Raw genomic sequence first — 71,794 nt, forward strand, 5'->3', positions numbered from 1 at the left:
AGTATTTCCAGGACCAGTTTCCCCCCACTTCAGCCGGGAGGAAGGGACCAGCCCAGGAGACGCTGACCCTGAGCAGTGTTTATAGACTGTTGAGTGCAGTCTCCTTCCAGGTATTTTCTCGACGAGAGGACGGGGAAGGAAAGGCAGGATGCAGATAGAAATATTTGCTTTGGACATTTGGGTTTTCGTATTTTTCCGGAAGGTGGCGTCGACTACAGGGCCCAGCATAAGTCCCAAGTGTGGTCTGAGTACACGAACCCAGGAAACAGTCTACATCTGATGGAGTTGCCATAATATGTCCTGTTCTGGTCACTGGCAGGGACCCAGGACAGACCAAACCGTCCTCGTGCACAGCTCTCCGGACCCAACCCGTGGATCTGGTTCCGCCCACGCCCCATCTACACCCTGTTGGCCACGAAGTCGAGAGGGTTCAAGCTGCCCCGTGGCAGCAAAACCTTAACAACAGGCCCGTGTGGAATGGACGATGCTTTCCAAATGCGACAAACTGCCAGCCGCGAGTAAACTCTTAGTGCCAACGGTCAGGAAAAACACACAGAATGTTTAAGCAAACATCTCTCGAGTCCTTTTGGTTGGCTTCTGCTGTTTGTTCCGTGTGGCCACTCGGAGACTGGGCCCAAAGTCACGAAGAGCTAGTGACCTACACTTTGGATAAAGCCCCATGATTCTGTTTTCCAAGCCCAAGTCTAGAACTTGCAAAAGAACCCACTGCACTTGGCATTGGGCCTTCCAGGTGTCCTTCAAGGAGTAACACTCAACCCTGACTGCTTTGAGTTTTCAAGGATTTTTTCTGGAGGGAGAGTACGGGGAGGGCTGCCTTAGGCACAAAGTTTTCTCATCCACCTGAACCAGCCCAGCGTTACATTTCAATAAATGGTGTAAGTCGTCTTGATGCTTGGGCCTCTTTAAAGCTATTGCACAGGGGCGCCTGGGTGGCTCAGCCGGTTAAGCGTCCGACTTCAGCTCAGGTCTCGATCTCACGGTCTGTGAGTTCGAGCCCCTCGTCGGGCTCTGGGCTGACGGCTCAGAGCCTGGATCCTGTTTCCGATTCTGTGTCTCCCTCTCTCTCTGCCCCTCCCCCGTTCATGCTCTGTCTCTCTCTGTCCCAAAAATAAATAAACGTTAAAAAAAAAAAATTTAAAAAAAAAATAAAGCTATTGCACATTTGTGTTAGGAAGGGGGAAAAAATCAACTATTATTTTAGGCCACACAAAATTACCTTTGAAGTCCAAACAAGCCTCGTTCTAGATTGCCAGAACGTTCTCTCTCTCCGCACGCTTTTAGTTCTACATACCTAGAACTATTTTGGGGGTGGGGGAGCTCTGTTATGTGCTGCCTGGAATTGCACTTTGCAGTGACAGCCAAGCAGCCCTTTTATTCTAACTTGTTACTCCTCAAGAAAGGGGTCTTTTATCACGTCGGGAACCGGGACAACGCTCTCTCCCCTGTGGCCATGCTGTTAAATAATGATCTCGTGTAACTTAAGTAAAAACAGACCGGCTGCTTTTCTGAGGCAAATCCCCACCCCACAGGCAGCCTGAGCCCCCAGCAGACCCGGGAGGGCTGCGAGCGGACAGAGCCCGCAGAGGCCACGGGCTTCGTGCAAATGAGCCTCCCACATCCACCGGAGCCACCCCGGCGCATTTTTGATGACACCACGGAATCACGACGGCAGAGCCTCTTTTAAGTCACATGTCTGGTTGCATTTAATAGCTCAGGAGGCCGAGAGCCACGCAATGCAGCTGTTTCGAAAGCAGCGAGAAGATGGGCTCATACTCAGGGCTCGCTGCCAGCAGCCCCAGATAATGAATCTTCCACCTGCCCCCGTGGCCAAACAGAAACGTGAGCCTGTGCGCCCAAGATCCGTGTTCTTTGTTTTCACTCGTGTGCGTTTTCTAAATCTTCCATCACGACCATGCCTCACTTTTCCCTTCACCCCCGACTCTGCCCACGTCCCGGGCCGTGCGGCGGTCAGGCTGCTGGGGACCCTGGAGTGGGCCGCCCCGTGGGGACCGACGGCACGTACCGACCGAGTCGGTGGGCCCGTGGGAGTTGTGCATCAGGCTCCGCGGCAGAACATCTGGAAGCCGCTGCTTTCCGGTTGCAGGTCAGCCCTGTCACGTGCGTCCACCGCCCCCCTCCCCCTCCCCTGGGGCCTCCTGCCTCAGGGCCTTTGCACTTGCCCCTGGCCTCCTTCCTCTGCCTGGACAGCCCTCCCCGGAGAGCCGGCCCTCCCGGCTGCGGGCTCCCTGCAGACGTCGCCTCAGCCGTGAGGCCTTCCCGCGGCCCCCTTATTTCATGTTTCTCTGTAGCACTCACCACCACCCAACATCCTCCGAGTTCACTCATCCGTGTCATTCCTGCGCATTTCTGTCTGACCGCGCCCCCCCCCAGGCCCCCAGCCCGCCCGACCGCGGTCCCCGTGAGGGAAGACATCGGGGTCTGTGTTCCTCACCATTGCTGTACCCTCAGCACCCGGGACGTGCAGTGTATCCTCGATGAAAATCTGATGTCGAGTAAAGATGCAATTAATTGTGTTCCCGGCTTTTCTATCCAGCCCTCTGTTGCATTGTTTCCCTGTCTTCGCAGAAGCATCGACTGCTTCTCAAATCAGAAAACAACAACAACAACAAAAAGATCAGTGAAACACGGATTTCACAGTCTCCTTGGGGAGAGCGCTCTTGTGCCTGGAGGTAGGAGTCCCTGACCGTGGTTAGGCGTGGAGCCCTTTGAGGATGTAATAAAAAAAACAAAAAAACAAAAAACTGTGGATAGTCTCCCCAGGGGGGACAAAACGTACTCATTCCTATACACTCATTTCTTCCATGCCTTCAGGAAGGTCCCAGACCCTCATGCCCCTCTGATTAAGAACCTTGGGTCTGGATCCGTGACGTTTTTTTCACCGTATGTCACCCCTGTCCCCCAAAGACACTTCAGGATTGTTGCAGATGTCACTGAAATGACATTCCCGCCTTTATGTTGATGGCCATCAGGCACAGCGCCTACCACGACCTCTGTTTCTCACTGAGGGAATGTCCCCCCTGTTCCTGTAGAACGAGGTGGCGACGGTCCCCTCTGTGTGCCCCCGTCCCCCGCAAAATGGGCGGGAGGAGGTGGGTAGAGGCATCCCAGAGAACGCGGCCTACAGGAGCAGAAGAAGCCTCCAGGCCGGCCTATGAGGCCTGCCAGTTACCACAAACCAGGGCTTGTGACCGGCCTGCTTGTTTGTCGTGGTGGCATTCCCGTGAGGTCACATGTGTCCTTAAAGTAACATCTTCCATCCCCTGAGCTGAGACGACCCGAATGAGCCTTGGTTCCCCTCAACAGGCAGAGTCTGAAGAGCCCTCTGCCGGGATCCCACCTCTGGGGGGGGCCGCTGGCAGGGAGTGTCTCCTTGGCGGAGGGGAGAGTCCCCTGGGCAGAGCTGCCCCCGGGGCTGACCCACACCCCTCGCTGCCCACTGTCCCAGCCAACGTCCCGGGCTCACAGAGCGCTCAGCCCCCTGTGGCTTTCAGCCTCTGAGGAGAACTATACTGGAGGTGGGTCTTTGAGATTCCTAGCAGGAAGAAGTCAAGACAAATAAAACCAAACACAAAAATAAGGGCGCCTGGGTGGCTCAGTCAGTTAAGTGTCCGACTTCAGCTTAGGTCATGATCTCATGGTTTATGGGTTCGAGCCCCACGGCAGGCTCTGTGCTGACAGCTCAGAGCCTGGAGCCTGCTTCAGATTCTGTGTCTCCCTCTCTCTCTCTCTCTGCCCCTCCCCTGCTTGCTCTCTCTCTCTCTCTCTCTCAAAAATAAATAAAAACATTTAAAAAAATTTTTTTAAACACGAAACTAGCGATCTGTTTGCCGTCTCCAGTTTCATACTTTTGGAGTCACGTCCCTGTTTCCCAAATCCTACAAATCAGCACTTACATCTTGACTGGGCTTCTCATCCCAGAGCCCCAGCTCCGCCGGCCGTGCTCTCTGCCACCTTGTAGCTGGCCTGGTGTGGATCCCGCGTCCCGATGTGCAAACCCGGACCTCTGCCCCCTGAGACTCCCCAACACCCCGGGTGCCGCACTGGTAGACGCTAAGTTAACTCTTCTCAATCATCGGTGGGTGCCCCGTATGGCCCCCCATGGCATTCACAGCCTTTCCAGTCCCCAGCCCTGGCTCCTTGCCCCTCCCTCCCCATCTAGTCACCCTCTGTTTATAGAGGAGAAGCCATCGCTTTTAGACCTTTCCGGCCAGAAAGGGTGCTCTGTCCTTGGAGGAACGGGATTGCCACCATTATGAGCGCCCTTCTCAGCGGGACAGCCACAAGCTAGAAATCTCCTCTGCCCGTTCTGGGAACTGGGTTACAGCGTGGCAGGGGGGAGGGCCTGGAGACTATGAGTTCTGTCCTTCTCCTAGTGGCTGTGTGATGGGGAGAGGGGGATTGACTTCTCTGGTCCTCAGTGTCGGTCATCAGCGAGGTGAGGTCACCATGCCTGCCTCCCAGAATGAGTCGATAGACTCACATGTGTTGGAGCACAGCACTTGTGAGTGACTAAGACGGAAACAGAGCCATGTGCTCACAAACCGCTTCATGTTCGCCCTGGGCTCATAAGGTTATGTGTGCAGCTTGCCTGCTTGTAGGGGGAGCCATGGGATGGCTCTCACCAGTGCCACGAGGGCTGAAATGAGGGGCACTATCTCTAAGCCCGGCCCATAAATCAGCTTCCTGTACACTCTCCCTCTTCCTTCTGCTATAACCTGGAAGGCCCTGTGTTGGGCTGGTGGTTCCCCAATATGGAAGGAGCCAGATCTTTAAACAACTGAGTGTAACAGAGTCCTTCCCCATCTCCAACCACATCAGGATGTGACGTGAGTAAGAAATACACTTTTACTGCTTTGAGCCACCGGGATTTCGGAATTTCTTTACTTTGGTGGCCTAGCTTGGCCTACAGGCGGCCAAACACGTAGCCCATGGGCCAGATGTGTTTTGGACAGTGAAAATTTTTTTGATTGGAATTTAAAGGCCCTAGACTATATGCTTGCTCATTTGCCACAATCCCCACCACTCCCTATTGCTTTATACCCAGCCACTTGGCACATTTACTTGCCTACCTCCATTAAACACTTGGGTTTTGAGGCCTAAAAAGCTGTGGCTCGAAATCACTTTTTGACGAATGTTTCAGATCCTTCTTCTCTTATCCTGTGATGTGTTCAGGAGGATAACAGAGGCTCACTGAAGTAAAAGGAGTAGCGTAGCCTATCAAGGGTAGGGGTACAGGTAGCTGGAATCACAAGATGTGCGTGGTACAGCATAGTAAGAAATGACCTGGCTTAGGGGCGCCTGGGTGGCGCAGTCGGTTGAGCGTCCGACTTCAGCCAGGTCACGATCTCGCGGTCCGGGAGTTCGAGCCCCGCGTCGGGCTCTGGGCTGATGGCTCAGAGCCTGGAGCCTGTTTCCGATTCTGTGTCTCCCTCTCTCTCTCTGCCCCTCCCCCGTTCATGCTCTGTCTCTCTCTGTCCCAAAAATAAATAAATAAACATTGAAAAAAAAATTTTTTTTAAAGAAATGACCTGACTTATAAATCAGACACCCTGTTCTGGGTTTGGCTCTGTCACTTAAAAGCAACACGACAGCCACCAAATCACATCTCGGGGCCTCAATTTCCTCATTTTCAAAATAGGGATTTTAAACAAACACTCTCTGAGGTCTCCTTTAGCTTTACGATGCTGTATTAGTGAGCTTGGGCCGCCATAACCAAACACCTCAGACTGGGTGACTTAGACAACAGAAATTTATTTTATCACCTTCCGGAGGCCGGAAGTCTGAATCAAGGATCGGCTTGGGTTGGTTCCTGGGGAGAGCTCTCTTCCTGGCTTGTAAACGACGGCCTTCTTGCTGTGTCTTCACGCGGCAGAGAGAGAGAGCTCTGGTGTCGATTCCTCTTCTTATCTGGGCCCCTGCTCCATCGTATCTGGGCCCCATCCTTATGATGTCATTTAACCTTTGTCACCTTCTTCTCATCTCCAAGTACAGTCACGTTGGGCGTTAGGGTTTTAACATATGAATTGGGGGGGGACTCAAGCATTTGGTCTGTAATAGGTCCTTTTATTTTCAGGATGTTCAGAGGAGGGAACGGACGATATTTTTGTGTGTCCAACAGGGTGGGACAGGCAGAGAGGGTGACTGGCCAGACCTGCCGGGTGAAGGGAGTGCTTGGGAGATGAAGGCGTTCACTTCTTTTTTTTTTTTTTAATGTTTATTTATTTTTGAGACAGAGAGAGACAGAGCATGAACGGGGGAGGGTCAGAGAGAGAGGGAGACACAGAATTGGAAACAGGCTCCAAGCTCTGAGCTGTCCGAGCCCGATGTGGGGCTCGAACTCACGGACTGTGAGATCATGACCTGAGCCAAAGTCGGACGCTTAACCGACTGAGCCACCCAGGCGCCCCAACGTTCGCTTCTATTAAAAAGGGTTATCCTCATTCCAGACGGCTTTGGCTCTACAATGACATTCTGAGATTGGCCTTGAAAGGCTTCTCCAAGATGGAGAAAAGTCAGCACTGCCCATGGGGTGTCCCTGGCCCAGAGTCAACAGGCTTGAGTCCTTTGCCACTTGGGCGGATTTTCCGCTCCCTTGGAACAGGCTGTTGGCTTTTTCCATTTCTCAGATACGGGGCAATAATCCTAACCCACTAACAAAAAGACAATGAGGAATGATTAGCAGATGCTGACCAAGAGCCCTGAAATCCACAAAGCATGGACCATGAACAATTCTGAAATAGAAAAGTATCTGTTTTGCAACACTTGGGTACAGCCCCGGACACTCGGTCCCTTTGTACAGTCTCTGCGAATTAAAAAACCCAGTGACACCAAGGGTAGGCTCAGTGTTCCCAGCCCAGTGATGTCCTTGGACTTGACGATCAACCGTTTGATCTCTCTGAAGGTACAGAATTCCCCTAAGCGCCTCTGAGGCTGTGAGGATAGGCTTGGGTTATACTGGGTGTTCATTTATAGTACTTTGGTGACTTGGAAAACCCTGCCATCTCATAGCAAGACACAGATCCTTTACAAGACCATTGGATTCAGTGAGAAGCCAGGCCTTCCTCCATCACAGTGCATCTGTGTGACTCTGGACATGACCTCTGACCTCTCAAGACTTGTGCTTAGACGTCTGACAACGGAAATGGGCAGGGAGGGGAGTTTGACTAGATGGGGACGAAGGAGTTTCCAGCAACTGCCTGCATTTTTAAGAGAAGGTGTTTTAAAAGCAGGGCTAAAGCTGTCTTGGTAGGTCCAGGAAGGAAGGTGGTTTTGTGAGTGGATCTCCTGGGTCAAAAAGCCCTAATGGGTAGCGTGTTTTCAAGAGACATGGGGTCTGCTGAGGTAACAGTGTCTTCAGATAGCCCTGTGCCTGGTCCATGGACCCGTCCAGATATCACATCTGACAGAAGGGCCCACAGGACAGTGAGGCCACAAAGCTCTGAAGCCAGAAATGTAGTGAGCCATACTTGGGGGGAAGGGGTCTCTCAGCCTTGCAGGGACTCTGGTCCAGGGCAATGCAGCAGGAGGGGGGATATCACGGGAGCCAGGACATGGCATTGGCCAGTCCGTTTGAGGCTCCTTAGAGACCCAAGGGAAGAACCTTGTGTTGATCTGGCCAGCCAGCAATCTGTAGGAGCAGGTGAGCCAGACAAGATTGCGCTGTCTGCTAAGATTATGGTCCCCAAGGAGGGAAAAATGGAGTCTATGTGCTCCTGTTACAATCCCTCTTTCTTCTGTGCTCTGCTAGCCCACATCAACCTTGGAAACTGGCGATTTACGCACAGACCTGTGCCATCCTCTACGGCACAATGAAACATGGGCACATACGGGAGGCTGGGTCTAGGGGTTCCAAGACACAAGGAAAGCCAAGCCAACTGGGATCCCCTGGAACAAGACAGGTGGTAAACAGATCCACCCATGAATAGATGAAAATGGAATTTCTATTATCCAAACACCCACACCACCAGCAAGTTAGATTTAGAGCAGGGCTTTGGGAAAGATGATTCCCTTTGCTAAAATCTCACTTAGGTCTCCCCTAACTGAAGGACACCTACTTACCGCCCTCCAGCTGCCCTGAGCTTTCTTCCTTTCACCTGCTCTTACCCCACCTCCACTTCCTCAACGCCCCCTCCTCATTAACCCATTGCAGTCAAGGTCATACCCCCACCATTTACGGGAAGGCTTTCCACAGCCACAGATGACCTTCTCGTTGCCAGGTGCAAATTTAACGCTCATTCCTTGAAAGCTCCTTAACTTCCCCATGAAATTCTATCCTCTGTGTCTTTGCTGGCTCTTCCCCCTCTCAGGATAGCCTAAGTCCTTCACAAGATCCTGGCCCTGGCCCTCTTTTCCTTTTGCCCTCTGTCTCCTGTCTCCTTGGCGATTTCATGCACGCCAACAGCTTCTCATCTCGTGGCTGTGCGCCCAACCCAAGTGGAGCTCTATGTCCTGAACACCTTCCCGAGTCAGAGGGCTGCGTTTCTGACCATTTGAACATTTCTTGTACATCCCTCCAGCACTCTCCGGCACTTCTCTTCCAAGCTACTTTTAAACGTACCTCTCTTGGGGCGCCTGGGTGGCGCAGTCGGTTAAGCGTCCGACTTCAGCCAGGTCACGATTTCGCGGTCCGTGAGTTCGAGCCCCGCGTCAGGCTCTGGGCTGATGGCTCAGAGCCTGGAGCCTGTTTCCGATTCTGTGTCTCCCTCTCTCTCTGCCCCTCCCCCGTTCATGCTCTGTCTCTCTCTGTCCCAAAAATAAATAAACGTTGAAAAAAAAAATTTTTTTTAAATAAAAATATAAAAAAAAAATGTACCTCTCTTTATTTTATTCTCTTTTTTAAAAAAATGTTTATTTATTTTTGGGAGAGAGGCAGAGCGCAAGTGAGGGAGAGGCAGAGGGAGAGGGAGACACAGAATCCGAAGCTGGCTCCAGGCGCTGAGCTGTCAGCACAGAGCCTGACGCGGGGCTTGAACCCACGAACCAGGAGATCATGACCTGAGCCAAAGTCGGACGCTTAACTGAGCCACCCAGGCATCCCTCGTTCCTTTATTTTTAGGGGATAGTTTATTTCTTCTGTGCTCTGAAGGCACCAATAACTGAGATCTCATGAACGCTGATTCAATTGTTCCTGTGATTCTACCTTCAAAACCCCTTGCCAAGAATCTCACTTCTGACCACGTCAGAGGGAACTATAAGGGTGCGGTAAGCTGAACTCAGGCAGGGCAAGGACATATTCCAGCCCCAGCCAGAGAAAAGTAGAGAGCCTTGGTACACATTGCTAAATCCCAAAAGGCTGAGTCTTTTTTGCATGCCGTTTCTGCGTCTACTGAGATAATTCCACAGTCCTCCACATAATGCGGTGCTAATATGTTGGTAAGGTTTTTTACATCGATATTCATGAGGCAAAATGGTTTTGTGGGGCTTTATTCGCGCAATGTCTTCGTCAGGTTTTGGTATTGGGTGACGCTAGCCTGGCAACGGTCTCTCCTCCTTTGTTTTTTAGAACGAATTTGTGTAGGCTTGGTATTACTTTTTCCTTCAATGTTCAGTGAAATTCAATGTGGAAGCCTTCTGGGTCCAGAGTTTTCCTTATGGGGAAGGTTTTTAATTCAATTCGATTTCTTTAATAGATACAGGTGTATGAAGAATTTCCGGTTTTTTTCTTGTGACAGTTTTGGCAATAATGTCTTTCAAGGAATTTGGGTTTTTTTGTCACCTAAGTGGTTGAATTGATTGCCATAAAGTTATTTATATTATTCTCGTAGTATCCTTTTAATGTCTTTAATAACATCAGGTGTGAAGTCCCATCCTTCACTCTTGTTATTGGTAACGCGTCTTCTTTCTTCTTAATCCAACCGACTACAGATTTACCAGTCATTTTCACGAACCAGCAGTTTGGTTTCACTCATTATCTTCGTTGTCTTTTTTCTATTTTGTTGACTACTTATTACTTTCTTGTACTTACTTTGGGTGTAATTCCACCACCACCAACCCCCCCCCCTTTTTTTTTTCAGCTTCTTGAGCTCAGTGATTCAGACCTTTTTATTTTTCAAATATAAGCACCTAAAGCTACACATTTCCCAACAAACTTTAGCTGCTTGCCACCAATGTTGATATGTTGTGTTTTCGTTACCAGTCTGTGACAAATGATTTTTCGGTGGAAAAACGTAGGAGAGCCCACGTTCTTCGGGTAAGCAACACGAAATTCATCAGTAATGGATTAAATGGAAATCCTGTGCTACCTGATGTGATACAACGAGAAGAACCCAGCATTGTTTCTGTGCTATTCTTGCCAGAGCTGTGCCATCTGAATCCAAAGGTGGATTCAGACAAATGCACCCTGAGGGTTATCGAAGAAAAGAAATAGCCTGTCGTCTTAAAATATTATAGTCAAAGACAGAAACTCTTCCAAAATCAAGGAGGCTAAAAAGATATGCCAACTACACGGAACATGTCATTCTGATTTGTATTCTTCTGACAACGAGCCATTGCTGGAATTTGAATGGGATCTGAGGTTAGATGGTAGTAATGTAACGATACTAATATCCTGGTTTTGATAACTGTAATATAGGAACCGCACACAAAAGTATTTGGAGTGAGGTGTGTCATGTGGGCAGCTCAATCTGAAATGGCTCTTTGGATTATACTTACGATTTTTCCGTAAGTCTTTGTTTCTGCGTTTTTAAAAAATTATCTCCACCCCAAGGGAAAATTCTACTGAGAGAGAGACAGCTATACACAAAAACAGTAGCTACTCTGTGATTCTAGCTATGTTATATTTTAGAATGTACTCAAAACTCATCTATAGTGACAGAAGCAGAGCAGTGGTTCCTTGCGGGTAGGGATGGGAGACTGACTGCAAAGTGGCAGGAGGAAACTTTTGGGGTGATGGAAATGTTCTATGTACTGATTCTGGTGATGTATACACGCATATATATTCATTAAAAATGGATGGATGCACTTTATAGTATGTACATTATATCATCAATAAAGGTAATTTTAAAAGACCAAGAACATGCTCTCTATCACCATTTCCCCTGAAGGAATCAGAAGTCCTTGGAGAAATGGCTGATTTTTATCTGATTCAGGGCCAAGATGAACCTGGGACACCTTGCTTCACTAGAAAATAAGGAAACTTTCAAATATTAATGGGGTCATAGCAAAAGGACGTAAGAGACCACTTGAAAAGGGACCATTTGCCAAATCGTGACAACTTAAACATCAAAATCATAGTAATTATGATGATTGAAATATATTGAATCAATTAAAATATGTTAATTTACAATAATTTTTTATAAAAAAACATAAAGGAAAACTAATTTACCACCATCTGAGGTAGCTATTAAAATAATGATGGGAATGCAAACTGGTGCAGCCACTCTGGAAAACAGTATGAAGCTTCCTCAAAAAACTAAAAATAGAACTACCCTACGACCCAGCAATTGCACTACTAAGTATTTATCCACGGGATACAGGTGTGCTGTTTCGAAGGGACACATGCAATTTTTATAGCAGCGCTATCAACCATAGCCAAAGTATGGAAAGAGCCCAAATGTCCATCGATGGATGAATGGATAAAGAAGATGTGGTATATATATATATATATATATATATATATATACACAATGGAGTATTACTCAGCAGTCAAAAAGAATGAAATCTTGGCATTTGCAACTATGTGGATGGAACTGGAGGGTATTATGCTAAGTGAAATTAGTCAGAGAAAGACAAATATCATATGACTTCACTCATATAAGGACTTTAAGACACAGAACAGATGAACACAAGGAAAGGGAAGCAAAAATAATATAAAAGCAGGGAGGGGGACAAAACATAAGAGACTCTTAAATATGGAGAACAAACAGAGGGTTACTGGAGGGGTTGTGGGAGGGGGGCTGGCCTAAATGGGTAAAGGGCATTAAGGAATCTACTCCTAAAATCATTGTTGCACTATATTCTAACTAACTTGGATGTAAATTAAAAAGTAAAAAAAAAAAAATAGAAAGACATAAAAAAATAAATAAAATAAAATAATGCTTCACTTTGAAAACATTAATTAAAGAGAAAGAGACAAGCATTTTCCTGTCTTTAAGGAAATTGATTTTGGAATATTCAAGTAGTTCTAGTGGATGAGATAAAATGATACTTTACATGAGAATGCCAACTAAGGGGCACCTGGGTGGCTCAGGTCATGATCTCATAGTTCATGAGTTCGAACCCCACGTCAGGCTCAGCACTATCAGCACAGAGCCTACTTGGGATTCTCTCTCTCTTCCTCTCTCTGCTCCTCACCCACTTGTGTTCTCTCTCTCTCTCTCTCTTCTTCTTCTCAAAATAAATAAACTTTTATTTAAAAAAAAAGAATGCCAACTAATAAATATAATAAATATAGAATGAATTATAGAATTATTTAAAAATCATAAACTTTAGATTTATCGGTTGATGTTAAAACTATGATGCGAATAAGTTGATGGAGAACTAACTGTACATTCAAGAATATTATGGAATGTAGTCATAAGGGGACAATATACCTGTAACATAGAAAGATCAGACTTTGATTACTCTAATCCAGTCATGGGTCAAACAGGTATTATGGGTCTTCTGACCAGCTATGACCTATTCTAGCTAATAATGTGTAGATATAAGCTCCATGAGATACAGGAGACAGTCGCCAGAAAATAGGATGCCCTGCAGGCAGCTGGCTTAGTCCCTTCGAGAAATCCATGTACTTTTAGAAGGGATTTTTCTAGAATAAAGGAGTCTTAAGCGACATAAAAACAAGTGGCCATTCTGGATTTAATACTGTTTAGATAAAGTAGCAGTAAATGAAAAGTTTTGGCTAATTGGCAAAATTTGAACATGGTCTGGTTATTCTAGGAGTTCAAAGTTTATTGAAATGGCGGAGTGAAGATCATTGACTGAAAAAAATACAATGCAGTATGTGCAGTTTGATCTCATTTTCATTAAAACACATATACATGTGTTATATGTGTATGTGAGTGAAGATATATATATACACATATATATACATGTATATATACATATATACATATATACATACATATACACATATACATACATGTATACATATGTATATGTGTATATGTATACAGATATATAGTATATGTGTACGTGCATATATATATGTATATACATGCATATACATATACGCATATGTATATGTATGTATATATACAGGTATACAATATATATACATGTGTACATATATATACATACATATACATATACATATATGTGTATGTATATGTATATATACAGATATACAGTATATATGTACATATGTATTTACGTATGTGCATATACATATGTATATACATATGTATACAGTAATTCAGAATACATATACATATACATACATATACATGTATCCGTATACATATATACACAGACAGTAATGCAGTAAAATCTCATTTTGGTAAAAAAAATAATAAGTATTATGTATATACACATACAACTTTACCTACCTGATACATACATACATATTTGTTGTATATACAGTATCATCTTATTTTGGTTAAAAAATTATACACACACACACATGCACACATAGAAAAAAACTCAGGAGGATATGCCTAATCTCTTAAAAGTGTGATATCTGGGTGGTGGGAATATATTATTTTTATCATATTTTTATTTCTTAACTCGAAAAAACGTAGTCTTTACAAAGCACACACGCAGCAGCTAGAAGCTTATATAAAATTATGTAAGCAGCAGCTTATCTCAAAACTAATATAGTTGGAGGTGGGGAAGGACTCTGCCACACACAGTTGCTCAAAGATCTGGCTCCCTCCATTCCCGGGGAACCACCATCCCCAACACATGCCCTTCCAGGCTGTAGCAGAAGGGGACGAGACAGAAAGAGTGTGCAAGGCAGCTGGTTTATGGGCTAGGCTCTATTAGAACAAAAAGCTGTTTTTTCCAAAAGGTTATTCTGACCATGCTTCTGCATTATGTTGGTCCCTGGTGCAGGGCCTCCCTCCATCTTGCCTAAAATACCGCTGTAGACCCCATCCTTAATCTTGACCTGCCGCTGTCACCCGACAGCTCACTACCAGGCTAACGCCCCTAGAAGGGAAGCACCATTTGGGGGACCCCACTGAGGAATCCGCGGTCCCTACCTCCACCGTGGGATCAACACTTCTCAGCCTGATATTCTCATTCGTCCAGGACCGGGTCCTGACCCGCATCTCCGAGCTCACCCCCAGTGGCCCCCGCGTCCCACATTCTGCGTCTCCTCTTTTGAAACTGTACTCTTAGTGCCTGACAGATAAGGTGGGATTATCCCTTTTCTCCCTCACGTTGTCCTTCCCTTGTAACTGCAACACAGCACGCAGCTTTCCTTCAACTTAGCAAATCCCCTCAGGCTTAGAGATAAGGGCGTGTGCGGAAAAAGGAAAGAGCCAGAAGTCGCCGTCACCAGCAGGAAAATGGTTCATTCCCCCCACCCCCCCTTGTGGATCAGATTGAGGCAGTGGTCCTGCAGGGATGCGTTGGCAACAGGAAGGCGGACCCTTAGAGTAACAACCCTTAACCTCAGGAGGGCAAATACAATCTCTCTGAGTTTCCCTTAGCACCAAAAATCAATCAATCAATCAATCCATCCATCCATCAAATCCATAGTGAAACAATAGCACAGACCTGCCTCCCAGACCTGTGGCTACACTCAATGTGAAGAATCTCAGAGAATTCTCCAGAGCATCCTGCTCACGAGGCAGCGCTTCAGAGAAAGGGGGTGACTGCCTCTGCCACCAGCCCCACGGGCGCTCCGGGGCAGGGCCAGGTGTCATGATAGACACCTAATATTCTGTTAGGAAGTGGGGCAGCCTCTTGAGGTAGGCACTGTGTGATCTGCATTTTCCAGAGGGGAACGCAGGCCTAGAGACGGTGCTTGTTATGGGCTGAACTATGTCCTCTGCCTTCAAGATTCGTATGTTTGTCCCAAGCCCAGTACCTCAGGATGCGACGGTTAGGAGGTAGGAGATTTAGAGAGGCAGTTAAGGTAAGATGAAGTCCTTGAGGTGCACTGGAATCCCATCTGACTGGTGTCTTTCTTTTTTTTTTTTTTTATTTTATATATTTTTTTTTTTTGGGACAGAGAGAGACAGAGCATGAACGGGGGAGGGGCAGAGAGAGAGGGAGACACAGGATCGGAAACAGGCTCCAGGCTCCGAGCCATCAGCCCAGAGCCTGACGCGGGGCTCGAACCCACGGATCGCGAGATGGTGACCTGGCTGAAGTCGGACGCTCAACTGACTGCGCCACCCAGGCGCCCCTGGTGTCCTTCTAAGAAGAGACTAGGACACATACACACACAGAGGGAAGACCGGGTGAACACAGAGGGAGAAGACAGCCATCTACGAGCCAACGAGACGCCTCACAGGAAACTAACCCCATGAACACCTTGATCCCTGACGTCTGCTTTCCAGAACTGTGAGGAAATAAATTTCCGTTTTTAAGCAGCCCAGTCTGTGGTACCTGGTTATAGCAGCTCGGGTTAGCTAGTACGGTACTAGAAATGAGTAGAGCTGACGTTTGAACCCAATAAATCTGACTGCAGTGTCTGCCCTCTGAACTATCCACCTCTGAACTATGCCCTCTGAACTATCCCCCTGTCCCCAATCCACCAGATCATAGCTTATGAAGTGTGTGGCCTGACTTCTGTGGCCTTAAGAAGCTCCCAAAGAGACCTCCTCAAGAGAATCCCTCCTCGTGGGTCAAGGTCGCCTGCAGGGAACATGCCTTCTCTGCTGTTCTATGGCCTGAGTCTTGCTAGGACAGCCCCCTCCATGTAGGGAAGCCTGGTTCATCCTCGTGCTGTCTGTGTCTGGCCAAGGACACTGCCTAATTCTGAGGGGTGGTTAGCAGGTGTAGTTCACTCTTGCGCTTAGCCACGTCCTGAAGTTAACCCCCTGAAGAAAACCCAACCCATACGACAAGCCCCCAACCAATGACGCACAGCAAAATTTGAGACGCCCTGTCCTAGAAAATATGCCTTTTCTTTTATCGCGGCCGACTCCCAAACCCTGAAAAAGATGCCGAGCCCCACAATCCAATAATTAAAGTCTTCCGACCCTAAGACGCAGCTCAACAATGCCATCACATACCATGAACTCTCAGAGTTTCTTCAATGAATTTTCTTCCACCGTAAAACGAACTTGCTGGACGTTACTCGAGGTTTCCAAGGGCCCTTCTGCCAGACCCTCAGAGCCTAGTCTCCAGCAACAGCAGCATTTCCTGAGAGGCCAAATGTGCAGACACTAAGACAGACACCGTGTCCTCCGCATGGCTTTATGATTTAACTGGAAAGAAAAAGAGAGCACGCAAGTGAAATAGTGGGGCAGGGCAGTTGGCACAAAGTGGGGTCCGGGGAGCGGTCACAGACCATAAGGGCTCTCCAGGGAGAGAGAGAGAAGTTCAAGAAAACAGCAGTCAGGGCAAGTTCAGGGAGAAGGCCACTTAGCCATCAAGGTCCAAATCATGGCACTGGGAATGCTTTCTAACAGAGACCTGGAGAGAGAGAGAGGACTCGCCTTCTGCCTGGCCACCCCCAACAACTTGGGTCATCCAGTGCCTCTTAGAATCGGTTGTTGATGAGAAAATACTGAACCTCATTTCTAGAAAACACCTGAAATACTTAACATTCTCATCGTCACCTGGTATTTTCAGATCACGTTTTCCTTTGTTGCAAGTGCCATGAGCGGGCAGGATGGGGAAGAAATACCTTACAAGGCAGGCAGGCTGTGGTTTAGGGTGACGTGCACCTCAGGACTCCTGGGCACCGCCATCATGCCCACGTCACCATGTGGTTCTTTGTCTCGCCAGCCCTGGATCGTCCTCCTCAGCAGCCCTGATGCCAAGTGGCAGGATTCACCATGGTTTCCCCAAGAATGTGGATGGAGTAGAGATTTCTCGGCCAGCATCATCAATTCCAGCTTTTTCTAGGTGGCATTCCGAGAGATCAAGGAGAACGCATGAAGATCTCAAAACTCGCCTCCCTCCCACCTGCCGCGCCCAGCTCCTCCCTTCACTAAGGAAGAGGAATGTTCCTCGGCAAAACCCCCAGCCACCCTTGGCCGGAGCAGCCAAGATGAGGCGGCCCCGTGACCATCAATCATCATAATCATTCTTACAATCTGTATCATCATCTAGAGGAAAAGGGGCTGTGTGTTTTGTTCCATCTGACTGACAGATCCATTTATACCACTGTCTAAACAAGACTAAAAGGAAAATGCTCATTTGCTTTGAACAGGACCAAAAAACCCCCACAGGCTTCTCAAGTTGAAAATAAGCCGAGCTGCTGATTGTAATATTAAAATTTGAAGTTGAGACTGCAAAGAACTGGGAAGGGCGGGCATCTGGCGCGACACGGAGGGGTCCCCAGCGGGACTGCCCTGGGGCTGCAGTGATCTTCTTTCCCCATTGTCTTCTAACTTTATTCTTAACAGCCCCAAATGTCTCCAACTTCCCAAACCCGTCATTTGCACATCAATGGTGGGGCTGGGCAGCAGCGTGGCCTAAATTAGACACACCCAGGCCAGCATCACAAAGAACAGGAATTCAAAACAATTAGGAAGAGCAGGGGAGATTGCCAATGACCCAGTGACAAGTCCCGTTGTCTTCCCTACTCAACGTAGTCAACATCAAGCTTTCTCAGCAACTTCCATTCTAACATCTTGGGTAGGACTCTTCAAAAGTAGTTTAGGGCCCTTCTTCAGGGGAGTGAAGAGGGGGAAATCAAGGCATGGAGAGGGATAGGAGCCGTGTGCAAAGTCACAACAAAAGACACACTTGGGTGGGCCGTGCATAATTTGGAATCTACTCAACAATCTCGGCGGCCAGCGATTGGATGAGTATCAGCCTGGGTTCTTTGTAGGACAGATGTATCAAATGTTCGTGGGTAGCTCACAGAAACTCTAGGAGGGTCGTGCCAAAAGGCCATGCATCCAGAAACAGTGCCCCAAACACAGCACAAAATCCCCCTACTGAAGTTTCTGCTGAGGCTTTAGGGGGATTACACCAGGTTGAACCTTGGAGGTAAGCAATTCAACTTGCATAAAGACTGCCAACACATGGGGTGCCTGGGTGGCGCAGTCGGTTAAGCGTCCGACTTCAGCCAGGTCACGATCTCGCGGTCCGGGAGTTCGAGCCCTGCGTCGGGCTCTGGGCTGATGGCTCAGAGCCTGGAGCCTGTTTCCGATTCTGTGTCTCCCTCTCTCTCTGCCCCTCCCCCGTTCATGCTCTGTCTCTCTCTGTCCCAAAAAAAAATAAAGAAAAACGAAGACTCTTCCGAGGAAATTATTCCAGGTGCCCATTCCTTACTCCAGTGCTCCTATCCGGACTGCTGATGGGCCCCACTGATTTGGGGTCCAAACTACCCCACAAATTGGCCTCTCACCCTTGTCCCGCTGGGACTTGATCTTTTCTGAATTGTTATCCCTGGTCGCATCTCCCAACCTCACCTTGGCCACAGATTCATACACGATGTTTGTGAGTGCTCTTCTGACATCCTGTGACCCCGCTGCTCGCCGGACCAAGATTTCCCGGCCACATGGCTGCTCACATTGTCCCTGCCTCTCGACAAAGCCCAGGTGGGTAACCAGAGTCCTGTGCTTAGGACTATAGGTTCTAACTGATATTTCTCTCAAATATAATCTGACTTCCTAAAAAATGTTTCATCGACCTTTTTGAGCTCAGGACTACTGGGCTGCAATAGTTTGGGATCAAACCCGAGGTAAGTAGATGGGTTTTAGGCACACGGTCATGGTTCACAGATGCACAGGTACAGTCACACGGCCCATTGCTGAATGGGCCTGACAGGCCCCACCTGACAGGACATAACTTATCCTCAGGTTAAGTTATGCTTTCATTTCTTGGCTGCCTGCAGCTCCAACCACAACCCAGACTGAAGCTCTCTTTTTCCATCATTCCACTCTCCTCCTTAAGTGAGATAGGCAACCCTTTCTGTCTGCCTTCCGGGAAGCCCTTGGCAGTTCCAGAGGTAATTCTCTCTTGCTGAGCCAGGGAGGTAGCGACGAGAGACCGGTGTGTTTTCCATTTGGGAAAATTGCTGGTGTTCCTAAGGGTTCAGCGTGGCCTTTCTTGCCATTCAGAGCTGACTCTGATAGCCCAGAACAGAGACAAGATGTACAGGACAATAGTTCTCAAGCCACGGAGAATTTGGGAATCTCCCGAAGAACTTGTTAAGCAGACAAATGACTGTTATGCCCAGAATTCGTGATCCCCAAAGACCACTAGGGAGCCGAGTGCGATGCAAAAGCAAAGAGCCTTTATTCGAGCTAGCTCGAGCTCAATCCCCTACCTGCACCGACGCAGCAGTGAGATACCAGGGAAAGAGAGCGAGTTTCAAAAGGACAAAGGTTTTATTGGGGCCTGGGGGCAGTTGGTGAGGTAATGGCTATGGCCTCAGCCGATTGGCTGGGGAGGGGTCCTGGGGAAGGGTCCGGCAGGTGAGGGAGGGTTTACTCGAGGGGAGGAGGTGTGGTCAAGGTGAAGGACACAGAACAAGATGGAGTCAAGGGGAGGAGGTGTGGTCAAGGTGAAGGACACAGAACAAGATGGAGTCGGCTGGCGTAGGCCCGCCCTTTCAATGACTAGGCCCCATTTCCAGAGATGTTGATGGGTTATGGGTAATGCACGGACCCAGGGACCTGCATTGTTACCAAGCTTCCCAAGTGAGTCTGATATAAGTGTTCCCGTAGGCTGCATTTTGAGAAACACTGAGCTAGGATCAGAGATAAAAACAAACAAACAAACAAACAAACAAACAAACAAAACATTACATGTGTTTCCTAGTTACCTGCCATAGTAACATATCTTATTTTCTGTACTTCCGATGCTTTAACATCCGGGACCTTGTTGATCCTGGAGGAATTGACCTCCTGGCATTAGTCATTTCCTAGAGATAGTAAATATTTCACCTGTCAAGCCAGTTTTTCAAATGCAAAGTGGCGAATTCAGAGTCCTCACCCAACCACCCTTGAGGCCACTCTCCCTCTGCCCTAATCACCCAGGGTCAGGGACCAGACGATTATGGACAACTGCTATGCAATTGTTCAAACTAGTTAATCCTCAGCCTGCTACACCTGCCCCACCTGTTCCTTCTTGCAGAAGTCACAACAAAAGCTCTTGCCCACTTTTCCCTGTCTCTCTCTCTGCCTCCTGACCAGCCCCGGTGCTTTCTCACATGCCCTTCTCCCTCCCCGCCCTCCTGTGCCATGATGCACCCCCTCCTTTCAGGAACTGTGAGTAACAACCTCTCCTTTCAATCAATGTCAATCATCCTGTTGGCCTTCTGATGCCTCAATTTTTCTATTAACAACTATATTTTTAAACACCTGCAGCTCGAATCCCGGATGGAGAGATAAGTCATGAGTATCATAACCAAGTATTAAAAAAAAAAAATAGCCCAAGATGCAAATGAATAGTTCAGAAAATCTACATTTGGAAAACGTGATGTCTGGGGATAAGGGACAGCTTCAAGGGAACAGGCAAACCGGAACAAGGCCTTGAGAGGAGCATGAGACCAACCAAAATGGCTCATGGTTACTGGCAGCTATGTGCTATACTGGTAAGCCATGTGCTGAGCATTGTTCTATGGTCTTTATATGCAGTAGCTCTCTGGGACCCCCAACAACCGTGTAAGGGTTTCCTCTTCCTCCAGAGACAGCGCCTTTTAGCGATGAGGACTGTGGCCACCAGAGTCACGTGCCTAACTCCATCCCTTACCAGTCATGTGATCTCCAGCAAGTGTCCTCATGTGACACTTCAGCAAGGTGCTTCCCACCTTCAAGGTCCTCACCCATGAAATGGGAATCACATCAGGACCTTTCTCACCTGATGGCTGTGAGGATCAAGTGTGTTAACATCCCAAAGCATTTGGAATGGTGTCCGATTCTGAACAAGAGTTTGATAAGTGTTTATTATTATCTCATCTTACTGAAAGGTAGACTGAGGCAAAAATAGGTTCAAGTCACTTGCCCCAAATCACTCAGCTAATGTTAGAACTAGTTGGGGCGCCTGGGTGGCGCAGTCGGTTAAGCGTCCGACTTCAGCCAGGTCACGATCTCGCGGTCCGTGAGTTCGAGCCCCGCGTCGGGCTCTGGGCTGATGGCTCAGAGCCTGGAGCCTGTTTCCGATTCTGTGTCTCCCTCTCTCTCTGCCCCTCCCCCGTTCATGCTCTGTCTCTCTCTGTCCCAAAAATAAATAAACGTTGAAAAAAAAAATTAAAAAAAAAAAAAAAAAAGAACTAGACAGGAAGCAGCATTCTAACTATGGAGCTGATATTTTAGGCCACTAGAGGAAGATAGAGTAATTTGTGTTTAATTACGTATATCGCTTTGTAATGACCAATATTTGTCATATAAATGAAGGACGGCTTTCATCGCAACGGAAATGACGGGGCTTAGGACTGAGGAGCAGGAATGTTCACGGGAGGATTTACGGAATAAAGAGTGAAAGACTGGCTGGGTGAGGAGTAGAGGGAAACGCCAATAGTGAGACACAACAATGACACCGTGTTGAGCTGCAAATTCTCACGAAAGAATGAACCATAGCCCGTGAGACTATGGCACGCCATGGAGACTTTTCAGTTGGCTACCAACATTGGCAAGGCATCTTCCAACCAGGTAGTGGAAGAGAGGATGGATTGAAAGGGACAGAGGCTGGAAACTGTGTAACCTTTTAGGTGGGGAGCTTTATGGTTATCACTGAGACCGGACAAGGCAGGCAAGAGGCTTTGTGAAGACAGAACTTACGATATTTTGGTGAGTGGTGAGAACCCGGAAAAGCCAAAGAGGGGACAGTCCCAGGCACAATCCCTGTCTTTCCTAAGTGCTAAGGTCATGAGAAACGTCATTTCTGTTTCCTTCCATTTTTCCTCACAACTGAAGCTTAGCAATGGCTTCCTTTCAAGATGAAGCCCGTGCTAGCATATTGGTTTGAAGAAAGTCACATCCTCACGGTGCTGTGATTCTAAACTGAAGGCTCATAAATAACACAGTTTTCTCTCATTCTTAAACCTGTGATCACTAACACAAACTCATTAAGTCATCAGAATTTGCAAAGGAAATTTTGGGCATAGATAGTCAAAGTTGCAATCATCTAGAATTTATATGTTAATATTTTGGAGCTATAAAGTAAATTTAGAGAGAGCAGCTAATCCAACACTTCCTCCTATCAAAGCCAAAAACAGGGAAGGGTCTTGTCATTTGTTTGCTTGGCAGAGAAAAAGAGGAGCAGATTCCCAACTGCTTATCAAACGTTTTAGCAACTTCTGTCTTTTTAGCAGAAAAAAAAAAAACAAAAAAAAAAAAACAAGATTAAAAGAAAGTACTGATGGTTGGTGATTCACAAAGAGTCAGGAAGAAATGTCAGTGAGGATGGCTGTCATTCATTTATTCCCTCCGAACAATTTATGGGAGCCTCAGGGGGCCACAGACATGGTTCCAGACACAGGGTACCAGTAATGAGCTAAGCGTACAAAGACTTGGTTCTCGTGAAGCTGACTGTCTCGTGGGGGAGACAGATTTCATATTCACAGACTCGCTTATGTGCGTACACATGAAACAAAAACGTCGAGTGCTGAGTGCTAAGTACAGATACACTATGACTGTGAAGAAGAAGAAGATGGCGATGCTAAGTTGGAAAGGTCGAGAGGGCCCTCCTGGGGCAGTACTCTCCTGCGGGAAAGGGCTTTTCTAGCTTACATGGCCTTTGGGACCAGAGGGCTGCACTTCCAAGAGCTCCTCCCTCTGTACCTGGGTCATCTGGAGGGCGTCAATAGGAGGGGGCTTGCCAAGGACCTTGGTCCAGAGACCAAGGATCCCTCGTGGAGGGGGCCATTTTTACGTTCTTGCTTATAGTCCTGCTGCCTCCTGGTCCTCAGAACTCCGGGCTCAGAACTCAGCAAGGGGGCACAAGGTTTTATCCCAGGATTCTAAAACCCCAGTGAAAGACCCTATTCCGGCACAGTGGGGCTCCATGGGCAAGGATAGGGACACCCCCCCCTCCCCCCGCCAGGGGCTAGGTCCAAGCAGGACTGTGGGTCTTTATGGGTCCTTATGGCTGAAGGATTGGAGGCCCTGGGGCCCCTGGGGGGCTTGGTCGGGTAAGCATCCACCTCTTGACTTTGGCTCAGGTTGTGATCTCATGGCTGTGAGATCAAGCCCCGCGTCAGGCTCCACGCTGAGCGCGGAGCCTGCTTGGGATTCTCTCTCTCTCTCTCTCTACCCCTCCCCCACTCTCTTGCACTCTTTCCATAATAAAGAAAAATTATAAATAAATGAATGAATGAATGAATGAATGAATGAATGAATAAAAGAGTTGGAGGCCTTCCGGGGTGTTAGACAAGCTGGCCAGTTGCTGTGCACCAGGCTAAGAAGGGGAAGCTTAAGGGATGGCCAGGGCGGCACGTAAGTCTGACTCCCCACCCCATCCACCCTGAGGGCTTAAGCATCCAACAAACAGACTCACCAGAAGCGCTCAGGGAACCTCAGATCCCAAGGACGTTGGTAGAGTACCTCACTGTGCCCACTGCCTGCCTGCCTCCGCCTGGCCTCAGGCAGCGGTCCCTAAAGTGAGGTCCCAGCCAGCAGCAGGAACAGCGACAGCACCCGGGCCCCTGCCAGAAACGCAGATGCTGGGGCCCCACTGCAGACCTATTGAGTCAGAAACCGTGGGGAGGCGGAGCATTGGCCGTTCTGCAAGCCCTCCAGGGCAACTCTAAGCAGCCGCGGCCTGGCGCGCCCTCTCCTCGCGGAGGCTCCCACACAGCTCGCGGGCTGGGTCCTCGCTCCTACCACCCCACAGCCCTATCTGGCAGAGTTGGCCTACGAATGCCATCTTCTCCAAAAAGTTTTGGGAGACAAATGCCCAGCCTTGCCAGCTTCCCTCGCGCCTGGCTCCCGTGAGTGACTAATGACAGCACAGCTTTCTTTCCCAGTTAGTGATAAAGACTAGAAAAGAGGTGGGAAGGAAGCCGGAGAAAAGGGCGGACAGCAGGTGCCCGGAGGCTGGAGAGGAGGCGGGGAAGCGTGTGTGTCGGGCCTGGCACTGCATCATCCCGGGCTCCAAGGAAGAGCGACGAGGGCGTGTCACTCTTATCCCAGCGAAGGGGGATTCTTTTTCGGAGACAGTCACAGCAGCCGTGGGGATGAGGTCATATGAATGAAAGTTGTCACGACTTATAAAGACGTTAAAGCCAGCTCCGTACAGAAATCACTAACCGTGAACGCTAATGGGGCCAAAATTCTATTATATTAAGACATGGCCTCTTTTGTCAGCCTCTTGCAGATTGATCAGGGGTGGAAAACACTTATTTCTTCCAATGAGATTTTATGTGAAACCCGATATCTAAAACCAATGCACTCCAACAGCATAACTTGAGGTGGGGGAGAGGTCAGAGCCTGCTTGGTCCCCACCCCACTCCCCTCTGCCCAGCCTTGCAGGGCCTCCCCTCTGCATTCCTGGGGGCCCTGAAAACACCTATACTGAGCCCCAAAGCATGGCTTGGAAACAAGTGATGTTCAGAGAGGGACGGCACCTTTATGGAAAATGCCACAGCGTCAGAGAGACACAGGGCCCAACCCGGAGTCTATGCAGGGCCACCGTCACCACCCCAGCGGAGACACCAGAGCTTAGCAGGAGACGGGCCGGGTGCTTTCCAGCTGAAAGGCTCCTGTATGAGTCTGCTTGAACTGCCATCACCAAGTGCCTCAAACTGGGTGGCTTAAAACCAGAAATTTATTTTCTCAAGTTCTGGATGCCGGAAGTCCACGATCAAGGTGTTGGAAGGGTCCGCTCCTCCTGAGGCCTGTCTCCTTGGCTTGTAGATGGCCGCCTTCTCCCTGTGTCCTCACATGGTCTTTGTGTCTGTGTCCCAATCTCTTCTTACAAGAACACCAGTCATATTGGATTAGGGCCCACCCCAGTGACCTCCTTTTTTTTTTTTTTTTTTTTTTTTACCTTAGTTACTTCTTTAAAGACCTTTTCTTCAAATACAGTCACATTCCGAGGTCTCAGGGTTGGGACTTAAACATACAAATTTGAAGGGGGGCACAATTCAGCCAATAGCCCTTCTCAAAAGTGCTTATCCACAGGCCACATGGTATAGGAGACACTCCAGGGACCAGAGAGAGGCCCGGGCAGGCCCACACCTCCAGGCCGCTACACCTCTGGTCCTGACTGCCGCACATGACCCTCTTCCCCTGCCTCTCTGGGCCTCCCTGAGTTCCGAGGGATCCCGGATGTACTGTCTGCTCCCCACCGGCTTCAGAAAGTCCTGGGGCCCTGAAGGGAACTGCCTGGGGCCATGGACTCTTTCTTTCTGTACTTTTTTTTTTCATTTCTGAAGAAATCTAACGGCCTCTGAACTGCTCTACTTTGCAAAGAAGACACAACATGGCGAGCAGAGTGTGAGCTAGGCAGAAACAGGCACAATCTCCGGCCCCTCCCAGCCGCCACGGAGGGCACGCCTGTGTCCCTCTGCGGTTTAAGGGACAGACACCCGCCCACTGCTTCTCCAGAGCCACCCTGGGGCCCTTCGGGCTGGCATCACGGGGCACGGCTGAGCAAAGAGGACGGACAGCGCGAACTCAGTTCCATGCGGAAAGTGAGACCACCAAAGACCGCCCCAAGTTCGAGACTCTGTGCCGGGAGCCACGGGTGCGGGGGAAGTTTCTGGGAGCCAGACAGGGAGAGACACGGCAGCCCGCCTGGCCTGGGCCTTGGACACCACGAAGAGGAAAACCTCATTCAGGGGCCCCGCCGCCTCCCTCCTCACTCCCAACCCAACTCCTCCTTGACCAGGCCTGCCTGTAGTGACCTCACCCACGGTTTTGGAATGGCCCTTTTCTGGGGCCATGTCTGCCTAAATCAGCAGGTAAGTGTGGAAAATGGAGGTCAGGGACTGAGTGCCCAGAACATTCGGTGGAATGAGGGGTGCTGCTCCCTGTAGAACAGTGTTATCTGACTCCCCTTCTCCAGATTCTTACGACCAGAGAGACAGAGAGCCCCTGGAAAGACCTCTGGAAAGACTGCTCCCGAGGTCCGCATCAGCCATGGCAGCTTGGATTCCGGAACCTTCGTTCATAGCCCCCACTTGCCACAGGGTCTGGATTTACAAGGTGAGACCTTGGTCCCCGCCCACAGTTTGCAGCGCTGTGAACTCGAGCCTCACTGTTCTGGTGTGTAAAAGCTTCTGGAAGGGGCCCCTCGAAAGGCTGAGATGAAATCAGTCATATAGTTGAACACGTCAAAGCCCTTTACAAGTATGGGGTCTTCTCCGGGAAAAAGGAAACACTTTACGTGTTTATGCATTCCCGGTTTTGTTCAGGTCATTTCTGCTTTCCTGGGCGAATTTCCTTGTGAGCAGGTGTGTTGACTTATGCTCTTGTTCACTCTGCCATCTCCTGCCCCCCGGGACCCCTGGGCAGTCTAGCACCCCTCGAGACAGTGATCTCAGCATGTGGAATAAACTTGACGTCTCTGCAGAGGGGATCCGAAGACGACTGTCTTCCCCCCGCTCATCCAGCCCCCTCCCTGAGCGTGGGTGTCCCTCCTCCCACACTGCCCGCCCCGATCCATGCTCCCTCGTCCTCCCTGGCTCCTCACTCCCCTCCTCCTCGCAGGTGACAAACCGGTGTGTCCTTCCAGAAAGCGCATGGCCAAATGCCAAAGTCAACTCCAACGCACACGGTCAGAGAAACGCACTTGATTTACGGCGTGTGGTTTAGCAAAACTGCTTTCCTGAGCCGTCGCGAAACCAGCCTTGAAAGAACTCCTGGAGTGAGCACAGGGTCAGCAGGAGACCACCGTGGCTGACCTTGAAAGGAAAAGGGGCTTGAACTTTCAGACAAGAGAAAACAAAGCCTGATGGGGAGCACGTTGCCCAAAGAGCCCATCTTAGAGGACGCAAGACGCTTGGTTCAAGGAGTTTCTTCTCTGTGCGCTGTCTCAGCTCACCGCCCCCAGCAGGGCTTGTCGGCTACGAAGGCAAGTGGCATTTCTCTGACAGGCCAGAGCTACCGGGCGACTCTCCCCTTCGCTGCCCTTCATTCCCACGTTAGGGCGGTCCCGACCCTACAGGGTCCCCTGGGCAAGTGGTCCCCTTATTCAGAACAATGATGCAATGCCTGCCTGGCACCTGATGGGCACTTGCCTTGTAAAGGTCTTTCTTAGCTAGTGTCTCAGTTGGCCCTAAATCTCGTGAGGCAGAGGCAGGGGAGGAACTCCCGCTTTCCTTTGACAGAGGCCGGGAAGGCTCAGGAGTGGACTGGATGTGCCCAAGTGAGCAGCAGGGCCCTGGGGTGGACAGGATTACACCTCATGCACCCTCCTTTCTACGAACCCTGGCCTTCCAGGGGGCACGATGGCCAAGCCCTGCGAGTCACCTGAACTTGCTTTCTGGAGCTGTGTATTCCAGAAGGACCTCCAGACGAGACTTCCAAGCTGACCTTCAGAAATGCCACCTTCAGGGCCCCTGGGTGGCTCTGTCGGTTAAGCGTCCGACTTCAGCTCAGGTCATGATCTCACAGCTAATGGGTTCGAGCCGCACATCGGGCTCTGTGCTGACAGCTCAGAGCCTGGAACCCGCTTCGGATTCTGTGTTTCCCTCTCTCTCTGACCCTCCCCCACTCACACTCTGTCTCTCTCCCTCAAGAATAAACATTTTTAAAAATTATTTAAAAAAAAGAAAGAGGGGTGCCTGGGTGGTGCAGTCGGTTAAGCGTCCGACTTCAGCCAGGTCACGATCTCGCGGTCCGTGAGTTCGAGCCCCGCGACAGGCTCTGGGCTGATGGCTCAGAGCCTGGAGCCTGTTTCCGATTCTGTGTCTCCCTCTCTCTCTGCCCCTCCCCCGTTCATGCTCTGTCTCTCTCTGTCCCAAAAATAAATAAAAACGTTGAAAAAAAATTTTTTTTAATAAATAAATAAATAATAAAAAAAAGAAAGAAAGAAAGAAATATCATCTTCTCTGCCTGTTCCTGGACAGGTTCAGGAAGCTTCTCCTTCAGGACCCAGATGCCCTCCTCCCCTTCCCCACCACATGGGCCTTTGGTGACTGACTGCAGGGGTGCTGGCTTGGTTTCCCAAGACTTTTCCTGGTGGGAAGGATTTCTAGGGGCTCCCTGCACACCCTCACATCCTCTGAAAAGCTGCCGAGGACCCCACTTGGGCCTGAAATAGATACTCATAAAGATGATTTCTTCCCCAAAGCTTGGGTTGTCGTTTGCTACACACAAAGCATTCTTTAAAAAAAAAATTTTTTTTTATCTTTAATTATTTTTGAGAGAGAGACAGAGTGTGAGCTGGGGTGGGGGCAGAGAGAGAGAGGGAGACACAGAATCAGAAGCAGGCTCCAGGCTCCGAGCTGTCAGCACAGAGCCCAAGGCCAGGCTCGAACTCATGAACCGTGAGATCGTGACCTGAGCCGAAGTGAGACGCTCAACTGACTGAGCCGCCCAGGCGCCCCCAAAGCATTTTTTTAAAGAGCACAAGGGCCACCTGGGTGGCTGAGTTGGTTGAGCGTCAGTGATTTCGAGGCAGGTCATGATCCCAGGGTCTTCGGGTGGAGCCCCGCCCACCTCCTTAAAAAGTCAGGCTCCACCTGCTTAAAATTCTCTCTCTCCCTCTCTCCCTCTGTTCCTCTCCCCTGCTTGCACTCTCTGTCTCTAAAATAAAAGATAAAAATTTTTAATAAAATAAAGAGCACAAAATATGGCTATTCCTGAAAAGCTTCAGTGTATCCTTGAATGCCTCACACGGGGGCCAGTCCCAGAATAAAAAGGAAGCCGTCGGTTTGAGGCCCTCTCTGATTTCAAAAACTGCACAAAACGGCCAGAGGACCGAAACCGGCCCTCTCCCAAATGTGAGGTATGTCTCACTTAGAGATCGAGTCCCAGGGCCAGCTCTACCCCGGTGACAGCAGAGCCCAAGATCAGCAAGTACGTCACAGGAAACGGCTGTTTCCTGTTTCCGACGTCGGCTCGGGTCATGATCTCGCAGTTGACGAGTTCGAGCCCCGCGTCGGGCTCTGTGCTGACAGCTCGGAGCCTGGAGCCCGCTTCGGATTCTGCGTCTCCCTCTCTCTCTGCCTCTCCCCCGCGCATGCTCGGTCTCTGTCTCAAAAATATAGGTAAACATTAAAAAAAAAAAATTCTTAAATTACATTCGTACTGAAGGTAAGTTCTCAGGGTTGAAATAAGAGAACTACTTTTCATCTGGCCTGCAGTTTGTGGTTAACAGAATACTTTAAGACGCATGATTTGATTTCGTCTTTATAATACCATAAAGCGCTCGCTATCCCCTCTCGAAGGTGAACGCCCTAAGGACCACTGAAGGAAACCAGTGGAGATGATGCTTTTTCCTTCTTGTTTCTCCACTGATGTCATCTTTGACAGGTTTTAAAATCGCTTCCCGGTGTTAGGATCTCGCCATCCCTGAATTTCAACCTCCGAGACCTGCGGGCCCTTCCTTGTTCCCCACCTCGGAGCTCCCCCCACACCCCGGCTTCACGTCCCAAGTGCCTGGACCGTGGGAGGCAGCCTCACCGTGGATAGGAGCTCGGGCTTCAGAGAGGCGCACAGGGCTGGAGTCTGGCTCTGACCTACCGACTGTGGGACCTCAGACGTGGTTGCAGCCGCTCCGACCCTCCGTCCCCTCAGTGGTGGACTCAGGTAATAAAAGCCCTCATGAAGAACAGGGGAGGGGAGGGGATAGTCTCCTCGGGGCTGGGGGTGCGCCCCCGGCACACGGTTACCATAGTTAGTGTCATCCCTGGCACTGTTCGCCCACCTCCCCAGCATCTCTCCTCCTCCACCGCACCCATCGGGCACAGCCCCAACAGGGGACCGTCCGGCGTCGCCATCCCTGCGGAAACGCCTGGAGAAGAGCCCCTGAGTCATGCTGCCCAGCCCTCCCCCGCCCCTCCCCCTCAGCCCTCCCTCACCTCGGTCTATTCCCTCCCACGCTTGTCATTTTTCACGGCACGACCTCCACTGCCAGAGTCCCCAGTCTGCGTCCGCACGGGGCCCAGTCCTGTGCCTGAAGACATAGGAACGGGACTGAGGCTCCCCTCTGCTCTTGAGAAACACCTCTGCTCTTAAGCGTCTTGAGCCAGACCCTTAACCTTCATAGGATTCGGGGCCGTGGGATAGGATGTTGCGAGAGTACTCGGTACCTCGCAAAACCATTTACGAATCTCAAGTGTTGTTACAGATCATATAGTCCCTAATGCCCTTTCGCCTAGCACTGTTTCTTCCCCCGGCTCACAGATCCCTGAAGAGGGCCGTGTACTTCGTATAGCGATCAACTGAACTCCCCAGAAGTGTTCCATAGATGCTTTTTATGACAACAGCCATATACATAAACTTAAAACGTGGACCCTCTGCTTGGCGGGTTTTTCTTTTTCGAGGTGCATAGAATACAGATAGGAGATTAGCATACCTAGATACGCAGAAGGGTATACATCTGTGCCATCCGTTAGACCCTGATTCGCTAGGCAGGGCGCATAAAGACGTCTGGGCTGTGCATGACTTTATAGATGCTTCTCCCAAATGCTGGGGTCTAGAAGCAATCTACTTGGACAGTCCCGGGTTAGTGCTCCCTGCGGCCTGGGGCCTGGGACCGGGAGGCGGCGAGCCCGGCAGGCTCACGGCCGGCGGGTCAGAGCTGTGCACACGGGGGCTGTGCGCCCATGTGCGGGACCGCTGCCTGGCTGCCATTTGCCGCTGTTATCAGGAACTGGTACCTCTCTCTCCCCACGTAAACAATCAAAGGGAGGAAAGGAGAAAAACCTTTAAATATTTGCTTTCCTCTACGAGACCACCTACAAAATGTTGTTGAGACCCTGCCGGCACAATAATCTGTCATGAGTCCAGCTCTGGCCGAATATAAACACCTAGCACGCTCTGAGCAGAGTAGCCAGAAACTGCCAGATGTTTGCACAGGTTTTCCCCTGGGGAGGGAGGAGGGCTCGCCTCCCTCCGGTTTCTCTCCTCTCCTCCCGTTCTTTTCTTCCTGCCCCGTGAAGTACTTTATCAAAACAGTCTGGGTTAGAGATTAGGCAGGCGGAAAGAGTGACTTTTATGACCAAACCAGGGGCCCCTCTCGCCTTCTTTGAAGGGCGCCATGGCTCCGTCGGTTAAGCGTCCAACTTCGGCTCAGGTCGTGATCTCGGGGTTCGTGGGTTCGAGCCCCGCGTCGGGCTCTGGGCTGACAGCTCGGAGCCTGGAGCCTGCTTCCGAGTCTGTGTCTCCCTCTCTCTCTGCCCCTCCCCCGTTCACGCTCTGTCTCTCTCTCTCTCTCTCTGTCTCGGAAACAAATACGCGTTTAAAAAAATTAAAAACGAAAATAAAAAAAGAAAGAAGTGGAAGGGCATCAGTACTGAAATGTGGGCTCACACGGGCTGTCAGCCGTGAGAAGACAGGGCCTCGGCCTCCACAACTGACCTGAAGCCAGAATGGAAGATGAGCAGGGGCGGGAGAAAGGTCTGGAGCTGTGCGGACCAGAGGTCACCTCCACCTGCACCTGGGACATGGGCGATCCCAAGGATCCAGATGACTCGTTGGAAGGTTGTGAAAGCGAACTATTCTAATTGTCACCCGTGGCATGCCCCTTTGGCTCCCTGACAGGGCCTAGACGAGTGGGAGAGCCGGGAGCCTGTCAGGTGGTCTCTACGCAGATAACCCGAGAGGGTTGGGGGGTAGAGGGCAGTATTAAGCAGGGTCCTCTCTGGCTGTTTTCTGCGATTCCACTCTGACCTCCTTCCTCAGATCCAGAGCCGTGAGCAACGTCTTCCTCTAGCGAGCTTCCCCAAGCAACTGCCCTAGAAGTGGCCTTTGACTGGAGCCACCATCGAAGCAGTCTGCTCCGCTCAGGGCCGTCACCTCCACCGGCCACCTCGGGACCTACGAGCTTCATTTGAGGAGCTGGAGGCACTGCCACCACCGTGGTCTTCACCTCCCCGACACCCCTGTGAGATAGGCAGGAGGTAAGTGTTATTATCCTCTGAGCCTCAGTTTCTCGATCTGTTAGAAGATAAATTAAATCAAAAGCACTATGGTAACACTGAGCTTTCACGAGGAGGCTAAGAGACGTCATGGCAACTCACGGAAAACTCTTAGCACGGCGGCTGGCACATACCAAGGACTCCGTGACCGTCGTCAAGAAAAGCCAACGGCCCAACCAAATAAACGAGAAGCCGTTGTAGATCTCGGAATTGTTACGTGACTTTCGTCTGCATTCATCATCTTCCCAGCCCCACGGAGCATGTAGGGGGTTGTTGGGGCTTAGCCCCCAAATCTGAGCCCCTGGTTTGTTCCTAAGTTGTCAATAAAGGTTGAAACGTCTGGACTACGGTCGGAACACAGTCAGCTGAGATGTTATGCCCACACAGGTGACTCCCGTGCAATCGACCCCCCAACCCCACCTCGTACCAATGCTGAGCTGTGTCAGCACCAGGAGGCTGAGACATTGAAGCACGCTGCTGGGTCAGCCATCCACCCTTGGAAGGGCTGGAAGGCAGTCTCAGTGCTGCTTCTGAGGGACAGAATCACCTGGTCAGGCTGACCTGAGGGCGCCTTCCCGAGCTCAGCCTGAGCCCGTGCGCCATCTCCTTTGGCAAGGAGAATTCCCCCTACCGGCAACGCAGCCATTGCGTGGACCCACCCAGTGGATCAGCTGCACCAGGTACTGGAAAAAACAACTCCAGGGGAGGCTCATCTCGAGCCCAAGCCGCCATCTTCCCTCCCTGGAACTTCCGCAATGGTCTCCGCCTGGCCTTTCCACGCACCCCAGCTGTTTTGTCGCCACACTCCTAACTAGCCAGAGACCTCCACTACTTCTGGAATAAAGTCCAGACTCCTTATCAAGCGTGTGAGGCCCTGCAACCCTCACGGAATTTGCCCCACAACAATGCTGCGTTTCAGGGCTTACGTTGTTCCCACCCCCAGGACTTTTGTACACATGGCTCCTCTCTTCTAGAAGCTTCTTTGTCCCCCAAACTCCCCACTATGTGCCCTGGCACAGTTAACGTCCCTTAACCTTCCAGATTTCTATTCAGCTTCCTTTAAGGAGGCTTTCCCCAACCTCCCGGGCAAGGCTGGGCTTTGACATTTGCCTATAGTTCTCCTCACGGACTATGTCATAATTCGTGAATCTATATTTGACCGCATGCTTGATTATTTGATATCTGCCCCAATTTCAACACTCCGCAAGGGGCACCGAGGCACAGGTCATGTCTCCCCATCTAGGACCAAGGACAGCATGTAAAAGGCTCTCCCTCCGAGGGCTGCTGAGCTCTTTGAGGAAGGCAGTGCTGTTTACAGAGCACGTTACTCGCAGTGGGTCCTGGGCCAAGGACGCTTAACATCTCTGGACTTCATTTCCTCATCTGCAACAAAGATGATAACAATAAAGGTTGTCCCTCCCCCATGGTGGCTGTGGAATTTAAGAGAGTTGATAGTTAAAAGTACAAGAAACAAGGCCTGAAACACGGTACACACTGTATAATTGTTGGCCCTGATGACAATGACTGGATTCCGAATGGATTAAAGACCTTCATGGAAACAGTAAAACTATAAAGCTAATAGGAAAACTATCAAGTTATATACATTCCTGCCTTTGTTACCTACCAGTGAGGCAAGACTTCTCAAATAAGGCTTTAAGAGTACAAATCACAGGCAAAAAGACAGAGGCAGATTAGTTACATGAAAATTAAACCCTTTGTTCAACAAAGGACACTCGTAAACAGGTTGATGACGGATTAAGAGGTTATTTATTTTCCTAACGGCTACAGTCAGCAAGGGACTAATATCTAGAATACGCAAAAGGCCTTGTAAGTTTGAATAAACAAAAAGAGACAGGAACCCCAGTAAGGTACAGAGAAGAAAACCCAGAATCATAACCGGCATATGAAAAGTGTTCCGACGCACCAGTTATTAGAAAAACACAAACACACGGCAATGTGTGTCCACTCCACGCCTGTCATTGGACCGCCATTCGAGTTGAGAAGGTGGACGGTTCTGAGTCCATGTCGCTTGTGAGGGCAAAGCTCCCTCCTGCACGCGGGGGGACTGGAGACCCCCCGCAAGGGTAATTCTGCTGAGTCTGCACCCACCAAAACCCTCACTCGTCCAGGAGGAGCTGGCAGAATGTTCCCGCAGCACTGTCTGTGGTAACCCTGGAGACAGCCACGGGCCTCTGCCGCCCACGGGAGAGTTTCATGGAGTCACACAGGCAAGAAACATTCTGAGCAACCCGGACAGGGGGCATTGGTGAAAGGCAGGAAATAGGTGAGTTTGCGAACGGGATGTCCCGGACATCAATTTTAAAACGCCTGCGAGAAGGGGCACGCGGGGGGCTCAGTTGGTTAAGCGTCTACTTCTTGATCTCAGCTCGAGCCTTGATCTCAGAGTTGTGAGTTCAGTTCTTGCATTGGGCTCCACACCCAGCGTGGAACCTACTTAAAAAAAAAAAAAAAAAGAGGGGCGCCTGGGTGGCGCAGTCAGTTAAGCGTCCGACTTCAGCCAGGTCACGATCTCGCGGTCCGTGAGTTTGAGCCCCGCGTTGGGCTCTGGGCTGATGGCTCGGAGCCTGGAGCCTGTTTCCGATTCTGTGTCTCTCTCTCTCTCTCTGCCCCTCCCCCGTTCATGCTCTGTCTCTCTCTGTCCCAAAAATAAATAAACGTTGAAAAAAAAAATTAAAAAAAAAAAAAAGAGAAAGAAAGAAAAGATCCCAAGACCCATACTTACAAAAAGAAACATGGCTGCCCATGGAAGGAGTGGATGGGAGAAATGGACTGGAGCAAGAAAAGGGAAGTATCAAGAAGCAAACAAGGCAGGAGTAACTCAATCCTTGGCCCTTAAGGTTCAAAGGGAAAGGAGAACAAAAATATTGAACAAATAAACATCCCATAGAACTTACACTGGACGAAACTGAAATGCTCAGTGCTCCCAAAGACAATCCCCTTCCTCCGTGGATGACTTTTTAACCACGACCTTGACATTCTCCTGTGTTATTAATCCCACACCAGCCCCCTGTAAGAATCCTAACATCTCCCAGATCCTCTCTCTCACCACCAGGTCCAAGAAGGCACCTAGCCTTGGGGACTGGGCTTCTAGAGAACTCCCTTTCCACACATCCCCAGCCCTTGGCCAGCCACAGCCAGGCTCCTCTCCCTTCTTCACCAGCCATGTCTGCGTGGTTCCAAGAGCAGGTCCCTCATGCCACTCTCATGCTTTAAATCTGTCTCCTGACTCAAATTAAAATTTTCATCAAGTATATGACTCACTCTACGCAGGCTCCCATAAGAAAATACCACAAGCTGGAGGGCTTAACAACAGACATTTGTTCCCCACAGTTCTAAAGGCTATAAGTCCAAGATCAAGGGGTCAGCAGATTCTGTTCTTGGGGAGGGCTGTCATCGTGTCTCAAAGATGTCCTCACGTGGCAGAAAGAGAATGACTATCTCTCTCTTCCTCTTCTTATAAAGCCACTAATCCCATCATGGGGCCCCACCCTCATGACCTCATCTAAACCTAATTACCTCCCCAAAGTGCCACCTCCAAATACCATTGCACTGGGGGTTAGGACTTCAGCATGTGAATTTGGGGAGACACAAACATCCAGCCCACAACAGCACATCAGGCCCTCCACAATCTGATACCAACCTATCCCTCCAAAGCACCCCCCACTGCACCCACCCAGACATCTTTCGCACTGCTTCTCCCTTCCTTGTCTTTGTGCGTGCTGTTCCTTCCAAACCTGTCTGCTGGGAGAACCTGTCCTCATACTCCAGGATCCGGCTCTAGTCCCCTTTCCTCGGGGAAGCCTTCCTGGTGCCCTTCCCGGGCAGTATTGATTCCCCTTTGAGACACCATGGTGTCTTGTGCACATTTGAGCCTCCCAAGTAGGTTAAGCGCTTGGTCCCTGTGGTTCCTGTAGCCCCTGTGCTCGCCCAAGTCAAGGCACCGTGGGGTAGCTGCTTAGATGCTATCTGCTTCCCTCGTAACGTGAGCTCTTCAAAGAGGGAAGCAGACATTTCTAAAAACAAAGTGACAGGCCCTAACAGGGTGTTGGGCACATGGCAGGAGCTCCAAAGATACCTGCTGGATGGTGGAATGAGTGGCTGGTTAATAAACGTAGCCCTGGGGGGCGCCTGGGTGGCTCCGTCGGTTGAGCGTCCGACGTCGGCTCAGGTCGTCATCTCACAGTTCGTGAGTTCGAGCCTCGAGTCGGGCTCTATGCTGACAGCTCAGAGCCCGCAGCCTGCTTCGGCTTCTGTGTCTCCCTCTCTCTCTTCCCCTCCCCCCACTCATGCTCTGTCTCTCAAAACATTGATCGATGTTAAAACAAAAACTAAAAATAAGAACATAAACATAGCCCTAGCACAGTGAGCTGTAACCATCTGCCCATGCTTCTCTCTCCTGCGTTAGGAGATGAAGCCCTCGAGAACGGGGAGAGCCTTACCCAGTTTGCATCTCGAGTGCTGGCCCATGGCGCGAGGGAAAGGTGTGCTTCACTCGCTCGTTCTGGCTCTTCCAGTACTTGGCCAACTTATACCCACTGTTTCTCTGAAATCCTGACCGTCGGGGACAGCCTCCGGGAAGGCGGGGGCAGGGAGGGTTGCGGAGCCCGCTTCGAATCCCAGCTTTGTATCCCGGCTGACTATCCCAGCTTTGGAGGCTCAGGCACCGGGAGCAGCCAGTGGACCCAGCATGCAGCGGGAACGGGGGAGCCACAGGGAAGGCGTGCATACCTTGTGGGCAATGCGTGCGTGCCAGAGAGGGGCGGGGGGTGTCCGGGTGACTGGGAGGGTGAAGGGTCAGTGTGGTACAGCCATGACAAACAGAAGACCCGTCAGAGAGCATGCTTGCTGTCAGGAGGGAATCAGAGCGCATCAAAGCCCTGGCCTCCTTTGGCTCAGACCCTCTGACCAGCCCCTCTGCAGACCCGGCCACGGAGCCCTCTGCACTTGTTCTGTGCCTCAGACACTGGTTCTCTTCCTCTTAAAAAAGAAAGAAAGAAAGAAAGAAAGAAAGAAAGAAAGAAAGAAAGAAAAGGAAAAGAGAGAAGAGAAGACTAATTAAAAACAAACGACTTACCCCCTCTCCATCAGCTTTCAGGACTGCGTTGCAATCATCTCAAGGATTTAGAGATCTTTTCCCTCCGAAACCGTGGCGATCGCATTATTTATTCACTCTAGGCGTCTTCTCGCCGCTGGAATGTGCAGCCTGAATTCTCGTCTGCCAGAGGCTTCGAACGATGAACTGATCAGAGCACTGAGCCTGGAGTCCAAGCCCTGGTCCACTGTGCCTCAATTTCCCCGCTCAGAAAGCAGCGGACCCGTTGGTCTGTTGAGGCAGCACCACCCGACAGAACTTTCTGTGGGGAGGGAAAGGTCCTAGATCTGCACTGTCCAGCCCAGTAACCCCTGGCCACATGTGACTTTGAAAGGCGGCTAGTGCAACAGAGGACTTAGTTTTTAATTAAGTGGATGAAGGAATATTAACTTATATTTAACTGGACAGTGCAGCTCTCAGATGTGACCTAGAGCAGACTTTACACTTATGTCCAAAATTCGCCTTTCCCCTACTTCGCCTGGCCATTTCCTCCTCGTAGGGGTAACGGGTTATTCACTACAGGGGACCTGTAGACGTAGGACCTGGGCCAGGATGGGCAGAGTTGAGCGTCAGAGAGTGGGGAACGCCAGGAGAGCAGTGGCACCATGAGGAGGCAAGGACACCTGGGAGGCACCCAGAGCTCCAGCAGACACGGGGCAAGAGCAAGAGAGCAGGGCTAAGTTCAAGTACTCTGGCGCCCGGGGCTCTCTGGCACCCAGCTCAGACTTTGCTATACTCTGCCATTCAGCCAGAACCGAATCTCCCTGGACTAAAACCAAGGTGCTCCTTCTGGAGACTCCAGGGAAACATATTTCTTTGCCTTTTCCAGCTTCTACCAGCTGCCCATGTTCCTTGGCTGGTGACCCCTTCCTTCATGCTCAAAGCCAGTAACTTTAGACCTCATCCTTCCCAGATCACACCACCGTGGTATCCTTCACGTCTCCTTCTCTGCTCTCTCCTGTCTCCGGTATCACATTTAAGGGCCTTGTGATTATACTGGGCCCACCAGGGGTCAGCTGATCAGCAATCTTAATTCCATCTGCCACCTTAATCCTCCTTTGTCAGGTAACCTATAGAGTCATAGGTTCTGAGGATTAGGATGTGAACATCTTTGGGAGACAACTCTTTTGAGAACGACCAAGCCTTAGCAAGAGAGGAAAAGAAGGCAAAGTTGCCCTAAGCAAGGAGCCGTGGCTAGTGGGCCACACCGGGCAGAGGGCAGAAGCAGGACCCCAGAGTGGCCTGGCACAGAGAGGGGGTCTACGTCATCAGACATCCATGAACAAGTCCCGGGAGGCCCTGGAAATCACCCCGACCTGGTAGGAGGACAATGCAAATCCGGCAGGGCTAGCGTTGGGAAGGACTCTCTCGAGAGGACCCAGAGTGACACAACAGTGAATGAGCAAGCTGAAACACACATCAGCCAGGATCCAAAGTAACGTCCAAGGGAAGTCTAGAAGCCAGAGCTGCTCCTCTTAAGGTGGACTGTAGCTTTGTCCCATCCTCATTGCAATGTTTGTATATTGTAAAAATTACACTTGAAAACTGGGATTACGAGTTTGCTCGGTGACAAAGGAACTCCAGTTTGCGGTTTAGTCTACGGTGTATCAGGGAAAAAAAGAGGAGGAGGGCTATTTGGGGGTGGGAGTGGGGGCTGGAAGGAGAGAAGAGAGAGATCCAGTCAGGACCAAGGCAGCTCTATTACTCGGAATTCTCCAGAGAAACAGAGCAGAGTGTATATACAGAAGGAGATTTATTATAAGGAGTTGGCTCCCATAGTTATAGAAACTGACAAGTCCCAAGATCTGCTGTTGGCAATCTAGGGACCCAGGAGAGCAGATGTTTTCGGTATGAGCCCAAAAGCAGGAAAAAACTCAAGTCCCAGCTCAAAGCACTCAGGCAGGAGGAGGTCCCGCTTCTGGAAGAAGAGTCAGCCTTTTTGTTCTATTCAGGCCTTCAAGGGATGGGATGAGACCCACCCACATTGGGGAGAACCATCTGCTTTACTCAGTCCACGGATCCAAATTTTAATCTTATCCCCAAACACCCTCAAAGACACACCCAGAACAATGTCTGACCAAAGGTTTGGGCACCCCGAGGCCCAGTCAAGTTAACACATGAAACTGACCATCACAGCAGCCGATGTCCCCGGGCACCAGTCAACGAGTAGCCCAAAGGTACTGTCCTTGCAAATTCCAATAGCAGCCAAGACTCTCAGGAGAAAGGGTATGAACACTCTAAGTTGCTAACGGGAGCCATCAATATGCCACATTCTGGTGGCTGTATCCCAACGACATTTCTCACCTGCCCCTCTCCAGACACACCCTCACACCCTGACAGCGTGGAATGCAGCCCTCCTCTGTGCTCCTAGACCTTGGTGCAGCCTTTTCTATCACAGACCTTAAGTACTGGACACTCATCGCTGTTTACTTTTCCCTCTCTTCCTAAGCGGTGGGCTCCCGGAGAAGAAGACCGTGTAGACTGGGTATTCCCAGAGCCCAGCAAATAGCAAATGCTTACAGAGTGTTCACTAAATAAATGCAGCAGTAGAAGTTGTAGTAAAGCCATGGCTAATTTTTTTAAGGTTTAATTCATTTGGGAATACGTAAGAGGTTACACTAGTTCCAGGAGCAGAAATACAGGCCATGAAATGAATTTCCAAGTCAAATAGGTACGCCTTTTTCCTTGAGAGTGGAAATACATTGGCTTCTACCACACGGAATTTATCACTGTGCCTGCAGGCAAGGAACATTTACTTTGCTATCATTTACCAACAATGTACAGAGTTGTAAACTAGCCCAGAGACAATGAGAGTTGTCAAGAGAATCAGATAGCTCAGAAGGTGACACATGAAACACTAGTTTTCCATTGAGGACATCCAAGAGTATTTTTGGCCACTTCAAATTCTATCACATTTTTTTCCCGACAGTGTCTGTCCCCTGCAATCATACTAATCTCAAAGCAAGATTATTCTTGAGCACAAAATAAGGCTTCCATCGAGTTTGGCTTGGTTATTTCCACAGTGCCCACTACTCCATAGCCCTCTTGCGAGCGCTTTGAAGCATCCAGAACTAGCCACAAAATTGCCTTGCATCTGGACTTTGCATGAGGGATCAGCTTGGATTTTAAGAACTTTTCTTATCTGCTCTTCTGAGGCTAGAAAACCATACCCACCACTCCACCAGCTTTCTCCTGCAGAGTCCTATACATTTCAATTCTTTTCTGGAAGTCTCCCAAATATCCTAAGCCTCCTAACCCATCAGGAGGTAACCTTCCAGGGCACCAACATGGCTGACCCCTGGGAGCCAGCTACTAGGTCAGTTTTTCTCAAAGGATTTTGTAGACATTGTCTTGAAAAGCACAAATTTTATACCTGATTTAGCGAGCGTTGTTCTCAGATACAATGTTCCACATACCTCTTTTTTGTACCATCAATTTGTTTAATTATATCACGATTGAAAGGAAGACAGTTTCTTACTGAGCCTATGCTCAGTAAGAGTATCTAAAATTTCCAAGAGCAGTAAGGAGACTTACTTAGTGTCTGAATTCTGTGAGATTAGCGAAAATTTAAGATCGCTTTGTTTTATTTCGCTTTGCCAAAATGTAATTTACTAAATTGTTGTGTATTACACAGAGCACTTAAGAAGAAAGAGAAAAAAACATCCTTTTATATGCAGAAAATAGAAAGTAAAACAAATACACAAAACACCAAGATAGATAATCACAATAAAATTTCTCTCTAGGGGCGCTTGGGTGGCTCAGTCGGTTAAGCATCAGCTTCGGCTCAGGTCATGATCTTGAGGTTCATGAGTTCCAGCCCTGAGTCAGGCTCTGTGCTGACAGCTCAGAGCCTGGGACCTGCTTCCGATTCTGTATCTCCCTCTGTCTCTGCCCCTCTCCTGCTCACACACACTCTCTCGCTCTCAAAAATAAACATTAAAAAAAAATTTTTAAAAACTTTTCTCTCCATTCATTCAGTCCTATGAAATCACTGTTGTTCTGCTGAATCTTGGGCTATTACTCTCATGAAGCCATATGCATCTCAACTAAAATATTCTGGAAATCCTGACTCAGCCTACTGGCGTAGCCTAAAAGTTGTTGAAGTGATGTCAGCTCAAAAGCCTGTACCCAAGAGTCTGGTCTAGTCAGTAGTTTGAACTACCTGGTACGCTTCTTTTCCATGAGTCACTGAGATGGTCTTTGTTGAAGACATAATTTCTGGTCTGTACTTTATCACAAAACCTCAGGCAAGCTTTAGAACTAACGAAAACTCTCCGTACATTGCGAAGACTTAATGACTCTTGTTAACTTGTTACTTGTAACTTTTAAATATAGAAGGTCAGATGAGAGTTCCCAATGATAAGCATCTGACACAAAAATGTGCTCGTTCCTCTGCATGCAAAACAAAGAAAACAGTGCCGTTCCAAAAGACGTTTTTAGACAAAATATTTTTTAAGAAGAGTGATTAAACTTCTTTTCAAAGAGCTCAGTGAATGTGAAGTCTGATTTGTAATGAATGGATATAATTGTTGTAGAGGAAAAAAATTGAGATATACATACAATAATCCTAGAACATATGGAGGGAGGTAGGGGCGGTAAGGGAAATCAGGTTGTCTCTTCACTGGACAGAATTTATTTGCATGTCTAGTAACAAGAATTATTTACTTTGCTGCAATTGTCTACAATTCAGAGTCATAAAATAGCCCAAAGGCAATGAAACGGGCAACTGCCTAGAACTGGAAAACTCACAAGGCTCTGCCCCTTGTGAAGCTATATAACCTATAGTTTCTCACCGAAGAAAAACAGCAATTTTTCTGTTCCACTGAAAAATCTTCTCCTTATTGCTCTTGGAAAGATGGTGGAGAAGGAAGCACCAGGACTCTAGCTCCCCAACTACACAAAAATTGCACCAGCAGAATCTGTCTGATGTGACTGTTTCGGGACTCTGGGGAGACTTTTCTTCCTGGTTAGTAGATGGTTGTCTTCCTGCTGTGTTGTCACATGGCAGAGGGGGATGGTAGGAATAGAGGGAGAGAGAGAAAGAGAGACAGAGAGAGTGCTCTGGTATCTCTTTCTTTTGCCGGAAGCACACCGGTCCCTTTGGATAAGGGCCACACGCTTTCAATGTCTTTTAACCTTAATTATTTCCCTGAAGACCCTTTCTCCAAAGACAATCAAAAAGAGGGTGAGGACTTCAACATATGAATTTTGGGAGACCATAATTCAGTCCATATCAAGAGACTACTGAAGGTTTGCAACTTCCAGGAGAAGGCTCGGACAGTAAACGGTAATTAATTTCAGTCAATTTCAGCTCTTAGAAAAGTGGCAGCTACCCATCCTCCAACCTCCAGCCCCGGGACAAGCATCTCTGCCCACATTCCAGAAGAAGCTCACACACAGCTTGTGAGAGCCATATTGGACACTAAGGAACTTATTCTCCAAGTAACAGGAATCTGTGCTCTGATCACTGATTGCTACTTCTGACTGCGGAGGTTCAGACATATAGGTGAGAGGCCATTGTCGCAAGCCCCTCCCCCTCTTGTTGAAGGGACTTCCTGGGGACTTAAAGGGCTGGAGTACCATTTTCCCTTCATTTTTCACTTTTTCTCCCTTTTGAGAGACAGACATTTAAGGACCAGGATATTCAAAGCCACAACGTATAGCAGGGGAAAACATAAACTCAGAAGACCTGAGAAGACCTTACATTTACACCTCAGGCTTATATCCATGGCAAAGAGACACCCTACAACAACAACAACGACCAGCAAAGCCCGGGAAATGGGGAGAATTGAATCTTCAGAATTACCACATTGTAAGACTCAAGTGTCCCACTGTCAACAACAGCAACAACAAAAAAATCACAAGGCAAACCAAAAAACGGAAAAGTGTGAACCATTCAAGGGAAAAAAATAAATCAACAGAAACTGTCCCTAAGGTCAGATGGTGGATTTACTGGACAAAAACCCTAAAAACTGTCTTCAAAATACTCGAAGAGCTAAGGCCACACGTGGACAAAGTCAAGAACATGACACGTGAACAAGATGAAATATCAATAGATAGGAAACATTGAAAAGAAACCAAAAAAACACATCTTGGAACTGAAAACTACAATAACTAAAATAAAAAAAAATGTACTAGAGTGATTCAGGAGTCAATTTGGCAGAATCAGAAAATCAATGAACTTGAAGTTAGGACAATCGGAGTTATTGAATCTGAGAGACAAAAAGGAAAGATTGAAGGAAGTGACCAGAGCCTAGGCACCTATGGGACACCATTAAGCTGATGAACATACACATTGTGGTAGTCCTAGAAAGCACACAGAGAAAAGAGGGGCAGAGTATTCATTTGAAAAATAAACAAAACATCCAAAATTTGATGAAAACCATGCATATAAACACCCAAGAAGCACAATGAACTCCAAGTAAGATAAACTCAAAGAGACCCACGTGGAGGTACATTGCAATCAGACTTTCATTTTTTTTTTTAACATTTATTTATTTTTGGGACAGAGAGAGACAGAGCATGAACGGGGGAGGGGCAGAGAGAGAGGGAGACACAGAATCGGAAACAGGCTCCAGGCTCCGAGCCATCAGCCCAGAGCCTGACACGGGGCTCGAACTCACGGACCGCGAGATCGTGACCTGGCTGAAGTCGGACGCTTAACCGACTGCGCCACCCAGGCGCCCCTGCAATCAGACTTTCAAAAGCAAAAGACAAAGAGAAGATCTGGAAAGCAGCAAGAGAGAAGCAACTCATCACATCCAAAGGATCCCTAGTAATATTATCACCAGATTTCTCATCAGAAATCTTGGAGGCCAGAAGACAGCGAGTTGATAGATTCAAAGTTGAAGAAAAGAAAAACTGCCAACCGAGAATTCTATATTCAGCAAAACTGTCCTTCAAAAAATGAGAGGAGTTAAGATATTCCCAGATAACTTAAAACGGAGAGAATTCATAATGTCTAGACCTGCCCTGGAAAAAAAAAAAATGCTAAAGGGAGTTCTGCAGGCTGAAGGACAGTAGATGTTCTCAAAGCTTAATGATCTCAGGTAAAAGTAAATACATGGACAATTATAAAAGCTACTATTTCTTTAACTTTGGTTTGTAACTCCACTTTTTGTTTTCTACATGACTTAGGAGACTATGCATAAAGAGACAATGGTTAGTCTGTTTTTTGGACAGAAAGGCATAAAATGCATAAAGAGGCAATTTTGTGACAACAACTGAAATAGAGTCAAAGGTGTCTAGCAGCAGAGTTTTTCTTTATGTTATTGAGTTAAGCTGATATAAATTCAAAATAGAGTGTTATAATTTTAAGATGTTAAATGCAATCACCATGATAGTCATAGGCACACACAAAAATAGCTATAAATAAACAGAATGAGAAGAGAATTAAAATGCTTTAATACAAAAAATTACTAAACACAAATAAAGACACTAATGCAAGAAATGAGTGAGGGGTGCCTGGGTGGCTCAGTTGGTTGAGCAGCCGACTTTGGCTCAGGTCATGATTTCACAGTTTGTGAGTTCGAGCTCTATGTCAGGCTCTGTGCTGACAGCTCAGAGCCTGGAGCCTGCTTCGGATTCTGTGTCTCCCTCTCTCTCTGACCCTCCCCTGCTCCTGCTCTCTCTCTCTCTCTCTCTCAAAAATAAACATTAAAAAAAAGTTTTTAATAAAAAAATTTAAAAATAAAAAAATGAAATTAGCGACAAATTAGCTATGAAGTATATAGAAAACAAATAGCAAAATGACAGAAGCTTCTGCTTCTCAGTAATTACTTGAAGTATAAATGGATTAAACTCTCCAATCAAAAGCTGAGATTGGTTAGATTTTTAGGATGGATTGAAAAACAAGACCCCACTATATGTTGTCTATAAGAAACTCACTTTAGATTCAGATATGCAAATAAGTTGAAAGTGAAAGCATGGGAAAAGAGATTCTATGGAAATAGGAAATAAAAGAGAGCAGGGACGGGCTATACTAACATCAGACCCAATAGACTGTAAATCAAGGTTATGAGAAATAGAGAAGGAAATAAAAGAAGAATATATATATATATATATATATATATATATATATATATGGTCCTCTATTTCTATACACACACACACACACACACACACATATATATATGTGTATATATATATATTATTCAACCTTAAAAAGAGAGGAAATTCACACATGTTATATAACATGGGTGAACCTTAAGGACGTTATGCTGAGGGAAGTAAGCCAGTCACAAAAGAACAAATACTGAATAGGCAAATTCACAGAAACAGAAAGTAGGATGGCGGTTGCCAGGGGTTCAGGGGAGGAGGGAATGGGGAGCTATTATTTCACGGGGACGGAGTTTCAGTTTGGAATGATGAAAACATTCCGGTGATGGATGGTGGTGAGGGACGCATCACAGTGTGACTGTACTTAACGCCACTCAATTGTACCCTTAAACACAACGAAAGTAGAAAATTTTACATGTACGTTTTCCCACAATTTTTAAAAAGTAAGTAATTTTTTAAGGTCTTCCAACATGGTTCCTAGCAGTCGCTTGTATTTACTGAGCGCTTTCTATGTGTCCTCCTGGTACTCTACCAAGCACTTCGCCTGTCCTGCTTTATTTAATTTCCCCAATAGTCTTATGAAGCCAGTTCTATCAGTGCTTATCAAAATAAGAAAACTGAGACACGGAAAAGTTAAATACTTCATCCGAGGTCACAGAGTTTGTTAATGGTGCGTCTCAGGTTTGAACGTTAGACGTATGACCAGATTCCCATTCTTAGCCCCTATGCTGTCCTACCTCTAAAATGAGTGAACGATTAGTACTTTGTAAGTTACCGTTATTGTGACTGTCGTGAGGTGATCTTAGATCAGTTGTTTTGCAGTTCTGTCCTCCCTGGGTTGTAAAACTGAAATTCGGAACTCCCTCACGTGGTTGTGAGCTCTTTGCTTAGCAGCAGTAGGAAGTGGTGTGGCCGAATCAGGGTGGAGTAACCTCCCAAACGGCGAGTCCCAGACTCAACCACTCAGAGGGTCTTCTAAGATGGCCTCCTATGACGTTAGAAGTCCAAATGTCAAATTTAGTACTCACTTGCTGTGTGCTTATGGACAGTACTTGACTTCTCTGAGCGTCTGCTTTTTTATCCAAAAAAAAAAAAAAAAAAAAAAAAAAAAGGAAGTCATAACATCCTCTTGCAGGGCTGTTGTGAATGTGATTCAAATGTCCTCAGGCCTCAGTGGTCTGTGGCGATAAATAATACCACGTCAGTGTTAAGACGCAAATTTCACTGGCTCAGGACCCCCACCAGTTCATCAGGCAACTCAAGCTATGGATTTTCATTTCACCCTCAGCAGAAGACTAAATATCTCAATATGAGATACACATGTTCAGAGAGAATCTGCAAAGCCATATGTATGCTAAATAGATTACAGCTATTATTTTTATTGCTTTAAACAGCACCCCAGGTCAAGGTGGAATCGTGTCTATATTAACAATTTTAGAGATTTAGACTCTTATTTTCTGACTAATCCCCACTCGCTGCAAACAGAAAACCTACGGGAGTAATCTTTGCACGGCGGTATGCATATTCCCAGAGGAAATGGAAGGCTTTCCGAGAACGGCACGGACTCGTAATCATCTTAGGGTGATCTGTTTTCAGAGCCTCAATTTCCATAAGTACTCTTCCCTAAAATTGATTTGCCTGCGAATGTGCCTGTAGAAGGGGGGTGAGAGGGGGCTGTCCTTTCTCACCACCCCACACAGAGCTATCCTTCCACCATCTTGTTTTGGCGCATTGTTTCCAGAGGACGTAAACTTCCCAGTCACCTCAGAGACCATTTAAGGGAATGTCTGTGACAGTTGAGTGACTAACACTTTTGCCAGGGTGGGGGAGGGGCAGAGCATGCAATTCTCTTTTTCCCTACACGGTTGAAAAAGGATCTTCTCCTGTATGCTCATAGAGCATTAAAAATTTTTGATGTGTTGGGTTATCACTTAATCATTGGCATGGAACTCAGAAAGAATTCAAAGAATTGAGGGAAATTTGCAACCACGTTTCATTCCCATCCATTCATTTGACCAATGTTTGTTACTTTTTCCCCGGTGTAAAGAGGACAAAGAGGAAAGAATTTATGCTGAACTGTGTCTCGTTCTGACATAGGGATCATCTATCTGTACTAATAATTTTTTAGATCTACTCTTTCATTAAGAAAAAAATATATTTTTTTAGAGGGGGGAGGGGCAAAGGGAGAGGGGAAGAGAATCCCAAGGAGGCTTCACATCCAGTGAGGAGCCCGATGCAGGGCTCAATCTCACCACCCTGAGATCGTGACCTGAGCCAAAATCAAGAGTCAGATGCTTAACCAACTGAGCCACCCAGGAGCCGCAAGAGAAGTATTTTTTTTTAATTTTTTTAATGTTTATTTATTTTTGAGAGAGACAGAGACAGAGTGTGAGTGGGGGAGGGGCAGAGAGAAAGGGAGACAGAGCAGGGTCCAGGCTCTCGTGGGCTCGAACCCACAAACGGTGAGATCATGATCTGAGCCGAAGCCAGACGCTTACCAACTAAGCCACCCAGGCTCCCCAAGAGAAGGAGTTTTAATCAAATTTTAGTTTCATCTTTTATCTAAATGTGTTCTATATTATCGCTTTGATCAATTATAATGAGAATGCAATCCAGAAAAGAAAAAAAAAAGTTTAAATAAATACAGCTTTGTGGTCACGAGGATGTTAACATTTTTAGATTTCAACTTACATCTATTTGTCTGGGAGCTAAGATGGGATGGTCAACAAAAGACAATGATTTTATAATTAGATTAGAGTTTTAGGGTTAGGATTAAATTAGGATTGGGAGGAATGACTGGGAAATAGCTATTCAAAGAGAAAAGGGAACAATGTGAAACTTCCAACTATTGAGGTAAATGTGTCTTGTATCCATGAAAGTGGATATTGGAAATTATCAAATTACTACGATTCCGCTGGAGTCCTTTAAAAAAAGACGATATAGGGGCGCCTGGGTGGCTCAGTCGGTTAAGCGGCCGACTTCGGCTCAGGTCATGATCTCGCGGTCCGTGAGTTCGAGCCCCGCGTCGGGCTCTGTGCTGACAGCTCAGAGCCTGGAGCCTGTTTCCGATTCTGTGTCTCCCTCTCTCTGACCCTCCCCCGTTCATGCTCTGTCTCTCTCTGTCTCAAAAATAAATAAACGTTAAAAAAAAAATTTTAAAAAAATAAATAAATAAAAAAGACGATATAGCGGTTTTATTTTAAAATGTCAGTACTTACAATATGTTACACATTCTTCTCTGTGGCTATTGTGAATGTATGTGAAGCATTTCAGATGCCAACTCAAAAATATATGAAGACCACATTAATGTCATGGGGAAAAGGTATTAAACAGTGTATGAGCAAAAAATGTGAAGACCCTTGACCTAGAACCATTCTCGACCCAGCAAATGACCTGACAGGGTTGGCCTGACCCCACCAGGACTGGGCCTTGCACTTAGTCCGTCTCTGTCATCAAAAGATACACTGAAGCCTATTAAAATTTGTATTTAATTGAAAAATGGATTTACCTCGGACAGCCCCGAACCGGAAGTGACCAGGAGCACTCCGCCAACAGGAGTCAGCGGAAAGACCTGCGGGGAGAAGTTTCAGGAGCAAAGAAAGGACCTTACTTGAATGGCTATGACTTAAAGCCGAGGGAGCTGTTCGTCATTGGTTGTCTTTAGCTGTCAATTTTGAAACGTTGAGACATCTACAGGCTTAGATTTTGGTTTGATTAGGTAGGCTGGAGGCCACCAGAGCAGGAGGTGCGTGTGAGTATGTGTATGTGTTGGGGAATGTGTTTTGGTCTGTGAGCCCGTATGTGTGTGGGGGTGTGGGGGGGTGGGGAGGGGCTGTGAACAAATGTGTGTTAGTCTGTATGTCTGTGCATTGGGGTATGTGTATGTGAGGGTCCGTTGAAAGGTGTGTGTGTTGAGAGCTCTGTGCACGTATGAGCGTGTGTTGGAGAACGTATGTTGGTTTGTGTGCCTGTTGAGGGTGGGGAGGCTGCGTGTGTACGTGTGTGCAGATGGGTTTGGCTGTGAGCATGGGTCTCCGTGGCCGTGTGCGGGGAAGGGGTGCCGGAGGTTGTGCGCACAGGGCCGCCTCACCCGCCCCTCTCTGTGAGGAGCTTCGTCGGCCACACACAGGTGGATACGGCCAAGCCAGTGCCGGAGTCCCCAGCGCCATCTTGGGCTGTCAGGCCTGAACACGGCAAAGGGGGGAATGATACAAAAATACGGCTTTAGGATTTGATTCATTATCACTTCAGCAATGGCTCAGCAGAGTTGCGGCTTTCCTCATGATGAAGCAAAGTATGAACATCCAAAATGAGGAAAGGGTTCTAAAATATGGAGCTGTCTTTAATCCACTTGGGTTTAATAGCACCTCTTGGAAATACATGATTACCATGTAAGTTGCGTCAAATGTCATCGAGCACCAGAGCCCATGGTGTCCTCACACGGCTGACGTCCGGGTAGGAAAATTGTATCTTTAAATTCGCCTCCAGATTAATTGAGTCAAGAGAAGCATTCCTTGTATAAGAGGATAAAGCGAACCCCGGGAAGGACTTAAAAGCCTAACATGAAATCTTCTACATTAGCAGGGGGCTGTCACAATTGTGTATCTGATGTCACGGCGAATTTTATTCTTCACATTCAAATCCTGCCACCCGGGCGGAGACAAGACATTTTTTACTGCAGAATGCGGGAAAGAAGCCGAGACAGCCAGCCGGGTGTCATCTCGCATTGTGACTGTAATTCTACCCACGTGTGCACAGGGCCACTCTGAGAAAACCTTACGTACCACATTCTGAAACAGATCAATTCACGTTTTCAACATCAAAAAAGGGTTCTTTGCCTTGCAAAGGGATTCCCAGAGGAGCTCACTTGACTAGAAAGTTCCTCTGCAGCATTTAAACAGTTCCTATTTACAAAACACCTATAAACAGTAAAATCTCAGGCACGCATTTTTGCAAGCTAAATGAGCCACGCTGCTCAGTGTGCACCTCTGAGTTCTCAGCAGAGGTTATGTCTTTAAAAGACCGTGGTGACCGGGCGAGACGAAATGGTGCGCTTTTGAGATAATTACAAAGAAGGCAAGAGATCCCCGGAGAAGGAAACCGCAACTGATCGGTTAGCCTGGAGGGATCGAGGCCACAGGCAGGCTTCACCGGCGGAGGGCAGGTGTCTGGAGACCTTCTGTAAGAAGGAAAGTGAGCCTCCTGTCATCTGAATCCTGTTTCAGTGTGTTCACTTCTGCCACCGCCCCCCCCCCTCATTCCTGCAGGCCAGGTGAACAAGGCCACCTTGCATCTGTAGAAAGGGCCATCTGTCCAGGCTTGCCCAAATACAACCAGAGCCTGAGCCAGCTGACACAAATCCAGAAACGAGATGCTCTTCCCAAGAACGTGCAGTTTCATTAAAATAAGAGTATCTGTAGTTACAACAGCAATGACTAAGAGCTTTCCTGTGTTTTCCAGCCAATGGGTGCTTCAAGAGTCTAAAAGTAACAAGAGACGCTGGAAATATTCAGAAGGAAGGTGTTTCTTGTCTGAAAAACATAATCAAGGGGCGCCTGGGTGGCTGAGTCGGTTGAGCGTCCCCCTTTGGCTCAGGTCATGACCTCGCGGCTCATGGGTTCGAGCCCCGCATCGGGCTCTGTGCTGACAGCTCGGAGCCTGGAGCCTGCTTCGGATTCTGGGTCTCCCTCTCTCCCTGCTCTTCCCCCCCCCCCCACTCACACTCTGTCTCTGTCTGTCTTTCAAAAATGAATGAACATTTTTTTAAAAATTTGAAATAAAAAACATAATTGAGTCCCCGCAGGCGGTGACCTGGTCATTTCAAAGCTTTGGCCGCCCTGGCTTTGTACGGCTGAGGGACAAGCCTTTAGGAATTGTAGGGCTCCATAAAAGACTGGTTTCTCACTCCTGGGAGACCCCAGGAGCCACAGGTTGAAAAGGTGATGAGAAGGAGGGGAGACGGGCGGTGCCACTGTCTCAAGTCCCGGCTCCTGTGTTGCCAATTCTGGGGCGGCTAGAAAAAATATTCTCTTCTTCCACATAGGCATTATCTCCACATGGACTGAAGCCAGTCTTTCCAGCTTTGTAGAAAGGCAGCCTCACACCACGGGCGACAGGTGCTGGGAGGGCACAGCCTGCACCCCAGCGTGAGGACCAGTGCGGATTAGTTCACACCCAGAACAATTTCCCTGATAAACGGGACCCATAACCTCGCCCCCCCCCCCCACCTTGGCCTGTGGAGAGGATCAAATGAGATAATGCTCTTTTCACGTTTAGCAGAGGACCCAGCGATAATGAACTCAGTCGGTGGCCATCGCTATTAATAGATGGTGTTATTAATAGAAACATGCCCTTGCTAATCTCCACCTGTTATCCGTTAGTCTTCAATAGGTGCCGTGGTTTCGGTTCTGCCTTTCACTTACTTCATTAATTGCCTTTCTGCCAGTTCTAATTGTCTGTCGAGGGGCGCCTGGGTGGCTCAGTCGGTTACGTGTCGGACTCTCGATTTCAGCTCAGGTCATGATCTGACGGGGGGGGGGGGGGGGGGGGGGGTTCGAGGTCCGTATCCGGCTGTGTGCTGGCAGCTCGGAGCCTGGAGCCGGCTTCAGATTCTGTCTCCCTCGCTCTCTCTGCCTCTCCCCCGCTCACTTGCTCTTTCAAAAGTAAACATGAAAAACAACAACAAAAAAGGAAGGGTTATTGCAGAGAAATGAGAGACTGAGAAGAGGACAAAGACAGCTGACCCCAGGGTGAAATGCTAGGTGCCCGAGGGAGGGGTAAGAAAGGGACATGCTGATGGCTTCCTACAGCCAAGCTGTGAGGAAGCCAGAGTTCTGGTCTTGAATTTTCCAGATAAAGCAATGGACCCATCTTGCCCCAAATCACACCATCAATAAATGAGACTCACCAGAACGGCTCACAAAAGAGGGAGAGTCTCTCCTTGTTTACCAGATAGTGAGATGACCCCCAAAGCTCCTGTAATTTAAAGACATTTTTTAATCTTTATTTATTTTTGAGAGAGAGAGCAAGAGTAGGGAAGGGGCAGAGAGAGAGGGAGACACAGAATCTGAAGCGGGCTCCAGGCTCTGAGCTGTCAGCATAGAGCCCGATGCGGAGCTCGAACTCACGGACCGTGAAATCATGACCTGAGACCAAGTTGGACGCTTAACCGACAGAGCCACCCAGGCGCCCCCCAAAGTTCCCGTAATTTAATGAAGCTTGCTCCTGGCACAGATAGTTGAGGGGACTGATGGAAGAGATTAGAGCCCAGAAATCAATTCAAGAGACGTCAAGCCCTTAACATGTAACTAAGGTGATGTTTCAATTTAGGGAGAAAATAATTGTTTTCATAATAAATGGTGCTAGCATAATTAGCTCTGTATCTAGAAGAAAAACATAGTTAAACTTCCGCCTCATGCTATACCCCGAAGGAAATTCCAAAGAGATACAATAAATTCCGAAGATACTTTAAAACAAATATCAAAAATCACATACAGGTAACAAAAGTGTGTAAGTGAGGAGAATCTCTGTATAATCTTACAGTATGGGTGCTCTTTCTAAGCCAGACAGGAGACCTAGAAGCCTTAAAGAAAAGACCAGACAACAAATCTGATTGATTTGTTTTTGTAGGTTAGGAGGTTTTTGTAGGTTAGAAGAAGTAAACTCAGAAAATAGTAAAAAAAAAAAAAAAAACAAAAAAAAACAAACAAAAAAAAACCTTTATCTACTATAAGTATTGAAAGTATCTTTTCCAAGCATATATATACATATATATATGTATATATGTGTGTGTGTATATATACATATATGTGTGTGTATATATACATATATATGTGTGTATATATACATATATGTGTATATACATATATATGTGTGTATATATACATATATATGTGTGTATATATACATATATGTGTGTATATACATATATATGTGTGTATATATACATATATGTGTGTATACATATATATGTGTGTATATATACATATATGTGTGTGTATACATATATGTGTGTGTATATACATACATATGTGTGTATATATACATATATGTGTGTATACATATATATGTGTGTATATATACATATATGTGTGTGTATATACATATATGTGTGTATATATATACATACATATGTGTGTATATATACATATATGTGTGTATATATACATGTGTGTGTATATACATATATGTGTGTGTATATACATATATATGTGTGTATATATACATATATGTGTGTATACATATATATGTGTGTGTATACATATGTGTGTATACATATATATGTGTGTATATATACATATATGTGTGTGTATATACATATATATGTGTGTGTATATATACATATATATGTGTATACACACACACATATATATACTTGGAAAAGATACTTTCAATACTTACAGTAGATAAAGGTTTAATATGCCTACTATTCAAAGAACTTCCACAGATTTATAGGAAAAGGGCAAACTCATTAAGTAGTGAAAGGAAATGAATAGACTTCCCACAGAAGAAATTTCAAGAGTCAGTATTCATAGAAGACGCTCAATTCCACTGATAGGAAAATGTACAATAAAGTGACACGTACCAATATCCCCTTGTCGTGGGGTGGACAAATATTGAAAAATAGGGCCTCCTCGGTGTTTCATTTGCTTAAGCGTCTTGATTTCAGCTCAGGTCATGATTGCATGGCTCTGAGTTCAAGCCCCAAGTTGGGCTCTGCACTGACAGCCAGGAGCCTGCTTGGGATTCCGTCCCTCCCTCCCTCTCTTCCCCCTCCCCTGCTCACGTGCGCATGCGTTCTCTCTCTCTCTCTCTCTTTCTCTCTCTCTCAAATAAATAAATAAATAAATAAACAAATCATTGAAAACTAATGATAGCTGCTGCTTTCGAGAATACACAAAAAGAGCCGGGGGGGTACCCTGCCCGGAAGCGGGGGTGCCTCCCATTTGGGAAAAGCATGAAACAGTATCCGATTTCTAAAGCTACATATGTCCTTTTACAGATCCACCTCGCTCGTATGTAGCTGTTCTACAAAAAATGAAAGCACTGGTAAGTAAGAATATACACAGGGATGTTAAATATAGCATCTCTAAGGCAGCAGACCAGCAAGCACAGACCAGAAACAGCTTTGGTGCCTACAGCTTAGAGGGATGGTTGTACAAGGGTGTCCATCTCGACTGTGAAATATTATATGACCTTTAAAGAGAATGAGGTAGCACGTATATTGACCTTCCGGAAGGGACGTCCATGGTGCGTGGAAGCAAGAGGTAAGCAATTGGCAGGGTAATTTATACAGCATGATCCCATTTTTAAAAATCCACAGGATGGGGGCACCTGGTGGCGCAGTCCGTGGAGCGTCTGACTTCGGCTCAGGTCATGATCTCACGGTTCGTGAGTTCGAGCCCTGCGTCCGGCTCTGCGCCGACAGTTCCGAGCCTGGCGCCTGCTTCCGATTCTGTGTCTCCCTCTCTCTCTGCCCCTCCCCCACTCATGCTCTGCCTCTGTCTCTCTCAAAAATAAACATTAAAAAGAAATTGTTCGTAAATCCACACTACACGTTTCTCTTTACACGTGCATATATGCTTGTGTGAGAATGGAGAGCTGAGGTGCTGCCACTTGTGTGATCTTAACATTTATAAAGAAAATGTTAGTGTTTTTGTTTTTCTTTTTTTAGAGAGAGAGAGAGCACGCGAGCAGAGGAGAGAGGCGGAGGGAGACTCTTAAGCAGACTCCACACTCAGCGTGGAGCCCGACTCAGGGCTTGATCTCATGACCCTGGGATCATGACCTGAGCTGAAATCAAGAGTCTGATGCTCAACCAACTGAGCCACCCTGGCGACCCAAGAAAATGTTTTCGAAGAAGAGAATTTTTCGAACATTACGCAGACTCCCAGGCCCCCGTCCCATTGGAGTGGGTGGAAAAGCAGCCTGCGGATTTGCCTTTTGACCAGAAGCCTGGGGTCTACTACCCTCCTTAGGGAGTGCTGCAGGGCAAGGCCCCCAGGAGGACAGAGCTGCTGATAGAAAGGACGTTTTGGAAGGGACAGGAAGGAGACAGGAGAGCTGGCAGGCAGGCAACAGGAGAAAGAGAGGGGAGGAAGGGCTTCAGTGTGTGAAAACAGGACCCCCCCCCCCCCGGCCCCATTCCCCTGAGCCAAGAGGGAAGAAGGCGAGCACCCAAGAGGAACGTGCGGAAAGATTCAGAGACTTTTCCAAGGGCAGGAAAGGAAATTCCGGGAGTTCCGTGAAGAGCAAGGAACATGAAGAAAGGACGAGAATAGACGGAGGCCATGGCGGGGCTGGCTGGGCTCAGAAGACGCATTTCGTGCTGGAGTCGATCGGCAGGTTGTGATTCTTGCCCCAACACCGGCAGGACCGGATAAAACACACTGTGCCACGTTCCTCCCCAAAAGGGAGAGTCTGGGTGGTGTATTCCTCGGTCTTCCCAGCCATGACGTGCAGGGAGAGAGATGGAGAGAGATTGTGATTGGTGATATGCAGTGATCATGAGCACGAGGTTGGATCGGATTCCCATTAGGAGCCCTGAGAAATGACGCCCACCGCTTTGTAAGTGCGCATGCTGTACAAACAACAGCTCCAATCTTTCCACAGCTTCTTGGGGGTAGATATAATGACACCCATCTCCAGATAAGAAAACTGAGGTTTGGAGAATTGGAGGCACTGCCCAAGATTCCGCGTTTGTTTGGGCAGCGGCAGCTTCCGCGTTGACGCACAGATCTCTCCCTCGTGAATGTTCCAGTTCTCTTCGCTACCTGTGCAGACGCGGGGTGGCGGGTGGGGAGGAGGTTGATGGACCTGCCCAGAGCCCCAGGACGAGGGAGGAGGAGACCAATGTGTGCCACAGCTTTGTGCCTTCCAGAGCAACGAACAAACTGACCTCAGTCCCCTAGGCTGAGCCCATGGGACTCTGAATCTCTCTGGCAGCTTTGTTGATGACTCACCCACCCCAGTGATACACGTCACTGTCCTGCAAATAATGCAGCACAGAGCAGGGGTCAGGGCGGCAAGCCAGGATTCCACCCCCACCCCCCACCCCCGCCAAGCCCTGGGCACAGTTGGGAACTTCACAGACAAGAAAAGTGGGTCAGCCCTCCCCTCATCCTGCTGGAACGGCCGTGTCCCTTTTTCCTGTCTGTCCTCAGCTGATGCTTAGGGCAGGCAGGGTGATCCTGACCCCACCGTGCAGGCACAGAGCTGTGTGCCCACAGGACAGTGCGTGGGGCACTGGCTAGTGGAGGCTTGCCCAGGAGGACAGAGTGAGGACCCAAATCTCTTATTAAGGGAAGATGCTGGGGGGGCGGGGAGAACACACCAGAAGTGTGTCGATCGTATTCATTAAGTGCCTGCTGTATGCCAGGGATTCCCAGGTGCTGGGGCCTCAGAAGTAACTGAGAAGGTTCACAACTTCCCCCGGTAGTTCATTCACTTTTGCATCTCCAACATCCAGAACAGGCTCTGGATAAGTATCTGTTAAATGAAGGAGTGACAGGCTTGGTCCCGGTCCTTATGAAGCTCACAGTCGGTGGAAGACGCAGACATCAAACAAATAATTGCATGACTAATTCACTCCACCTCTGATAAGGATGACGAAGGGTAATGAAGTGCAGGAGGAGACTTGAAATTACCGTCAAAAGCCTTAAAAGCATTTTCCTTGAGAGAAGTTTTCAGAGCCTTCTCGGTTGGGGCATCAGAAAAACAGTTCGCACAGACTAGCGTCTTAGGCAGAAGTGCAGCTGTAAGTACACAATTCACCATGCTATATATAGCCTTATTTAATGGAAGAATAAATTCCTGTTGGCAGCAAAAGCAAAACACGGCAAAACGAAACAAAACGGTGTGCGTGCATGGGGGGGGGGGGGGGTGCGTGCGCGCGCGCGCGCGCGCGCGTGCGTGTGTGCGTGCGCGTGTGTGAGAATCCAAGCCTCTAGGTGGGCGCAAAGTCAGGGTCCGGGGGCCTCTTCAATAGCAGCCCCACGGGGGCTTTGGATCAGGTGGTTATCATCTCTAATTTGGCCCCTCCCCTTCCAGTCACGGAACACTTGACAATGGCCTGGTTGGGATGCCATTCCTCCCTCGTCTCTTTAGTCCCCCGCCCCTCGGTGGTGGTCAGAGGCCACCTCGTACGGCCTCTGCTGATTCTAGGCACTGGGTCATTCACTCTCAGCTACGATTGTTCCTCCCAAACAGGGCTGGGCTCAGCCCTCTCGCCCCTTGAGCCCTCTGTAAAGGGCAGGCCGTCTCCCCGCAGCCCCGCCCCGGCAGCCAAGCTAAGTCCCTGACCGTTTAAAAAAAATAAACAGCAGATATGGTGGGCCTCTGTGGGAGGTGACACGCTTTGGAGCAAGATCGAAGTCTCGGACCAGCTGTTTTACAGAATCGCACTCCTTTTTTTTTTTTTTTTTTTTTTTTTTTTTCACGTTTATTTATTTTGAGAGAGAGAGAGCAGGAGAGAGCATGTGTGAGCGCAGGGGAGGGGTGGAGAGCAAGGGAGAGGGAATCCCAAGCGGGCTCCGCGGAATCCGGACGCAGACGCTTAACCGACTGAGCCACCCAGGTGCCCCCCGCCGAATCAGAATCTTGATCAAGTGACTTAACCTGCCTGAGTCTCAGTTGCCTCATCTGCGAACTAGGACTGATAATATTGTCTACCAGACCTGGCTGTTGAGAGGTCAGAACGAATTGGAGTGCACATATGAGATCCCAGGAGAAAGAGGAGGTTTTGGGGGTGGGGGGGGAGGGCTGGGAGACCGCAAGAGCATCCACAGAAGCCTGCCTGCCTCACCCACGGCCTGGGCCGAGGACAGAGCATTTAGCAATGCCCGGGCCTGAGTCCCAGAAGAAAGTCAGATACAGGCTGAGATCACCCCTATTATGAGGCCTTTCTTGCCCTGGGAAATTTCTGTGTGACCCCCTCTGTGTGTCTTAGCCCATTCTGGCCCCTATACCGATATACGACACGCCGGGGAGCTCATAAACACCACAGATGTACTGGGAAGTCCAAGATCAAGGCGCCAGTGTGGTTGGGTGAGGACCCTCTACCTGGGTCATGGACAGCGTCTTCTCGCTGTCCTCGCATAGAGGAAGGGCAAGGGAGCTCTGTGGAGTTTCTTTCATAAAACATTAACCCCACGCATGAAGTTTCCACCCTCGTGACCTAAGCACCTCCCAAAGGCCCCATCTCCAAATGCCTTTGTCTTTAGGGGTTAGGATTCCAACATTACAAATTTGAAGGTGACACAAATTTCAGACCACCGTAGTGTGAATGGATTAAAACAGAGAAGACGATGGGAGCAAATAAGTAACAGGAGCTTGGCCCCAGGGTACGGGCCCCAGGTCTGGGACACTCCTTGAGTGTGGCCCCCTGTGGGGGGGGGGGCAATTTTAGCCTTTTTGTCCAGCCTTTTTGTTAAAGCTTAGTTACCACTCAGGGAATCTTTTAAAACCCATGAATGAAAGCAACTGGTTTTCTTCCTTCCCGGGATTCTAGAACCCTGAGCCCCCAGGACACACCTGTTCTTAAATTGCCAACAAAGCCACACAGAGTGTTTGTGACTGAAGAGTAACCCAGATCATCCCTTCCCTCAGATGGTGGAAATGCCTTACGTAAGGGTCACTCGGTGCCGTTCACGGCGGCCAACAGCGTGAGTCATCGACCTCTGAGGTAATTTGGGTTCCAACTCAAAGTAAACAGAGGACCGATTCCTAAGTACAGGTAAGAGATAAAGGGGGAAAGGAACAACAAAAGCTGAAAGCACCCAGCGAGCAGCTACATCCTCTAGTTGTTTCTGGAATCCATCCACGTGGCCCTCGCAGAGCCGCTGGCTGCCATCCAGGCCCAGCGCAGTAAACGGCCTGAGGCCTTTGCACTGCGTGTGATGTAGTCACTATGGCTTGGCGGTTTGCAGAAGGAATGGCCAACTGGATGGTTGTGAGTAGATAAATGGAGGACACCGATGTGATGCCGCTCCTGTGACCCCCGGCCATCGAGCTCTGCGGCTAACACTGGCTTTTCCCTCTGCTCATCTCTCCCACCATGTGATAATCCTCCCTGTGCTCATTCCTTGAACACAGCTCAAAACAGAAGTTAGAACTGTACCGAGATCAGCCTCCCTGCATTCAGCTCTCTAATCGTCCAAGTTGGTTCTGGGACTGAAGTCTCTGAGCTGCTCGGAAGCTCCCAGGAGGCCAGACGAGTCTGTCCAGACCTCTCATGAAAGATTAACCGGCTGGAGTCACGGCCCCAGCCTCGCCTGGTTGTCGCTGTCGCCTCCACACCGGAGTGAAGGCCCTATCAGGGGCAGGCCCGGAGCCCCCTGAAGGACTACAACAAACGCCACCAGACCCAGAGGCGGGAGTGTCCTGACCCCAGCTCTCCCCCTAACTACTTAGGCCCTCCATTCTCTCATGTGTAAGGTGATGGGATTGGCCCTGACCCCGCAGTACAGGAGAGAGGGCCACAGGAGAAGGCGCTCTATGAGGCAACCGGGGTGGGGGTCTGGCCTGCTGCTGAGCCCCTAGACCCTTACTGCCCTACAGGAGGAAAACCGTGGACCTCAATTTCCCCTGACTGAGGGAGCACCTCTAGCATTCATCCTCAGGGCTGTTCTGGGAAGGTCTTGGAAAGCCCAGTAGAAAGGCGTTTTGAGGAGGAATCACAGGCTGTAGGCTCTCAGTGAGTCCCAACAAACCCCCTATGGGACAACTGAATAAAACATCAAGTTTGGCCTTGGTCTGGTGAGCAGCATTGAAAGCGGGTTTCCGTTCAGTGAGAGGTTTTGTTGTTTGCTCATTTTTTTGAAATTTTTTTTAATGTTTATCTAGAGAGAGAGAGACAGAGGGTGAGCGGGGGAGGGGCAGAGAGAGAGGGAGACACAGAATCCCAAAACAGGTTCCAAGCTCCGAGCTGTCGGCGCAGAGCCCGACTCGGGGCTCGAACCCGTGAACTGTGAGATCCTGACCTGAGCTGAAGTCAGACGCTCAGCCGACTGAGCCACCCAGGCGCCCTGTGTCGTTTGCTTCTTTTTAATGAGAGGCGTCATGGGAATTCCTACATTTTAACATATATCCTTGACACCGTGAGTAAGACATTCCAGGGGCACCTGGGTGGCGCAGTCGGTTAAGCGTCCAACTTCAGCCAGGTCATGATCTCGCGGTCCGGGAGTTCGAGCCCCGCGTCGGGCTCTGGGCTGATGGCTCGGAGCCTGGAGCCTGTTTCCGATTCTGTGCCTCCCTCTCTCTCTGCCCCTTCCCCGTTCATGCTCTGTCTCTCTCTGTCCCAAAAATAAATAAATGTTGGAAAAAAAAATTTAAAAAAAAAAAGACATTCCAAAATGACATGTAACATCAGGGGTTCAGGGACTCCAGAACCATTTTCATTCAGGAAAGCAAATGAAAACCCGAAACCGAGAAATTCAGAGAGCAATCTCTGGAGGGTTAAATTAGAGGGTGTCTGTATTAAACTTTAGCACTTTCTCCTGTCCCCTGTGGACACTGTTTACACAGCACATTAAATAAACACGGGCCCAGAAACACAGGCTCATCATTTTTGTTCCAAGCAGGCGGAACACCACTGCTGTGTGGTCCTGAAACACACACACTCCAGTTAAAGACAAATAAAAACAGAAACAGCCCCCTCCCACCACCACCATATAAAATACCGTATGTTTCCATTGGTCCGGTCACCCCATCTGACACGGCTGAGTGATGGCTGTCGACGCCCGGGCCTGCTGGATGTCGGGTAACTGGAACCGAGGCCCAAACTGCCAGGATCCTTCCTGCTCTATAAACATACAGAAACCTGAGGAATGAATGCCAGTCTTATTCAAAGAGTATCCTTACCCTTTGTTGCACAGCCTTGATCTCTACTCTGGTTCATTGCAATGCTTTAGTCACCCTGTTTATCAGGGAACGTTGAGCTGCAGAACACTCTTAGAAGCCGTGGGGAGATACAGAAGGCTGCATTCCTGTCCCAAGGAGTCTTCCTTCTAAGGAAAGGAAGGCAAAATGCACATAAAAAGATAATATGCGGTGACATATGTAAGGAAACGCAAACTCACTAGGGTGAATGATAGGCCCAATCCCGGGGGTTACGGGATCAACAGACATCACAGACCAGGTGGCTCAGAGAAAACATGGGGTAGTGAATCCCTCATGGATGCTAAGATCACAGATTGTCAGAGGCCGCACATTCTGGTCGGTAAAAGTACGTTCTCCGGTGTGAGTACCAGGTGTAGACATACCAGCGTGGGAAACTGTAAGCAGGCTTCCTTGGAGCAGAGTGTAGGGAAGAGACATAAGTAAGGATGAGCCATGTGGGGGGACTTAACTGTGTGTCCCCATGGAGCCCATTCACACGTCAGCCTGTTCGCGCACGTTTACGGATGCCTGTTCCGGTAGCCTTAGGTATTCCTTCACCCTGAGCAGCCTGGCTGGCCGTGACAGGCAGTTAGGCAGTGAGGGGTGACACCACCAGAGCAGCATTTGAAGAAGAGAATTTTGAGACGATGTGAAGGAATGTTCTAGAATAATAGAGGCCGGAAGTGAAAAGACGTAAAATAACGAGACTTTTAGGAGGGCTTTATTTAGAAAAAAAAGAATAAATGACACAAAAGTTGTGGAGTTTTGGCCTCATCATTTTGTGGTCTTGAAATTCGGCCCCAAAAAACTAGAAGTAAGCACACGCTGCAATAAAACGGAGATGGTGATGGGGCACCTGGGTGGCTCGGTGGGTTAAGCGTCCAACTTTTGATATCAGCTCAGGTCTTGATCTCGGGGTCGTGAGTTCAGGCTCGGCTCCGGGAGCCTACTTGAAAAAAAAAAACAAACAAAAAAAAATGCCTGCATGGCGAGGGAGCCTCTTGCCTGCCTTTGTAAAGGTGCCTTCGAACCCTCAAGAGTCTCTTGGTCGAGACAGTGGCCGTGTCTGGCCTTCTCTGCTCTGAAACAGGCTGGCCAAGAAACAATATACCTAAAAATGTCTCTCAGGGCTCCATGGGCTTGCAAACTGCAAGAAAGTAAACCAATATTTTAATAGGCTGTCCAGCCAACAGGGATCCCGGGACTTTTATAGTAGGACTCCATGACTAATCCTGTCAAAACTAACACAGGGTAGAACAATATTTGGCCAGGGAAAACCGCTGAAAGCTGCTAGTGTGTGGTCCTCCCTTTATTGGAATAGGATTGAGGGACTGGGTAATAATGATTTCTCAGGTTATTACGCTGGGCTTGGGTTTGGAAAGGGGATGGCATTTCAGAGAATGTTTATCTTACATGGAACAATTCCTGACGCATCCCAAGAAAAACCCCATTTCTGCAATCACGCCCCAGAAGCGAGGCTGCATATTGGTGTGGGGGGGGGGTTCAGGCACTCACTTTGGCAAAGAAAAACAGGGGTTCCCCCAATAACGTGTTTTTGGTTTTTTTTTTTTTCCTACAGCCATAGGGTTGGTTGGCAACTTCTTCTACATCACCTCCAAGATTCCGAGCCTTCTCCTGAAAGCCTGAGAAGGGAGGCAGCTCAGGAGGGGTGGTTCCTTGCCACGGGCCCTGGCGTGTTCCCTGCCGTCCTGTGGATGGAGAAGGACACAAAACCCTCTCTGAGCTCTCAGGGATGGTGCGAGCTCTCCAAATGTGATCCACGAGGCAAAGTCAGTAGACGGGAACTCTGTCCGGCCACAACCCTCTTTGGACGTAAGCCCTCTGTGCCATGCTGTCTCACATTCTGAAAGTACACACGCGTGCATGCACACATACGTGTACTCACATGCTCATAGAAGCAAACACACATATCCAGGTACACACATACTCCCACGAGCACACGGACACCCCCCTGGGAATATGGCAGAGACGGACGTGAGTGCACACAACTGAGAAGTAAAAGCAGGGGGCTGGGCTGGATGCACAAAGGCAATTTGCAGGGCAGTTCAAGTCAGGATCTGGGTCGGGGAACCCCAGAATCCCAGCTCCACCGCTGGCCAGCCCAGTATCGCTGGGTTAGGAACTTAATCTGAGACCTCGTTCCTTTTTCTCTAAAATGAGGATAACAGCATCCTCTCAGGATTTTTTTTTTTTTTTTTGGAGCATTAAATGAACTGATATATGCTAAAGCTTTTTGTAAGTTGCAGTTCTAGGGGCGCCTGGGTGGCTCAGTCGGTTAAGCGTCCGACTTCAGTTCAGGTCGCGATCTCACGGTCCGTGAGTTCGAGCCCCGCGTCGGGCTCTGGGCTGATGGCCTGGAGCCTGCTTCCGATTCTGGGTCTCCCTCTCTCTCTGCCCCTCCCCCGTTCATGCTCTGTCTCTCTCTGTCTCAAAAATAAATACACGTTAAAAGAAAAAAAAGTTGCAGTTCTATGAAGACTCCTAGACGCCTGAGGGGAAAAGGAAAATGGCGCCACTATACGCACCTATCAAAATATCCTCACCTATCAAAATATCCTCACATGTTTTGAGGCAAGGACAAAAAGTTCAGTCTAAAGCCAGTGTTGCCATTGTCAACCCTTGTATGTCACCTGGCAGGGGAGGGAGTGCTGAACGGGCCCGGGATCCCTGACTTCCTTGGAAACCACTGTGTCATTGCACAATAACACAGGGTCATAAGACTAGCGATAACACTTTTGTTGATCGTGGGTTTTTTTATGCGTTCGTTTTTAAATATTGCGTTAAAATATTATTCATTTTGGTTGCTCAATTCTTTGGCACTCCCTTAAATACCACGTGGCAGGCTTCCCTTGCCTCCCCAGCTCCAGCTCCTACAAACTGGAAATGAATGTTCCTCATTATTGCCATGGCCACTTTTGGTGGATCTTCTGTGCAGCCTTCGCCAAGCCACTTAATCTTTCCTCCCCATTTGCCCAACCTATAAAATAATAAAACTATTGGGGCCCCTGGGTGGCTCGGTTGGTTGAACGTCCGACCTCGGCTCGGGTCATGATCTCGGGGTCCGTGAGTTGGAGCCCCGCGTCGGGCTCTGTGCTGACAGCTCGGAGCCTGGAGCCTGTTTCAGATTCTGTGTCTCCCTCTCTCTCTCTGACCCTCCCCCGTTCATGCTCTGTCTCTCTCTGTCTCAGAAATAAATAAACATTAAAAAAATTAAGAAGAAGAATAATAAAACTATTGTAAAGGTATGAAAGAAGGCAGCAAGCTGGTCCTTGACATCAAGGGCCTTTCGGTCTGTTTGGGAATCCACACCGATACAGTCTGCCTCTCCAATGAGCTCTCTCTCTCTCTCTCTCTCTCTCTCTCTCAAAAATAGATAAACATTTGAAAAAAATAAAAACAAAAATCAAACTGTCATGGGTACATGAGGGCTCTGTACAAAAAGCATACTCTAAAAAATATACTATGAGGGGCGCCTGGGTGGCGCAGTCGGTTAAGCATCCGACTTCAGCCAGGTCACGATCTCACGGTCCGTGAGGTCCGTGAGTTCGAGCCCCGCGTCGGGCTCTGGGCTGATGGCTCAGAGCCTGGAGCCTGTTTCCGATTCTGTGTCTCCCTCTCTCTCTGCCCCTCCCCCATTCATGCTCTGTCTTTCTCTGTCCCAAAAATAAATAAAATAAATGTTGAAAAAAAAAATAAAAAAATAAAAATAAAAATAAAAAATATACTATGAACATATAAGAGTAGAAAAAGTACAAAAGTATAAAATTATACTAAATTGAGCATGGCACGCTATGCTTTTCTGTAAGTCGAAAAACTGTTCTAAAATAACAAGTGCGTTAAAACGAACAAAAACAGAGTCTTAATGGCACAGTGAGATTATAGTCAGGAAGAGGGATAAAGATAAAAATGGGTCCTGAAGATATCAAAGGTTAAAGTCGCCTGTGTTAAAGATTCCTTTCTGGCGTCCCCGAAGGGGGCCACTTGAGGGAGCACGTGGTGGGTCAGCTGATCTATAATAAAAAGGTTGAAGAAAGAGTCCAAGGGGCTCAATATTCTTTCACCCAATAAAACCTCAAGTCGTTAACCACAGCCTGGGTGTTCTGAGCTGAGAATGACTCATACGAAAATCCCCCAGACTGAAGCAGAGTTCATGAGGCCCCCCACTGAGGACCTTTGAGCTCCGTAAGGCTGGCTCCGGCTTCCTTGGCAGTTCTGGGAGTCCCGCCTGACTTCTGGGCCTCATTCTGGACAGCCCCGTGGTCGGGGGCCACGTTGGCCAGATGCTGCCCAAGCAGTTACGACCCAGGGCATTCTCCTCTGTGCGCAGGCTCTTCCATGGCAGTCTGGGTGTCAGCTCTCAGTCTACCCCCTGCCTCCTTTGCCTAATCCCAAAGCGGGAATGCATAGCGCTGAAACACCTCCAAATGGAATAGAGATGGAGAGAAATTAACGTAACAAGGTAGCTCAGGGCGCCGGAAAGTTCCGCAGATCCCAGCCCCAACCCCTGGGGTCCCGTGTCTGTGTTCCAGCTTCTCTGTTCCTGCTTCCGATTCTGCGTCTCCCTCTCTCTCTCTGCCCCTCCCCTGCTTGCTCTCGTGTCTCTTTCTCAAATAATAAACATTAAAAAACAAAAAACAAAAAACTCTGTTCTCATGGCACAGTTTGAAGCTTAGAAAGAAATTCATGCTGGGATGCCTGGGTGGCTCAGTGGGTCAAGCGTCTGACCCTTGATTTTGGCTCAGGTCATGGTCTCACGGTCATGGTATTAAGTCCCATGTTGAGCTCCTTGCTGGGCATGGGGCCTGCTTAAGATTCTCTCTCTCTCCCTCTCTCTCTCTCTCTCCCTCTGCCCCTCCCAACTTGTACACTTGTGCACTCTCTGTCTCTCAAGATAAATAAATAAACATAAAAAAAAAGGACTTGATGTCAAGAAAACTGATTTATCTCTTTCCAACTTTTCCCCTTTTAATAGGACAATAATTTCATTAGAAATTTCAAATCAATGACTTTCTCATTCTAGCATCCCTTCTACAGTTATCGCCTGGCATTCCTTTATCAAATGAAGCTACCTGGTCAGCATCAGAGGCAAGGTGAATAATTGTTACGCTTCAGGGGCCCTCAGATAAGTTGATCCTTTGCTACAACAAATAGTGAAAGTGAAATCTCTCTCCCTGTGTCTCTCTGTCTGTCTGTCTCTCTCTCTCTCTCTCTGTCTCCCTCTCTCGATGATAACTATGAATTCATAGATTTTATCCATTTTAGAGATAAAGAAATAAAGCCCAGAAAAGTTTCCTATTCCAATGTTAGGCAGCTAGTAAGTGACACAGCTAGGACTTCCAGGCCCATCTAATACCAAAACAAGCCCTAACCATTATACTCCCCTCCTTCCCCGTGGTCAATCTTTTTTTAAAGTTTCCAAACACTGATTCTGAAAGTGCAAATTCTGGCAGTCCACTCGGCCAGTCCTAGATTCAGACACTCGAGTTAGTGTCGCCTGGGTGTCGCCTCGCCTGGGACTTAATTTGCTTTTAATCATCCTTCGGCACTTTCGTGTTTTTAGGACCGCTATCACGGATCGAGAAGATAGAAGCAAAACAGAAATTGAGGGGCTCTGCTTTTTGCTACTGTTGTAGTTCTTGCCCAAGCAGTGGCCCAACTCCTTATTATTCATCCTTTTTCTATGAACATAGCTGTTAAGTGGCACAAATACAACCCGGAGAACTACAAGAACTTTCAGAGGAAATACATATTCTCTTCCCCACTCTTGCTGCCCTTGTCTAAATATTGCCGATTACAATCACAGCTGCTGTTTTATGGATTGACTAACCCATAGAGTTTCTTCTCTCTTCTCGGTTCTATTTAATTTTTTTATTTTTTTATATGTTTGTGGGCTTTTTTTTTCTTTTTTTGGGGGGGGGATAGAGAAAGAGAGAGAGAGAGAGAGAGAGAGAAAGAGAGAGAATCCTAAGCAGGCTCTATGCTCAGTGCAGAGCCTGACACAGGGCTCAGTCCCACGAACCTGGGATCACAACCTGAGCCGAAATCAAAAGTTGGACGTTCAACCAACTGAGCCACCCAGGCTCCCCTCTATTTAATTTTTTTTTGAAGTAGGTCTAACCTTCCACACAGTTTCATATTTGGTTCACGTGATAACAAGTGACATTTGGTCCACTTTGTCCTATCTATTATCCTATCTACAGGACAGAATCCTATCCTATTTAATATCTGTTTACGTTGACCAAAAGATGGTCTCCCAGTTCTAGGATAAAGAGAGAGGCGGGTCTGATGTCTGGAGTACTTTCCTCTTTAAATCAAAATCACAGATATGAGGCACAGATAAGTAAATAACTAATCAATGCATGCGTTTGTTGAACAAATAAAATTTTACTGACTGATATAAATTGATCATTTAGAATGTTGGCATTAAATAATAGCGAATGATTTTGTCTTCGTTTATCATGTGTTAGGGAGCCCACTGGGTTCTTTACTCGCATTGTCTCCTTTTATCTTTACGACAACTGTTTAAAGTGGACAGTTTATCAACTTCATTTCACAGATGGAAAAAAATCAAGGCTTACAGTCTAAAAACTTACCCCACGTTAGCAAGTGGCAGAGCCAGCATTCAAAGTCAAGCCCCCCAACTTAGGAGGCCACACTTTTAGCCACTCTCTGTGACACTATCCCTTTGCCGTCTGAAATACATTAGCCAATGGAAAAGGAGCTTTTGACATAACACCACTCGCATACGATATTGTCACGTGAAGTCTGAGAACCACACTTCCACTTTCAGTCATCATTGAGTACCTTGGGACAGATTCGTGGTCCTGCCAAAAATGACAAAAAAAAAAAAAAAAAAAGCTGCATTAAATAAAATTTAAATCATTTTCCATGCATCAGAGAGCCACTGAAGCCAAGAGGACCAGAGAGCCAAAGATTGCAAGGAGGGAAGAACCATGCAGAAGCGAGCTGACTTTGTGCAACTACACTAACCCTTGGGGCATTTGCTGGTTCTGAGGACAGATGAGGGCTAAGAATCTGGGCTCTGCTTGGGCAGAGGCTGCTGGGGGGGGGGGGGGGGGCGGGGCAAAGGAGCAGCAGAGCTTTGAGAGTTTTTTTATGCATGCTTGAGAGGCGAATTATTGTAATGAGAAAGAAAAGGCAGGGAAGTAGACCTGTCACACTGCCAGGTTGCCCCTCAAGAAATTTCTCGAAATCTGAAGCTAGGCAGAGCAGGTTACAAGTCAGCAGACATCCCAGCGAGGTGAAGTACACCTCCATTACACTCTTATTCTTGTTAGGTACAACTAAAAGCTCCAGATAATGTGTATAAAGCAAACCTCAGAATGCTCCAAAGGGTAGAGAGAAGGAGGCAGATGGGTTAGGGGCCTTGGGACCCAACAAATGACACGGTGGTAAGTTCTCCGGCTTTTTTTTTTATTATTATTATTGGTTTTGGTTTGTTCACCTTGTATAACCCATCACTGGAGCCGAAGAGGCCAGCGACTCACAAATGACAGTGGGCGCGAACCAAAACAGTCCCACGGAAGCTTCTCGCTGTAGTCAAAGGGCCAGGAAGGCGCAGCCCAGGGAGACAGAAAACTCTTAGACCATGAGTCTTCCACTCCAGCCAACACTACAGAAAAAAAAAAAAAACAAAAAACAAAAAAACTGTGGTCTCACTCCCACCCACACCAGCAAAGGCTGAGTGGGGAGCCTAGACTTCTACCCTCGCCACGTTATGAGAAGGTGCCCAACACTCCTTCAGCAGTGGGGTCAGGGAACACAAGTGAGGAGTGGGGACTCTCACCTCCACCGCCTGGCTTGAGGCCTCCTTCCCTACAGAGTCAGTGGAGACCATGTGGGGAGAGTGGAGTCCACCCTTGCTTGGTAGTACAGGAAGTCCTTGACTTAACAAATTTTCAGCTTTACGATGGTGTGAAAGTGATATGCATTCAGCAGAAGCGGTACTGCAAATCTGAATTTGGATCTTTTCTGGGCTAGCAGGATGTGGTAAGATCCTCTCTTCTGATGCTGGGAGGCAGTCTCAGCTTCCGGGCGGCCCTGAGGTCAGGAGGGCCAACAACCAACCTGCTTCCCACCATTCTGTACCCACGCAGCCTTTCTGTCTCTCACTTTCAGCACGGTATTCAATAAATTCCATGAGATACTCAACACCTCATTATCAAACGGGCTTTGTGTTAGATGATTGGCCCAACTAGGCAAATGCAAGTGTTTTGAGCACATTTAAGAATAGTCTAGGCTAAGCTAAGATGGTCGGTAAATTAGGTGTATCAAATGCATTTTCGTCTTACCATATTTGGGCTTATCAGGAGGTAACGCCATTGTAAGTCAAGGCCTGGTCTTTGTCCCTGATTTCTGGGACCGAGCCTCTAAATCCTCGGAATTTCCCAGTGGTAAGTGTCTTTGTTGTCCATTGTGGCCCCTGGGACCATGCCTGAGTTATGCTAATTCAATGACTCCCGATGGGCCCCTAGTTTCAAGAGGGGGGCTAGCTACACCAGAAAAACCAACCATGTCATTAGAGGATCAGGGCTTTGAAGGACAGGATATCAGCCCAAATTTCCAATGTCCAGGGAAGGGAGGGAGCTGGAGACTGAACTCAGTCATGTGGTCAATGATTCAATCCATCATGCCTTTGTAATAAAATCCCAAAAAAACCCAAAAAAACAACTCTGGTACCAAAGCTTGGTTGGGCTTCCTGGCTGGTGAATGTATCGATGGGCCCAGAGGATGGGACGTCCTGATTCCCTTGGGAAAGGACACAAAGGCTCTGCCCTGAAAACCCTCTCAGACCTTGCCCCTTGGGTCTCTTCCTTTGGCTACTCCTGACTTATATCTTTTATAATAAAACTCTCATAGTGCTTTCCAGAGTTCTATGAATTATTCTAGCGAATTATCAAACCTGAGGTGATAGTGGGAAACCCCAAATTCGTAGCCAGTCGGTCAGAAATTCGGGTGACCTGAGAAACCTGAGGAGTGGCTGACGTCTAAAGTGAGGGCAGTCTGGTTGGAGACCATGCCCTAAACCCATGAAGCCTACATACACTCCGGGTAATTAGCATTCGAAGTGCTTTGCAGTGTTGCATGTAATTGTTCCAATTGATGCAGAAAAAGAACTTGACACAATTCGACACGGCACCAAGATAAATACTCTCAGCAAAATAAGAGAATTTCCTCAACTTGGTGAAGAGTATCTACAAAACATCTACAGCTAACTTTACATTTAGTAATGAAAGAATGGACGCTCTTCCCCAAGATCGGGAAAAAGGCAAGGATACGCGCTCCCACTGCTCGTATCCGATGCAGCGCTAAAAGCCAGTGAATAGTCAAGCAAAGGAAATATTTGACGTCAAAAGCATGATCCACAAAAGGAACAACTGGTAAAATGGACTTCATCAAAGTGGAAAGGGTTTGCTCTGAAAAAGACACTGTTAAGAGGACAAAAAGACAAGCTATAGAGTGGGAGAAAATATTTTCAAACCACCCTGACAAAGGGCTAGAATCTCGATTATCTATAGATCTATATACTCTTAAAACTCCACAGCGGAAAACAAACAACCCAGTCAGAAAATGGGCAAAATATATAATGAGTAGCTAGGTGGAAACCATGTGACTAGCTGTGCCCAGATGGCTCTGAGCAGAAGTGATACGTCACTTCCGGGCAGAGCAGTTAACCAGGGATGTGAGTTTTTCATGTTTTCTCTCCGCACCCCCCACCCCTCCTGGAAAGCCATGTGTTGACATGGTGGCATCACCAGGTCGCCTGGGACCCTGATTCACTGCACGAGAAGAGATGGTCTGGTGCGTTGAGCAAGTTATGTTGGACGTTACATGGGCAAGAGACAAATCTTCGGTGTGTCGGGTGACTGCAATTTGCACAATTATTTGTTACTGTGACCGTAACCTGTTTTATCTGACAGATGCAGTAGAGGAACTGCAATGTATGGGGCGCCTGGGTGGCTCAGTCGGTTGAGCATCTGACTTCCGCTCAGGTCATGAATCTCACGGTTTATGAGTTCGGGCCCCATATCGAGCTCTGTGTTGTCAGTACGGAGCCCACATCAGATTCTCTGTCCCTTTCTCTCTCTGCCCCTCCCCCACTCATGCTCGCGCACGCCACCTTTCTCTCTCTCTCTCTGTCTCGAAAATAAATACACATTAAAAAAAATTTTTAATCGTTAATGTAATCATTTAATGCACATTTTTGTACCGTTGGGCAATTGTGTGGCTTCCAAGTTTTCAGTTATTTTTAATTAATAATGCTACAGTGAGTATCTCTGTTTATGCATATACTGAGTGCAAGATTTCCTTTGGAGTAGTGCAGGGATAAAGACTTTTTCCAGGAAATTCCTGGAAGCAATACTACTGGGTAAAAAGAAATAAAAGTTTCTATTATTCTATATAGTAATGCCTTTACTAGTGTCTGAAAAACAGAATTCGGCCATCCAAATTTGTTGAGTGAATACTTTCTAATAGTTACCACCACCAATCTTGCCAACTTCTACTATCGCCACGTTTTTGGCAAAGTTAATGAGAGTTCTTCCTTGTTGATATTTCAGTTCGCGTGACTTTGGTTAGAAGGGAGGTGGAGCATCTCTTCTTTTTTTAAGTTTTTTTTT

At 48.0% G+C, this 71,794-nt stretch overlaps 2 long non-coding RNA genes across 3 annotated transcripts; both read right to left on the reverse strand.

The window, feature by feature from the left end:
- Positions 1–15,435: 15,435 nt before the first annotated feature.
- Positions 15,436–20,232, reverse strand: LOC123381017. Its single transcript, XR_006587522.1, has 3 exons — positions 19,880–20,232; positions 16,784–17,000; positions 15,436–16,361 (listed from the first exon to the last, which is right to left on the reverse strand). It is a non-coding gene; the product is annotated as an uncharacterized LOC123381017 (long non-coding RNA).
- Positions 20,233–34,687: 14,455 nt separating this feature from the next.
- Positions 34,688–46,327, reverse strand: LOC123380767. Of its 2 annotated transcripts, XR_006586932.1 has the most exons (4): positions 46,033–46,327; positions 37,182–37,461; positions 34,830–34,938; positions 34,688–34,742 (listed from the first exon to the last, which is right to left on the reverse strand). It is a non-coding gene; the product is annotated as an uncharacterized LOC123380767 (long non-coding RNA). The 2 variants fall into 2 exon arrangements; XR_006586931.1 differs by lacking the exon at positions 46,033–46,327 and having other exon boundaries at positions 37,182–40,982.
- Between the last annotated feature and the right edge of the window lie 25,467 nt (positions 46,328–71,794).

The sequence above is a fragment of the Felis catus genome, chromosome D2, assembly GCF_018350175.1.
Source record: "Felis catus isolate Fca126 chromosome D2, F.catus_Fca126_mat1.0, whole genome shotgun sequence".
Classification (NCBI taxonomy): Eukaryota; Metazoa; Chordata; class Mammalia; order Carnivora; family Felidae; genus Felis; species Felis catus.